This window comes from Salvia hispanica, chromosome 6 (assembly GCF_023119035.1).
Source record: "Salvia hispanica cultivar TCC Black 2014 chromosome 6, UniMelb_Shisp_WGS_1.0, whole genome shotgun sequence".
Taxonomy (NCBI): domain Eukaryota; kingdom Viridiplantae; phylum Streptophyta; class Magnoliopsida; order Lamiales; family Lamiaceae; genus Salvia; species Salvia hispanica.
The window spans coordinates 44,221,998-44,294,086 of NC_062970.1; the positions used below are offsets into that span (position 1 = coordinate 44,221,998).

General features: G+C 33.0%; 6 protein-coding genes across 8 annotated transcripts in view; 1 reads left to right on the forward strand and 5 right to left on the reverse strand.

The window, feature by feature from the left end:
• Window positions 1-74: 74 nt before the first annotated feature.
• Window positions 75-1,290, reverse strand: LOC125195952 (protein FLOWERING LOCUS T-like). Of its 2 annotated transcripts, none has more exons than XM_048094258.1 (4): window positions 1,087-1,290; window positions 790-839; window positions 447-487; window positions 75-341 (listed from the first exon to the last, which is right to left on the reverse strand). In XM_048094258.1, the coding sequence occupies exons 1-4, from the start codon at window positions 1,288-1,290 to the stop codon at window positions 112-114; spliced, it is 525 nt and encodes a 174-aa protein (XP_047950215.1). In that variant the 3' UTR covers window positions 75-111. The 2 variants fall into 2 exon arrangements, with proteins under 2 accessions (XP_047950215.1, XP_047950214.1); XM_048094257.1 differs by having other exon boundaries at window positions 778-839.
• A 4,958-nt stretch (window positions 1,291-6,248) lies between these two features.
• Window positions 6,249-7,254, reverse strand: LOC125197493 (protein FLOWERING LOCUS T-like). Its single transcript, XM_048096247.1, has 4 exons — window positions 7,057-7,254; window positions 6,914-6,975; window positions 6,551-6,591; window positions 6,249-6,472 (listed from the first exon to the last, which is right to left on the reverse strand). The coding sequence occupies exons 1-4, from the start codon at window positions 7,252-7,254 to the stop codon at window positions 6,249-6,251; spliced, it is 525 nt and encodes a 174-aa protein (XP_047952204.1).
• Window positions 7,255-20,833: 13,579 nt separating this feature from the next.
• Window positions 20,834-22,390, reverse strand: LOC125196383 (protein FLOWERING LOCUS T-like). 2 transcript variants are annotated; one of them, XM_048094873.1, is made up of 4 exons: window positions 22,146-22,390; window positions 21,988-22,049; window positions 21,571-21,611; window positions 20,834-21,493 (listed from the first exon to the last, which is right to left on the reverse strand). In XM_048094873.1, the coding sequence occupies exons 1-4, from the start codon at window positions 22,341-22,343 to the stop codon at window positions 21,270-21,272; spliced, it is 525 nt and encodes a 174-aa protein (XP_047950830.1). In that variant the 5' UTR covers window positions 22,344-22,390; the 3' UTR covers window positions 20,834-21,269. The 2 variants fall into 2 exon arrangements, with proteins under 2 accessions (XP_047950830.1, XP_047950831.1); XM_048094874.1 differs by having other exon boundaries at window positions 21,988-22,390.
• A 12,504-nt stretch (window positions 22,391-34,894) lies between these two features.
• Window positions 34,895-35,356, reverse strand: LOC125193524 (outer envelope membrane protein 7-like). The gene has a single exon (XM_048091342.1). It carries the CDS (start codon window positions 35,304-35,306, stop codon window positions 35,070-35,072), a length of 237 nt encoding a protein of 78 aa, XP_047947299.1. The 5' UTR covers window positions 35,307-35,356; the 3' UTR covers window positions 34,895-35,069.
• A 20,177-nt stretch (window positions 35,357-55,533) lies between these two features.
• LOC125192637 (9-cis-epoxycarotenoid dioxygenase NCED2, chloroplastic) lies at window positions 55,534-57,585 on the forward strand. The gene has a single exon (XM_048090261.1). The coding sequence runs from the start codon at window positions 55,641-55,643 to the stop codon at window positions 57,405-57,407; it is 1,767 nt and encodes a 588-aa protein (XP_047946218.1). The 5' UTR covers window positions 55,534-55,640; the 3' UTR covers window positions 57,408-57,585.
• Window positions 57,586-70,659: 13,074 nt separating this feature from the next.
• The window catches only part of LOC125196267 (pyruvate dehydrogenase E1 component subunit beta-3, chloroplastic-like), a 2,756-nt gene continuing 1,326 nt past the window's right edge, over window positions 70,660-72,089 (reverse strand). Inside the window, exon 4 of the mRNA XM_048094715.1 lies at window positions 70,660-71,840. Coding sequence (XP_047950672.1) covers window positions 70,868-71,840 — 973 coding nt within the window. The 3' untranslated portion in view covers window positions 70,660-70,867. The remainder of the gene's footprint in view (window positions 71,841-72,089) is intronic.

Below are 72,089 nucleotides of genomic sequence, written 5' to 3' on the forward strand. Positions count from 1 at the left end.
AGTATATTACAAATATGGAGAAATATTATCATTAGCTAATCATAATATTTGATTATTATTCAAATACTGACAAATAGGGTTTAAGGGTTTAGGGTTTGAAGGGATCCTATTTTAGGGTGCTCTACGGCCGCCTGTGCCGTTTTCCCTATGGCAATTATAATACAATGCTGCCGTAGGAGCACCTAAGTTATGGACTTCACAAAATTCTCTAGTGTTGAAATTCTGCCGGTGCACCGGTGTGCTGACTGTTCGGCGGCCGGCCGGCTGTCGGAATAGCGCCAGAACAAGTCGGTGGATTCCTATTGCCGGCTGAGGACTCTCATAGCTAATTATTTCTCTTCCTGCAAAATTAATTCACTATTCAATTTACCTGAATTTGTATAAACATTTAAATTTTTTCAATTTTTTAAGCATATATACTATATATCATAATTTAAATGGCTCACCGAAGCTTGCATCTGTGTTTCCGGGGATGTCAGTAACCAACCTATATATAAGAAATTAAATATAGTCAGGATTTGTTTATTTATATATATATTCATAGCATTTGTTTATTTGTATATGTTGTATTTCATATGTTGCTATGAAACAATATATGAAATCACGTATGTGGTATGTCCATCCAATAAGAAATAGTATTTCATCATTTTTTTTTCTCTTATGCAATTGTGTATTATCAAATTGTGGTTGATAAGATACTGCAATCAACCCTACTTAATATGTACATATGAATTAATAAATTAATTTTGTACAATTAAATTTGAAACAGTGATAGACCAGTGCAAGTACTCCTTAAGGTATGGGTTGCTTGGGCTTGGAGAATCAGCATCCACAATTATCTGCACAATTAAATACTTTTAATTTTATAATTAAGAGAGAGATAAAAATAAAAATACAGACAGAGCGACGAGCCACCTTATGACCACAACCGGAAAATTCCCCCTATTTTCGTAACCAATTTATTTAATATATTCACTAAATTGTATAATTATTTTCCGAATTTGCATTGTAAAAAAAAGTCAACGCCCATTTTGATAAAATTTTCTGGCTCCGCCCCTGAACAGATAGATATACTCATATACTTACAAGAGTATAGAATGTCCGAAAATCATCACAGCCACCAATCTCAACCCTAGGGCGATCTCGAACCTGGGACGGCCTCAAACGACAACCGTTGATGATGATCCTGCCGTCGCAGTAAGCTCGAAGATCGGTTGTGGCTGTGAAGGGCTCCAAAACATCTCCGACGACGCTGCTCACCACCAGCGCTTGCCTAATCTCTCTTGCCATTTGTATATGTATATAACTATCTAATTTCCCATAAAATTGTGTTTCTATTTATACTAGGTTTGTTGTCGCATCATGATCATGTGCCAACTTTAACACTGTCTAATATTCTCTTGCTTTCTATTATCCGAATTCAACGCTTGTCCTAAATTAAGTGAATGAGTGTATTAGCAAAACAACAGTTTTACATATGAGGTTTTATGAATAAATAACTTGTAGTAAAACATTTACACAGAATATATTATGGTATGGATAAACAGTCAAACAGTTAGGACCTAAATATTCTCTTTCTCATCACAAAAGGTAGACGGAGACACTGGATTTTCGTCTACAATTTATTTGATACACTGATCCAGTTTCGTCAAACGATGCCGACGATGCCAAAAACGTCAACTATATTATATCAGGATGATTTGAAATTCGTACAGTGCTTGGAAATGGGCTGACGAGTCAGACTCATCACCTTCGACATGACATACAATGGGTTTTGGTCAATTGACATCGTTTAAGGGGCAAAATCGTCATTTTAGAGTTTTTTTTAATAATTTCATTTTACAACAGACGTCACTTTTTTATTTAATATTTTAATTTCAAAGTTTATGAAATAGACTAGAATTTAACCAAACTTAATTTAAATTAAATGACTATTAACCTTTAAAGAAAAACCCCAAACTCAAAATTTAGTCAATGATACCAGCTGATCTCAAATAAAAGTAAAAGATTGTAGCTGTCTTGTTCTCTCTCAATTGCATGCTCTATTTTTGCAAGTTGTTGCCTATTTGATACCCTATTATTATCAACATATGTATGTAGGCAAAACCACAGCATCCACTGCACTGCCTAAAGAGCACCATCTTGTCTATAAAACACATATTCCAAACGTATATTTACTTCTTATCATTTTCAATATTTTTTTCTTTTTTTGAAACATCTTTCTATTCTTTTTGAATACGTAAATTAAAAAGCCAAAAATTCAGTAACTAAAATGATTGGCAAAAGAAGTAGAACTTCAAAATAAAATCAGTCAGAAAATAAAAAAAAAAATCAAACTAATTTGAATTTGTTCTCAATTATCCAATATAGAAGAATTCTGGTAGTCTATGTTTAATATATTGTTCATATTTTTCAACTAAATAATACTCCTATGATAGTGTTATTTTCTTTATAAATAGACATCATTATATAACTCATCGATAATGACGTCAATGTATGAATTTTAAATTGTCATAGTAAAAAATTCAACATTGGATAGTGATAAACAAATCCAAATTTTATGATTTTTCTGACTAAATTTCAAGATTATAAAAATGACAATTTTACATCTATAATGGTGATCGGTGATCCAAATCTTATTACTCTCTTCGTCCCAAGAAAGATAACCCTTTCATTGGGCAGAATGAGATTTTATGCAAATTAATTTTGTGTGTAAAGTGAAGAGAATAAAGTAAGAGAAATGGAATAAAGTATAGAAAAATATTTCTAGTTTTGGTAACAGTTAGTTTTGGTTCATATTTGATGGGACGGAGGTAATACACACTAAGCCCATGTTTTATGAATTTAACTTGATGAATTTTGCTTTTTCTGGCCCAAAATACTTTAAACTAATAATATCAACAATTTTCAGGTCCATGTATAGTACTGGAATAGTTTTATCTCATTTCAGTTTTACTGAGAGAAAAAAAAAAAGGGGTTTGAATGTTGGGTTGGGTTCTGTGGGCTGGTTTGTATTGGACTTTGAATTGGGCATGGATAAGTTTGGGCCTTGTGTGTCTTAGTATGGAAACGAATATAACTTCGAGTATATATTACTCCACCTGAATAAAATTTCAATGGCAGAATAACAATTGCGAAAATATTCTCTCTCTTCATTTTTTCAATCTTTCTTCAATTGTGATTCACTACTTACAATACGTGGTGATTTGTACTGACTACTGAATTTTACTTATATTACCCTCTTCGATAATTAAACTACTATAGTGCAAAAGTTTCCAAATAATGATGTCTAGTTTTTGAATTGTTACACATAGGATTAAATATTTTTAAAATGAACATTTATATAAGGGAGGTGTTAAAATGACAATACATCTTAAAATAACATAATACCACCATTTTTAGCCAATCATTTGTACACGTGGACGAATAATCAGCTGTCATGTGGCAATCATAAAAAATTCGCAAGGGTAAATTTACGCGGACTGCAACATCCAATACTCTAGACTGCAATATCCAATACTCTAGACTGCAAGGTGACGCGGCCAGCAATATCCAATACGTTAGACTGCAATATCCAATACGCTAGACTGCAATCTATAGTTTGTTGTAGATTGCTATCTAGCGTTTATACTATTGCAGTCTAGCATATATAATATTGCAGTCTAGCGTGGTGTCACAGTATATTTTAAGAGTGTCATTTTAAGAGTGTTGTCATTTTAACGCACCCCTTTATATAATCCATAAATTATGAGGTGAAATAGGCTTCATATATATAAATGGATCTTTATAATCCATTGGCTACCATGGAAAATACAGCTTCTTTAGCTAAAAAAATGATCTAAGTGCATTTTTAGTTGAATTAGGATACTAAATTGTATTTCTAAATATACTATATACTCTTTGAAAACCATTTTCAATCCCAACTAAAATTAGTAAGAGCACACGAATGTGTTGTAGAAAAACAAAAGATTAATGTGCAATAGATAACAGTGTCATCCACTTAGTTAAGGATGTTTTTATTTACATCCTCAATTTCTCCCCAAAAAATGTGTTATATATATCTATGAGTCTCTCTAACTTCAAAAATGGTGTCTATAATTAACACTGGTGTTAAACAAACTTATCGTCATTAGACTAGCTATACATTTTATAAACAGTTTCACAAATATAAAATAGATAGACATTGAGAATTGTTTACCCAGTTCAATACTATAAAATAGAAAGATAGAGAATTATTTATCTAGTTCAATATGATGTGTATATGTCTGCGTACAATGCTAAATTTCGCAATAATTTTTAAATGCAATTTACAATATGAGAGCAACTCTACTATAAATATAAGTAAAATAAAGAATCTTAGTCATTCTAGGAAAAGTATCCCTATAAAAATATATTACAAAGAAACAAATTATACATATAGAAAAACATACTATTAATTAGCCTCATCTATTTCCTTTCAAGGTCTATAATAACATTCACTAATTATCTTTAATAATCTTTTTGCAAATAAATAATTTGAAATTTTTGGTATATATGGTACGCAATGGCGAGCTAGAATGCAGAAACAACTCATGATATAAACAACAACAAAATTAATGATGCAAATGTTCTATCTAAAACCATTACATAAAAAATAAAAGAAACAAACAACCAGCAAACATCATGGTGTTAACCTGCAATTCACGTCCACCAAAGAGTCCCAATAACAAACTCAAAACAATCACTATATGCTATCTACCTAGGCATAAGAAAGTGTATTACACAAGTATTGAGTGTCGTCTACTAAAACATAAATGTTGTTAATGATTATGGTAGGATAAGCATAAAATCAAAAACTAAGATGAATTTAACCCACAAAGTAATTAACTGCTAGCTCTAGTTTATACGCAATTTTCTAGAACTTAAATATGTCCTGTAACAATTCCTATAGGGACTTAAAAATGAAGATAATTTAGCCAATTTACTAGAACGATGTCTAAGATCGAGATATTGTCATACCTGATTGTAATTCAAATATGATTTGGATGTGTCGTCCCTCACACTAGATCATTCGCCTCCCTATCTAGCTTGATCTGGATGTGCCATCGACATATTTGTGTTATGTCATCCTTCTCTTCTGTGAATTTGTATAACTAACTGAATACATATCATTTCATATATCCGTGTAAAAGATCAAAACTGAGTTTGTACATGTGTAAAAAACTCCTAAAATTCAGGGTTTGTCAACATTATTTTAATTTCAAAAACTCACTATTATACTTTCTACATTGTTATAACACTCTCGTTCAAGTACTAATAGAGTAGAATATACAGCACAATATAATCCCATGATCACAAAGTAATTAACTTTAATATGGTCATTGTTTAGCAGAAGAGTATATCCAAAATTGGATGGAATATTAGAATAAAAACTCTAGTTAGTTCGAGACAAATTAATCAAATCACCTTTGTTAATGAAGCTTTCTTTTTTCATGTAATAATTTTCTTTCACACGCTTGCACTTGAACACTTCCCACACGGACCCAAGACGACTCAAACCCTTGGCGTCTTGGTTGAAAGAAACCGTCTTGCCAACTAAGCTAGATTTCATCATTTAATAGTTCATGTCAAAAGAAAAGAATTTAAATAAATTCCGATTTAACAAATAATAATACATGGAGTAGAAGTTAATTCGCTATACAATGATTTCAAAAACGCAAATATTTGACTTGTCAACGATCTTAGTATACCTTGCTCGCCAGTTTTTGGCTTGAGCATTTTTATTCATAACAAAAATGTATAATTTGTCGTTAAGTAGGGTTTGAAGCGGGTCATTTCTAAATCTCCCTTTTAGCATCCGAGATCAATGTTAATTTCCTTCATTCAACAATCACATATATGTAAGAATCCACCATACTTTATGGTCCGGTATTTAGAAAATAATTTTTTTATCGGTAAATGAACATAAATTTAAAGGTTGTGCCACGAAGAACTCGAACGAACCCAAGACTCTTGGGTTCAGGCATTACCTCTCAACCGTTAGGCCAACTCTCTCTCACACACACACGGTATTCTAACTTTTCATTGTCCTAATCTTTGTAAAATGGAGTACTTATATAAGTTGCTTCTCATAAATAATAAGTAGGTATATATGATATACATAATGTTCAATGGAAGAAAAGTTTATCATCTACATATCAAATAACTCGAAAACTGACATTCGAGATAATTTTATTTAAGGTGGCATTAATAGGTTTATCAGAAAATAATTAGGCACGGCGGCCACCGGTGCCGTTTTCCCTGTGACAGTGGTAGAAGAAGGCGGCCACCGGATCTCCAAGGTTGTACACCTGCGAAAGCTGTCGGATGCTGAAGTTGTTGCGCCACTCCGGGGCAAGCAAGATCTGCCTCATCGGCTGCCGGAAAATCACCATAACAAGGCGGTGGATTCCCATTGTTGACTGAGGAGCCTCATATGGCACCACCTCATTCCCTGCATTTATATAATTATATTCAATAAATTAATTAAAAAAATAATCTCTCTATACATAAAATTTCAAGTATCACTAACCGAAGCTCGGATTAGTGCTGCTTGGGATGTCAGTCACCAACCTATTTCCAATTTTAACACAAAATTAGTAATATAATCTGTAAAATATCATTCTAAATCACAGTGACGGATTCAGAAAAAAAAAAATTAACAATTTTAGTATACATATGAGAAGAAACGTTTTACCAACTGAAATTTGATTTCTTCTTTTTATGAATTACATTTTCTAATTATCAATAATCTACACACAATACAAGACAAACTAAGTTGTTAAATCAATTTCACCTCCAATTAATATGTCTGATTTCTACTCAACTCAAACACATAACCTAATATAATTGAACTTAAAGTTACATAGGTAGAGAAATAGAGATAGAGAGAGACCAGTGCAAGTACTCCCTAAGGTAAGGATTTCCTGGACTTGGAGAATCAGCATCCACCAAAACCTTCAAAATTGAATTATCTTCAAATTACAAAACCCTAAAAAAAAAACACACACACACACACACAAGAGTGTGGATACTTACAAGAGTGTGGAGAATCCGGAAATCCTGACCACCAATATCAACCCTAGGGCGGGAGGCGACTTGAGACTGGCGGAGGCGGTAGCCGTTGCAGATAGGGACTCCATCAATATAAACTCGAATATCAGTGGTAGGGGTGAAGGGATCGATAACATCTCCGATCACACGGCTAACTGCCAGTGGATTTGTGTCTCTTGGCATTTTTGTTATGCTTCATTTCATCAGCATTTTCAGCCCTATTTATAGTTGTTAATGGAGCCACATTGTGGTATGGAGCTATGCCCCCATCAATTCTCAAAATATTCAGGTGTATCTACTGATTTTGATTTTAATCATAAAATAAGAAAAAACTAGTATTATTGAATTAGTTATATTTGAGAATCTAAAATGATTCTTGTTATAAATAAAAAATATTTAATTGTTTGTAAAATCATAAAGTTATTTCAAAGTTTTAGTTTTTAACTAATATTGTTACAGTTTTGGTATCACATAAATGAACTTTGAATCATTTCTAAAGCTACATTTTGAAATCTTTTTGTGATAGTTTTCTAATGGAACCTCTAATGTTTAGTTTTAATAACTAAAAATAATTGAATGACTTGAAAATTGTTATCATGAATGGTTAAGAGCTTTACATCATACTCTAAAAAATCAATATTGAACGATGAACTCTAATATGGCGTATTAAAGATAATTAAAATTCAATGTATATTTTGATTAAAGGAGTAGTTAGTAAAAAATTAAAATTTTGGTACACTACTATACATCATTTATTTAGTGGAATTATTTAATAAATTAGAACTTGACGACATTTGTTAAATGTTTTATCGCTTGAGTTTCAGTATGTCTGACTTTTTCACTATTTGTATAGCAATGATTCATTTTCTTGGCAAAGTTTACAATTTGATTCTTCCCAAAGAGGCAAAAAGTCATCTGTCTTTTCATTTATATTTTTCGTGGTAAAATGACCTCCGTCAATCGCTATTTCGTTTAACTTTTATCTTTCAACAATTATATTGTTATACTATCATGTACATGAAATTGGGATCAATTCAAACAATCAAATTATTGTTTGATTTTTAAATTAGATCAATGAAGGATTGATAATGTGAATTTTTTTTCAAAATACATTAGAGCACAACTTTAGGTATTTCATTGATTTGAAGGAAACTAACTGTTTATATATATACAAATTGATTAGATATTGGTAGTTTTATAAATAAATAATTAAATTAGTAGTTATCACTGTGGACCATAGGAATCGTATTCTGACTTTTGAATAGCCACACAATGATTCAATCCATTTTTGGAGATGTACGATATTAACCTATTTCTTACCTGATTTGGATTTAAATCGTGCGTCCATGAATGGTGCAAACTTTTCTTACATAACATCTCTTTAGTTACTCCCTCCGTTATTTAATGAATACAAGTGTTTCAGAAATATATTTATCGATATATAACATTCATTCCACTAGTGATTGATATTGTTTTTTTGTCGGACCATTACAAATGATCAAAAATAAAATAAAATAGCACAAAATATAGAATATAAAACAATGAGAGGCTTGGGGTTTGGACCCACAATCTCTAGCTTTACCAAGTGGCATTATCATTAAAACGAATTTGTACTAAAATCTAATAAGTTTAAATAGAAGTATCGTATCAATTGTTTTATGTATGATATATTTGGCACTTTAACAATAATTCCTAAAATCGAGTGAGAAAATTAACGATTCTGTGGACCCATTCTGCTCTATATTACTATATATGATACAAAAAGATTTGGAATATGATGGGCATGCAATGCTATTGCAAAGAATGGGAGGTCAAGAAGACTAAGCTAGACCATCTACCATGTTTATTTGAACAAGTTTCAAGTGCAAACTTTTTCTTAAACATGACATCTCTTTAGTTGAATACTTAACAAATTCTCCGAGTGTCAAAATAGTGTCGACAAATGAAATAAAAATAGGTACGATAGGAGTATATAATTTGTAAAACTTTGATATTTTTTAAGGTACGTATTCATTAATTATAAAAGTAAAAACAAAACATTCAATCACGCTTACTTTATTCCATCACCCATTCAATCACCCTTATTTTATTGCATCACATACTTTACCCTCTCTCTTTATCTTTCCAACTTTATTCATTTATCCTACTTTTCAACACAATTTCTGCCAAAAATTCTTGACTAAACTTATTTGGGACTAAGGGAGTACAAAGGAGTACTCCATATAATTTGAAAAACTTTGAAATAAGATATGTATTAAATATAAAGGAATATAATCAAATGCAAACTCTAAATATTGTACAAACTTCAAACTATGATCTGGACCGTTGAAAAATATCAACAGATGATAAAATTACATCAACAGAAAATGTCAACACAGTGTCAACGGTTGATGCTGTGTTGACATCATGTTGACATTTTGTGTTGATGTAATTTTATCATCTGTTGACATTTTTCAACGATCTAGATCATAGTTTAGAGTTTGTACAATATTTAGAGTTTGCATTTTATCACTACCCTATAAATAAATATAAAAGTAAGCAGTGGTCGGACCTATTGGAGTATAGCCTCAAGAGTTTGATACTTAAATAGTTAATGTCAGACCTGTTTGAACTGTGAATAGTTAACATCTAACCCGCATTCGGATATGTGATCTAGATTTGTGGTTTGAAATCGGAATTATTTTGGTTTCGGACTATCTCAACAACGAATGTGCACTCTCCATCACATGTTACTTTAGTCATTTTCCTTTCTAGCAAAAGAAGTTTGCATGCAATAATTTTAATTTATTCTTACGTTTTTTTTCTCTTTTTTTATTTTCTCTTAGCTCTCATACTTTATTTCCTTCCCGCTAAATCGGTAAACACCATGTTCTTAAATTTTGTATCCAAATTAAAGAAACGATGAATCAAGTAATATGGGACCGATGTAGTTCTAGATATAGGGCATATATTGATTAGGGCGCCAGAATATAAAGATTTATCAACCCTTATTCTTTTACAGAGCTTTTGACCATTAAATTTGAGATCCTATATATGCAAAAAAACTTTATCAAACTTATATGGCTTGTTATGTTTGATTTGTCTTTTTTTATGAATAAAGATAAATGTACATTGAACATGTGCATAATACCCCTAAATTTCAAATTTAATTGAATAAAATTATAACTTAGTTTTGTTATTATTATTTTATAGCAATAAAAACAAAATAGAGATAAAAACTTATGAATTTTTTTTTGTCATGATTTGAAATTATAATACAATGTAATATTTAATAAAAAAAATATTTTTTTCTTAAATCTGTAGGAGTATATATTTAATTTAAAATTTTATATTTTTAAAAATGGAGTATGTAATTTATTTTAATCCAATAAATGTTTTTAACGTAAAATATTTATAAAGGTCAATTATGTGGGCATAATTAATGTATATTTATCACTATTATTTTATATTGCTGAATCTTGATTAGGCCAGGTGTTGGTTTCTGAAAAATTCTTTATGCCGTTGGAAACAACTTTATGACTTTACAACTGTCAGAATATACATTGAGAAGGTCTGAAAAATATATGCAAATAATGTGGCTTGTAAAGTAGTGATATATATCAATTCTTGTCGCGTGGCCGAAAGAAGAGTTAACAATGACTTGTAATAAAATTTCTACAACGGGTATATTTGTTTGGATCATCGATCCTAAAAAAGGAACCTTATCCCCATCTCGACACGTAAAGAAAGCATATCTAAAATTCTCCATATTATGGGGCTGGGCAACCTAGAATAGATACAAGCAACAAAAGAGAGGAGAACCAATTCACATTGTTAAGAGGTAAAAAAAAAAGAATTAGACTTTTAGAACATAAATTGGTAATACTGAGCCTGCACGAGTAGCTCAGCTGGTCTTCATAATGGTAATTGAGTAATATTAATACATTAGATGTTGTATTAGGGTGTAATAAGTCCATAATTAGGAGATGGATTAAAGCATTGTTCATCTTACTTCACCCCAACTTGATATTATGTTAAGATGTTGTATTAGGATGTAATAAGTCCATAATTAGGAGGTGGATTAAAGTAATGTTCATCTTACTTCACCCAAACTTGATCTTACGTTAAGAGTGTGGGGAACATTAGATGTTGCATTAATATGCACCAAGTCCACAAGTATGAGAAGTGTGAAAGCATGACTTATTTTAATTGAGTTCTAGTATTAATTTGTCAAACTCTCTTGCTCGTATCTCCTTGGTGTGTTCGGTTTGTAAGATTGTATCCCGAATTAAATTAGTAGTGTGTTTGGTTCATGAGATTTAGTCTCTCAACTCAATCCTAGATGGATAATCATGGGATAATTAGTCATAGCTAACCCCCTATGACTAAAATAATCTCACAACTCAATCCTAGATTATATCTTTGTATTATTTTATCTAGACAACCGAACACCACCTTTATAGAATAGATGATCTTAATAAAAAAATTACTTTATTCGTCCACGAAAAATGGTCACATTTTTTTTTCTAGGATACTTTGTTCGTCCAAAAATATAAAGTTTCTCTCAAATTTTACTTATTTTTTTCTCTCATACTTTATCCATTTTTTCTCAGTTATGAGTTCTCTCATACTTGATCAACTTTTTCTTATCCTATCTTTTACTTTATCAATTTCTCATTAAAATTCGTGTTGTCTATCTATGGACCTATTTTTCGTGGGTTATGTCAAATCATCACTGAATGAACTCGAGATTTTTATCTTAAAAGGCCCGAGAACGCCAAAACATTTCACCCATAAACATTTAACTGATCAATCTAAGACCTAAGTCCATTTAACATATACTCCCTCCGTCCCGGATTAGGAGTCACTTATTGTTATGGCTCGGGTTTTAAGAAAGAGTTGAAGTGTATAATAAATGAAGTGAGATGGTGGAGTGTGTAATAAATGAAGTGAGATGATTGAGTGTGTAATAAATGAAGTGAGTTGGTTGAAGGTGGATCCCTTTTGACTTTCTGGATTTTTATTTTTGTTTTGGTTTATTTTAATGTAGATAATGGCATTTTCATGTAATTTTGATGAACAATGGGGTAAAATTGTATGACCAAATATGGAAAATTCTAAATGTGACTCTTAAACTGGGACGGACTTTTATGGCAAAAAGTGACTCTAAATCTGGGACGGGGGGAGTATACCATATATATATGAACCTGTGTGAAGATGAGCATCATATCGACAAACCCGAGCATCATATCGGCAAATCCGAACATCATATCAAAAAAGTCGAGCGGTTCATAACATTATATCGACAAAGCCGAGCAGTTTATGAGCACTCCTTTAAAACACATAGTATCACATAACATGCGTAACATCATTTTCTACCCCCGTCCACAAAAAATATACTCTCTCTGTTCCATTAAATATGAAATGTTTGTTTTCTCGCACATGTTTTGGAAAAATGATAATAAATAATTAAAGTGGAGAAAAAATAAAGTAAAAAAGAGAATAATGTAAAAGAGACTCTCCTCTACACATCTGTATTTTCTTAACATAGGTAATGTTAGAACTTTGGGCTTCCACATAACTAATTTAATGTGTGTGGCTATCTTTCAGTTGTCCAATTAAAGTGATTCAATAAAGATTAAGTTTGGACTTAAAGTGTGTTTATTTGTTATGGAAATAAGTGTAGATACCATATGAGATTTTCTATTTGATGAGGAACCGAATAGAAAATAAAGGGGTTTATATTTTATATAAATATAAACTAGGGTTATGGTCCCCAGACGTCAGAAGAACGTTCAATATCTCGGTATTCTCTTGGCAGACTATTGTGAATGACGTCTCTGATTGTTTGGAAGATCCATAGCCGCTGCAAAGCAATTCCGCCTTTCAATTCGTTATGGATCAAGGTAGGCTTCCGCTTTGTAGTTTGTGCTCATTCTCCATCATTCTTGGTTAATCATCGTAGAAAGGTTTATATAATTGTTCACACAATTATTCCAACAGGTTTATATAATGCTTGAAATAAAATTCATATTTAAGCAACAAGCCTATAGTAATACGTTGGATAGAAAAACCCATCTCCTACGCTTAAATCCATAGATTATCTTTCTTTTCCATTCTAAAGTAGCGTCAAGCGTGGGTGAAAAACTATTAAAATAAGATAACATACTAATCAAACTTTACGAAACTGTTTAACTTAAAAGGAATGCATGCATCATACATGGTTTATATTCTCGTTTATCATTAAAAAAAATATAAAGCTCTGTATATTAATTAAATTAGGAGATTTAATTCATTTCTTTAATTAATTCAAAACACAAAATTTCTCGAATTAGTTATTCGGGTAAATAAATCGGATAATAATTAGTTGTCTCCGAGTTAATTAATTGACCCTTCTCATTAAATAATGGAACTTTAAAATTTTGCCCAACCACCAATCCATCCAATTTATTTATTAGCCAAGCCTACTTGGAAATAAAACCCCACCAATTCTCTTGGCCCAAACTAGGATAATTATGACTTTGCCCATCATATTACATGGGATTTAATTTGTGGCCCAAGCACTTAAGAAATCAATCCATTTCTTTTGCCGTCCCAACATAGAATCAGTCTCACAAAAATGGGTCCAAACTATATAAAATGCAGTCTTAATTAAGAGAGAGAATCGGAAATTCAATCTGTTGAAAAAAAAGGCTATAGAGGGCTGCAAGGCCCAAACATAATCAATAGCTGAAGTCCAAAAGAATGGGCTTCAAGAAATAAAATCTAATCTGCACCTTGTAGTTTAGCTTTGTGATATAGCATTGAATTTGTAACCCAAGTATTTATATGTAACATTCCATCCAATAGAATTTCAATTGACATATCTCTTATTCCTAGGGATCCTTCGAGAAAACTTCATAACCTTTTATCATTTTGAATACTCTTATATTTGATCACGTAAAATGTGAAAAATAATATGGCCTCTTGAATAAATAGTAGTATTCCATAAATTGATTAAAATAAACAAGGACCCCATTAAGCTAAACGTTCAACATTCACTCGTGAATAAAAAGATAGGAAAAAACGGAGCGACACAAAAGGCATGACTCACATTCCACAAACTTTCTATATCCGCTTCTTTCAATAATAAAGTCAGACAATTTCATCTAGTCCGCCAAAAATGAGACATTTATTATCGATTTGAGGAAAGGAATAGTGGTTTTCAAATAAATAAAGTAATTTATTTTGTGGCCATGGGAATCGTACTCCTACTTGGAATAGCCACACAACGGTTCAACTCATTTTTAGAGAAGTGTACAAGTATTTCTTACCAAATTTGGAGGTAAATCTATTGGGTCCATGAATAGTGCTTTAATCTATACAAAAAGTATAAAAATTCTCCGATAAATTAGGTGCTTAAATCATGTTCACCGTGTTTACAGAGTTTCACTATATGGCCTTAATTATTTTTATTTATAGTAAAGTAAAAGTGGACTTTTATCACACCCATGCTATGCACGGCCCATTTTATTTATATCAAATTATACAGTATTATATACTATAAAATAAGAAATAATACGGATTTAAAATTATAAATATAATTAATAATAACCATATACAACAATATACTTATAAATGCAGTTAATTCATATACTGTAAAATTATGAGTTTAGTATAATTTGTGTAAAACAATTGAGGTAAGAGTAATTCTAGGAGTAAAATCGTATAGTTTTTTCAAAATCAAAAGAAAAAATAATTATTACGGAGTAGTAAATTATTATTTAAAATATATTAACATAAATATTGAAATGAATCAAATATATTACGATGACTTAAATTAATAAAACAATAAATGAATTAACTATCGATAATAACTTTAAAAAATAAATAATTAATATAATCAACTAAAATGAATTAAACTAACTAATTAAAATATATTAAAGATGGACCACATGAATCATAGAACAATTAGACAGGAGTAGAGAAAATATACATCGCCCATTAATCATTGAACAATTAGATAGAAGTAAAAGAATATATACATATTCACTGTGCCCTAAAATAATGCGCAAAGAATTCTACTGCATTTGTTCAGGGTAAATATCTCTCTTCTCTTTCCCTTTTCATTAAATACACGAAATTTTGGGACTTAACGGGACTTGCCGGTTCTGATCATCGCTCTTATTTCTGTTTCAGCCGATGGAAAGAGGTATCCAACGTCTAGGGGTGGGAATACGGGTATCCGTGGATACCCGACTCGAAAAAACCGGGTATCCAAACCCGAAAATCATCAAAATGTCTATCCAAAATTCGCCCCGATATATTTTCGGGTACTCCAATACCCGCCCTGGGTATCCATATCCGACGTATCGGGTATCCAAATACCCAACTCTTTACATGTGTCAATAATTAATAAAAAAATTAAATTTTATATATTAATAGAAATATAGAAGTATCTAAAAATTGACTAATATTTTTAATGTTTCATTTATTTTGTAGTATAAAACTAAAAAAATGGATCACTTTTATTTTAAAGTATAAGATTATATTTAATGCAAAATGGCTAAACCTAATTTAAAATATGCTTTAAATAATATATTGGATATTCGGGTAATACCCGATACCCATTCGGGTTATCCAATACCCGATTTATCTTATATTTCATTACCCAATCCCACACCAAATCTCATAAAATTGGATATTGGGTATCCAAATCCAGCAGATATCGGGTCGGGTAAATCTAATACCCGATATCCGTGTTCTCACCCCTACCGACGTTTAACCCATCCAATTCATGAGATTCTTGTGGATTGTGTGATGTTCGCATTGTGAGAAAATGAGCAGAAATTGAAATATGGAAAATAAGCCATAACAAAGCTTGATAGAGATAATTTGTTTTCATTCTATGAATTACCCAAATCTTTACAGAGATATATATAAAATCTAAAACAGGTCTAGCTATGCACTAAACAATCAGTTACATGAAGTGGGTAAGTGGTATGAACGTGCTGCATCAAAATTGACTGCTGTTACAAATTCATTAGGAGTAAAAAATAATTGTAATAAATAATGATGGGAATTTATGTTTTTAATTTCAGTAAATGTATTATAATATTATTTGAGCATTTAATTACAAACCGATTGTTAAAGATGTATAAATTGTGTAATAAAAAATCATTTTAATTTAATTATAATTTTCCTTTAAAATGGCATTCTAGTAAATATTTCCAAAATTCCCATTTTATATATTTATAGATATAGTTTGTGCTCATGGATACCCAATTATCATTTTCCCAGTAATATATAGTAGAAACCCAATTTTCATATTAGAAAATTAACAAAGATAATATGTCCAAAGTCACTAGAACAACATTAGCAAGGTGGAAAACTAAAGAAACCAAATTTGAAACTCCCATTTCATTCTTCTGCAAACACACAATCGGATACATTTATTCTCTTAATATGAACTTTAAATTAAGCTAATCAAATCTCTTACTTGTACATCGAGTCAATTAATTCTTCATTGATGGGTATTTCACTTTAAAGTTTATGCAATGATTCCTAAAGTCGAGTGAGCAATAAACGATTCTGTGGACCCATTTAGATCTATATAGATAGAAAAAAGATTTGGAATATATGATGGGCTTGCAATGTCATTTAGTTTATTGGAAAGGTCAAATTTCACATTTAGTTTATAGTACTAACATACACTTACAACAAGTTCCAAGTGCATTTTTTTCTTAAACGTGACAGTTTTCATGAAATGTTAGATGATCAATAGATATAGTCGTTCTAAATTGCAAGGATGACTTAATTTTTCCTAAGGGTCAATAGAAGACTCTATCGTCGCCACCCTGATATGCGGTAAAAAAAAATTTGGACTAAGAAAACAATGTCATTATGACAAATTTTCATGTTTAATTTGTGAAATTACAAACTTACCCTTTACCTGTATAAAAAGTACTCTCTCCGTCTCATAGTAGATGCCATATTTGGGAGTTGGCACAAGATTTTAGGAGATGTTATTTTGTGTGTTCTGTGGTGAGTGAAAATATAATTAATGTGAGAGTGAACTTTTTCTAAAAGAGGAAATGTAACATCTTTTGTGGAACAAACTAAAAAGAAAAGTGTGACATCTACTATACTACTATAGAACGGAGGAAGTACTATATTCCCCTAGTTCATTCACTTCTATTGATTCCGCCCCATCATAACTATTTCTTGGATACATTGAACTTAGAAGTAGAACATGGCACAGTGGGAGAATCTTGATAGCACTAAATTATTAAGCATATTATTAGGGACCAAGTTGAAAACAGTGAAAATATAAAAGAAGTCGAACTTTACATTTATCCATTTTTTCGTTATACCTTATGTTATTGTGATATATATATCGATTATACTTCTATCCCAATAAAATTCCAACCTAACTAGCTCACGTTTGATTAGCCAAAAACTCAAGTAGGGCTAACCCAAAATCAGATGGATTGACCCGATTGGCATCCCTATTTGTGGGTTGCGGATGTTTAGAGTCTAGCCTAAAAAGCTTATGCGGTGATTGAATAAGAGTGTGATCCGGATTTATGGATTGAAATTGGAATTATTTTATGAGAATTGGACTAACTTGTGAATAAATGTTATAGATAGAGGTATATATTGAAAATAAAAAATTTATCAAGTCTTATTCTGTTACAAATACAATGCTTTTGATCGTTAAAATTGAGATTCTACTAAAGTACTTTATCAGACTTATTCGACTTTTTATTTCGTGATTTATTCATTGTGATGTGCATTGCCTAACTTCACATAAAACTCCATGTGTATGTTCCATAACAACACTCTTTAGGCCTTTGGAAGCATCTTTAAGACTTTACAACTGTAAAAATATATAAAAAAAAGTGTCTGAAATATTTGCAAACAATATGTGGTGTGCAAAGTAGTGATATCTTTAAAACCTCGAGTGGGCAATGACTTGTATAAATTTTCTATATTGGGTATATTTGTTTGGATCATCTATCCCAAAAAAGGAACCTTATCCCCACCCCACCGTAAAAAAAGCATATATGGGGAATTCTCCATAGGGCAACCTAGACAAAGATAGGAGAGCCAATTGAGATTATTAGTGGTAGAAAAGAATGAGAGTAAGAATGATAGAAACATACATATGGTAATTGTCTCACGAGCATCAACGTCGATTAAGTAACACAACACTGAACAAACTATATAAGATCTATTTTTTCTATACATCTATAACTGCTAAAAATGATTCAAAATATTACAATATTATTTCAATAATTTTTCTTATGTGTCTTTAATGAGATAGCTTCATGATAAAATTTAATACGATAATAAGTAAATAAATAACTATAGAATACTTTTTTTAAGAATAAAGAACACAATTTCTAAACTAAATTTATTTATATTATAGTATGGTATATTTACACATTTATTATTATCAAAATCCAAGATAACTTATTTGATAAATTATACAAATATTTATGTTTCAAAATAATAACATTTTCAATTTTGAATATATAATTCAAAATATAGATTATCCTATTTCGTAACATAATACTTCATCTATCTCATTATAAATGAAACATTTCCTCTTTGGGTTGTCCCTAAAAAAATGAAATATTTCTTAAAATGGAAACAACACTCTTTCTATTTTTTCCATTCTCTTACTTTATTTTTTTCTTCATTAACTCACAATACAACACTACATAAAATTCCATACCGAAAAACAAATATTTCATATTTAATGGAACTGATGGTGTATTAATCTATGACACGAAATTTTGTAAAGAACAGTAATTCTGAAAAACGCATTAAAAATAGAAAACGTAAAGTATGATTTCCACTCCTAATTATGAATATGTAATGAAGGTTAGGTTTAATGTATGAAATGATTTTATTTAAAATTTATATGATGAATTGATCAACTTTGAAAATAAATAGAAATATGTGTAAATTGTGGTTTATAGGGAGTATTGTTAATTAGGGCGTGAATTATGCATAGAAATAAATTTGTTAGAAACGAATGAAACATATTGATCTAAAAAGAATATAGATCGAAAAAGAGGAGTAAGAATTGTTGAATTTATTTATATTGCTAGGCTTTAGAATTTACGTTTAGAGTGAGGATAGGTGTAATGCAAATTAGAATTTAACTAGGCGAGTTTAAATAGAATTGTAATTTTGTGAGCAAGTGTCGTTTCAAAAGGTTATTGAATTTATTATCAAGAAGTTGAGATTGAATAGTTATGGAAATGATAAAATAAGGACAAGTTGAGATTGAATAGTTATTGAATTTATTATTGAGAATTCTATGAATTTATTAGACTGATGAAAATGATATTTATGGTAAAAGGGTGAAGGAGCTTATGTTGTTGAGATCAAATGAAATCATGAAAAAAGGATCGTCGATCAACCGGTTTGGAAATAAACGTCATTCTGGTAGCGTATTCTCACTCTAGGATCTATTTCTTTTGTTGAGATAGTATGTGAAAGTATAATATTATTATTAAAGTATGTTCTTAACATTGTATGTGATATGGATTTTCATGGATTGATCCATCTAACATTCCCAATTATATTCAATGATATTAGATCTTCAAATACCACAAAAGAAAAGTGGATCTAGACAAAAAAAACTAGATCTAAAAAGATTTAATGGAAAGATTAGAGGATCAAAGAGTGTATAGGATGAGAAATTAAGCTTAGGAACTCAAGACCTCTCCAAAATAATTGAGGCAATCCTAGATAACTTTCACCAAGATAAAATCCCTAATGTCCCCACTACCCTATGGATACACAAATCATATATAGTTATATACCTCTACTTGATCCAATCTAAAGAAAAATAATCAAGCGACCTAATCAAATTCGTAATTATATAAAAATCTCATAAAAGATATGCTCTCAAGGGGTCTTACAACATCATTCAACAAATTAAACCCAATTCTAATGTCTCACAAACTAGTAGTTCTGAGTTGGCCAGTCAACCGGCCCACGCGAACTCTTGGGATCGCGATTTCATTCTAACACCTAGTCTGGCATTGTGTCCAGTGGCCTTTCGCCCGGCCTGGGCGAACTCCCTGGACTCCTGATTCTCGAAAATGTCCGGTGGGCGATTTGTCCAACTGCATTTTGCCCAATCCGAGCAAACTCTCTAAACTCTTGATTCTCTTCAACAAAACGCCAGATCGGGCGTTCAGTTTACCTGGCCCGAGCAAACTCTCGCGAATCTTGTTGTAATGAAAACGTTTTTTCCAAAATAATGTCGGTTTGCGCCATACTTGATTTTTTTCGTATTCATTTTCATTTTGACCATTACAAGATGATTATGAAAAATTTAAAACTACACGTACTCTAATTTCAAAAGTGATAAGATTTACTATAAGTTACTCCTCGGCACTTAAAAATAGAATATACTCCTTCCGTCCGCGAATAAGAGTCTCGTTTTTCCATTTTAGTCCGTCCGCGAATAAGAGTCCCGGTTCACTTTTACCATAAATGGTAATAGGGTCTCACTTTCCACTAACTCATTCCACTCGCATTTCATTTAAAACTAATATATACAAGTGGGACCCCTATTCCACTAACTTTTTTCCACCCACTTTTCTTAACATTTCTTAAAACCCATGCCGCCCATGAATGGGACTCCTAATGGCGGACGGAGGGAGTATTTGCCATTTCAGGATGTCCATTAAAGTAGACCAATTCTATTTAAGGAAATTTTTTCTGTCTAATGAAGTGAGTATTATTTTCCATCAAGGAATGAGTCATCTTCCTTGAAACCGAGGGAATATTAGTTTTATTACTTTATCACTTACCTTTATGATATCAATTCTTTTCCAACTGATTAATTTTATCACAATATTTTCATTTAATTTTCGGATAACTGTTTTAAAACATTAAAATAAAAACAATATAATATTAATATTCTCCTATACAAATTATTTTTTAAAGAAGAATAGCATGTCATCTTCCCATATGTCATGTCACGATTCCACCAATTGACACAAATTTTGGATAATAGAAATTGATAATATTTTTTAAATTAATAACACTACTATCCGAGTATTAGACTCATAGTTATAGAACTCTGATTAGTTCGAGACAAATCAAACTATATAATATGTTTATATTAATACATTAAGAATACATATGGAACATTGTGACAAGCACACGTTTTATTTAAGGTGGCACTTTATAACACGTTTATCATAACATCATTAGCCTCGGCGGCCGCCGGTGCCGTTTTCCCGGTGACAGTGGTAGAAGAAGGCGGCCACCGGTGCTCCAAGGTTGTACACCTGCGAAAGGTGTCGGATGCTAAAGTTGTTGCGCCACTCTGGGGCTAGCAAGATCTGCCTCCGCGGCTGCCGGAAAACCACCATAACAAGGCGGTGGATTCCCATTGTAGGCTGAGGGGCCTCATATGGCACCACCTCATTTCCTTAATTTATATACAATTAAATTAAATGAATTCGAAAAAATAATATTGATATATATTATATATAGAATTTCACTAACCGAAGCTTGGATTAGTGCCTCCTGGGATGTCAGTCACCAACCTATTTCCAATTTGCACACAAAATTAGTGACATAATCTTCAAATTATCATTCTAATTAAGTTACAACGTAGAAGAAGAATGATTTAACTATTTTTGTACTCCATATTTCTAATTGGAAACAATAAGCTTATGATGAATAACATGTATTATTCCGTGATGTTTTTTTTATAGTACTATTAACTCGCATTCCCCGTACTTAAGTGTCTTACCAATTGAATTCTGATTGTTTTCTTTTATGTTAAATGTCTTTTCGCATTATTTATACAACACAAACTCAGTTGGTAAAACGTTTTTTTTTGACTAATATGTCTGATTTCTACTCAATTTGGACATATAACCTAATCTTGATGTGTGTGAGTGAGTGAGAGAGAGAGACCAATGCAAGTACTCCCTAAGGTATGGATTTCCTGGACTTGGAGAATCAGCATCCACTAGTACCTTCAAAATTGAATTATTTTCAAAGTCATAAACCCTAAAAAAATAACACAAAAAAAAAAAAAAAGAGTGTGTGTAAATTAACAAAGAGATACTTACAAGAGTGTGGAGGATCCGGAAATCCTGACCACCAATATCAACCCTAGGGCGGGAGGCGACTTGAGACTGGCGAAGGCGGTAGCCATTGCAGATATTGGCTCCATCGATATACACTCGAAGCTCAGTGGTAGGGGTGAAGGAATCGATGATATCCCCGATCACACGACTAACTGTCAACGGATTTGTTTCTCTTGGCATTTTTGTTATGCTTACTTATTCATTATAAGCCCTATTTATAGTTGTTTATGGAACCATGCAGCTATGGCCCCCATCATTCCTCAAAATATTCACTTGTATCTAGTTATTTTGTTTTAAATCATAAGATAAAATATAGAGAAAAAAACTATTTTTTAAAAGTAGTTATATTTGAGAATCTAAAATATTACTCCTACTACTATAATACTAAAAGTAAGTATAACTGCATGTAAATAATAATCAAAGTTTTGGTGTTTAACTAGTGTTATTGTTTTGGTATAAAAAATTAATGAACAATAATTTAGTTATGTATTTATGGCGTAGTCCAACTTTCGTTGGCTAATATAGTAAATTTTTAAAGGTACAGCTGGAAATCTATAGATGATAGTTTTCTAATAGTACCCTTAATATTAGTTTTTTTTCCACTGAAAAATAGTCTAAAATTACTTTAATGAAATTTCACATTGGACTCCAAAAAACCAATATTGAATAATGAAATTTTAACTTATACTCAAATTACAAAATTTAAAGATTCATGTATTTTTTTGACTAAAAAATAGTAGTTGGTGATAATAAATTTTGGTATAGTTTATGCATTGCCACAACTTGTACTTTCTTTTTGTGTATGAAGTGGGTTATTTCGTGGTTACACTATGATTCTTCCCGAAAAGACAAAAAGTCCGTTGTCTTTTCTTTTCTTTTTGTTTTTCGTGGTAAATTGAACTTTGTCTCTCGCTATTTCGTGTAGCTTTTACCTTTTTATATTTATCTTGAGTTATATGTGACCAATCAATCACTTATAATCCAATTATCGTGTGAATTAGATAAATGGGGGATTGATAATGTGAGAGATTTGGCCAAAGTTGAGCACAACTTTATATACTTACGTTATTAATTTATAGGAATGATCAAATGTAAATTCTAAATATTGTATAAACTCCAGATTATGATTTGGATCATTAGAAAATATAACATATGATAAAATAGTAGCAATAAAAAATGTAAACACGATATCAACGGTTGATGCTGTGTTGATAGTGTGTTGACACTGTGTTGACATTTTCTATTGCTACTATTTTGTCATTTATTGATATTTTTAACGATCCATCATAGTTTGGAGTTGTACAATATATGAGTTTACCCTTAAGGGGTGTTCGGTTTGCAAGATTGTATTCGGGATTAAATTTGTAGTGTATTTGATTAATGAGATTCAACTCCACAACTGAATCTTAGATGGATAATCATGGGATAATTAGTCATAGCTAACCCCCTATGACTAAAATAATCTTACAACTCAATCCTAGATTGTATCTTGGTATTATTTTATCTTGGAAACCGAACACCACCTTAATTTATATGCTAAAAACCGTTAAGTTCAAAATAAATACTACTCCCTCCGTCCCAAAGAAGATAACCCATTTCTTGAGCGACACGAGAATTTATGCAACTTTATTTTGTGAGTGAAGTGGAGAGAGTGAATAAGGTAGAGATAAATGTGTTTCCATTTTTAATAATGGGTCATCTTGGTTGGGACAAACCAAAAAGAAAAGTGGGTCATCACGGAGAGAGTATTAACTTATTTTTCTTTGTGGGGGGCATGGAATCATATTCTGACTTGGGTCATCCCATTTTTAGAGTGGTACGATATTAACTTATTTCTTGCCAAATTTGGATTTAACTCTATGTCCATTAATAGAATTATGGGGATCTAATAATCTATCTATTCACTCCAAAATTAAGATAAACTCTCTATTAATTAGGTGTGTAACTCATGTTCAAGTTTCAGTAGCCTAATTTATTCTTTTTAATTAAAATATTATTATAACATTACCTCTTTAATCAATATATACTCCTAGTATACTAATTTCCCTTGTTTATTTTTTTTCGTTTAAATATTTGGTACCCAATTATTATTTTCCCTTTTATAAAAAAATATAATACCATTTTCCATGCCATAAAATTGACAAAGATAATGTCTGTCCTAAGTTACTAGATTCTTGAACAACATCATCTCTTACTTTTACATATATGTGAGTACTATTTTTTGGCAATCAAACAATATTTCCTAAAACAATTGCATCGAGCAAATCATTAATGATTCTGTGGACCCATTGAGCTATATAGAGATAGAAAAAGATTTGGAATATGATGCCATGCAATGTTACTGTATATATACGGATTGAGTGGCCAAGAAAACTAGCTAGGCCAATTGCACTGACCTTTCGTACACAAAAGGCAATCACTAACGCATCCGAAAATGGCACGGAACGCGTTGATTGGTAATGCGGACCGGTCCCGGTGCATTGCTGGCTCTATGACAAGGTGCGAGTTGGGTACGACACCGGGCAGGGCTGGTGATGCAGTTGGGATGATTTTCACCAACGCGTTCAAGTATGAGGAGATTTGCGAAGTGTCCCAAGTTCTAGTGTCCCGAATTAGACAAGCAAATTAAATACTCTGCCTCCGACCAATTCTCTATGAGAAGGGGCACAGAATCCATTGATTTGGATATCGCGATCGAGGAGAATATGCATTTTCTCCATCCCCAACTTGCGAGTTGTCCAATGGAGATGATAGATTGGACAAGATTGGAGATGCAATGTTGACAAATGAGTAACTATGATACGTATAGAAGATCCCAGTTCCCAAAGATCTCATACTTAATTAATTCAAAAAAAATATAGGTAGTAGATTAGTCAAAGGATCGCATGCATTGTGGAATACCTTTTCATAGAACTAAGTTGGATTCAACCTTAAATCCTTTAGCTAAATACTCTTACTCATGATGAGTTTAAATGTTGCATAGGTTGTGTCTATGCAAAACTCAATCATAATACAAACCGCAGAATCAAACATACGGAGGTCATTTTTAGGTTATTATTAATTCATTTTTAGGCCATTTTAGTAAGGATAACCTAAAATGGTCTAAAAATGACCTTAAACCTGGATTTATAAAATGACCTAAAACTAATTATTGACTATCAGATTAGCAAATCACATGGTTAGTATCTGACGTTTTGTATTGAGATTTGTGTATTGATCACTTTCCCATCTATATATCGATAACTATTGGCTATTGTGATAAGATTTTCTATCTAAGACTATTTAAAGAGCTTGGCTAGGGATTCAATGACATTTGGATATGCTCTACTTAATTAAATTGGGCTAATATAATTAATGTCTTTAAGAAATATTAATCAGTATAATCATTGTGATTACTATTGATTTTCCATATAAATCCAAATTACATAATTCGGAATCCTTTTTTATTTGATTCATTTCCCGTGTTCTATTTTCATTAATTGATTGCGTCTGTTGCTTGCTCAATTTTATTAATCTTTTAGTGCTTAGAGTTTTGAAATGGCCTTATATCTGGAATAAATTCCAACTAGCTAAGTTTATGTACTGTATGAACATGATCAAGACACCTCTTAATGGTAATATCAACTCTCATCAGAAACACGATTCGGTAAAATAACAATAGTAGCCCTTCTTGTATATTGATTGATCACTTTTTCCCAAAATGTCATAGTATTGGGTGACATAAAATATACACATATTGACAAGTCGAAGTAGCTTATGACTAACATCACATGCTTAATGTTACTTGTACAGTTTAGAAAATAAACAATTATCGAAATCTCGTACATGGGTTGATCAGTCAAGACGTTCTTACCTCTACGTGATTTATTCAGTGTCATACCACACTCAATGTCATCATCATCCAAGGAGTGACTTCAAATAAAAAACAAGGTACTCACTAAAAGATCTCCTAGGTTAGAGAATATCAATTAATACATTACTTACTTCTATAAGGCAACGATTAAAAGATTTTTTATAACCATGAGTCTACTCTACCATGTAGAAGAATGATTGTCTCTGTTCCATTACTTATTATGAATTTAATCAATTAATAATGATAAATGACGAACCATATGATAAATAAATTTCATTCTCATAAATTGATAAAAAGAAATTTTAGAATATAAGTCGCTAGAAACATGTTTTTCTGTATACAGTTTAAAGTCGCATAGGAAACGGCATAAAGACGTGCCCTGATCCACTTGCAAGCAAACTATTACTAATTGTTTAAAGTAATTGCATTGTTCGGTTTTTGTGTTATTTGACACACAAATCATAGTATTTCCTAAAAACTATTTGCAGTGAGCAAATCATTAATGATTCTGTGGACCCATTTAGCTCTATATTGATAGAAAAATATTTGGAATATGATGCATCCAATGGAATTGTATATACGGATTGAGTGGCAAAAGACATGCCAATCCACCATGATACTTTAATATATACGGATTGAGTGGCCAAGAAGACTAGGCCAATCTACCATGATTAATTATCAGAAAGGTGACTTTTCTTAGATGTAATTAAGATCTCTTTACTTATTCTCAATTTATGAATGCTTCAAGTATCAAAATCGAGTAGGTAACTAATTCAAATGGTTTTCCATTGTCTTTTAACTCACTTTTTTTTTTACATTTCTGAAAATATGTGTTGGAAATATATGGACTCCTAATCTGGAGGAAGTAGGATATATATGGTAGTAAACAAGAGATTAGAACACTAATCCCATTTGAAAGGTTGAACTCATGACACAAAATAGCACACCACTATTAAGCATATTATAAGGGACCGAGTTGATCATGACACAACAGAAGAACCTAAATAATTGATCATAGTGATATAAAAAAAAAAAGTCGAATTTTTCATTTATCCCTCTTTCTTTATAGTATCTTTTTGTTGTTGATATATGCTACTTTGGGCACATATCATTCTCACGTGGTTTTATAACGACATATATTAAAGCAAATACTCCCTCCACCATGGCTAAACTAAAAAGGAAAGTATGTCATCTTAAGTGTGACGGATGGAGTATTAGTTGGCGCGTAATAGTCCGAAAATAGTAACTGAAAGATTAACTAAGTATACAATAAACTATTGTTTCAACATGAAATATAGATATTTAAAATCAAATTAGGTTTTGAGCGCGAAAATATACGTATAAAGTGTGTGTGTGTGTATGTGTGCGTTTGAAGAGAACGGAGTTGTTACCTCCAACCAATAGGCAATAAGTGGTGACGTCGAAGACGCTTTCACTCCTGAATATAGGCCGCGTGATAGCCGTCCAAGAAGTGGAACCAGCTAGCGTTCATGTATGCAAAATAACACTTTATTCGTCCATTAATATAAGTCCTTATTTTTTTCGCATGATTTTAAGAAACCACACTACACAAAAAAAAAATCTAAAACTATAAAAAAATAATGGATAATGACATTTTTAATGCAATTAAAGATGTTAATTTGCATTTATAATTATACCACTAAAACTTTAAAAAAAATAATTTTCGTTGGTGTCCCAACTAAAACTAGGGGATGCTTTCTTTTGCATCCTAAAATTGTATTTATTTTCCAAATTTTCAAATGCAAGTAATTGTGTCTCTATTTTTATGTCCTTGGCATTAGGACATTTTTTAGCTAATTGACGACACTAATTTATATTTCTAATTACATCGTATACACTTTAAAAACGTCTTCAATTTTGGTGTCTCAATCTCAATTATGGGACATAAATGAAAGTGTGCTAAAAAACAAAAGAATATGGTATGGTGGACAATTGGTTCATCAAAATAAGGGAACTTTTATTTGCTCCCTCAATTTTTGTAATTTTAATTAAAATTGTCCAACAAAAGTAATCGCGCGCATCCATAGTTTGTCTTTATAGGATGAATTTCTTGTAGTTAATGTAAGCTAAAATAATTGGTGGAGCGTGAGTTCCACTTTAATATACTCCCTCCGTATCTATATAGGTGATTCGTATTTCTTTCTGGAACATCACTTTCTTAAATCATGTGCTGAAATGAAAGAAACATCACACCGAACAAGGGACATATATATATAGTATTTATTTTATAATGAAATACTTCTTCCATCCCAAACAATATTCATCTTTTATCATTTTGTTTTGTACTCTAAAATTAATCTACTTTATATTATTGGAAAGTTTATTCTCGCTATCCATTAACACTATATCAACTACTCCCTCCGTCCCTAATTAAGAGTCACACTTTGACCGGATACGAATTTTAAGAAATGTAAAGAAAAATTGGTTGAAAAGATTAGTGGAATGTGAGACCCATTTTTTATATTGGTTTTATAATAAATGTGAGTGAATTGAGTTAGTGGAATGTGGGACCTACTTACTATTTATGGTAAATATGAAGTGTGACTCTTAATTGGAGACGGACCGAAATGGAAAAGTGTGACTCTTAATCGGGGACAGAGGGAGTATTTTTTTTTACTATATACCTTACTAATTTTGCATTAAAACTTGTATCGTCCCAAATTCTCTATATTCAGTGACGAGCGAGTATGAGTAGAATGAGATTTTGCAATATGTTATAGTGAAAATAAAATGAGATTCTATTGGACTACAACCAAAATTGTAGTGAACTTTATAAATTTTATTTGGCTTTTTGTGCTTGATTTATTTATTTTGATGTACATGGCTATAATTCAATGTGAATATTTATTTCCAAAAAGCGCGCCAGGTGGATGTTTGCAATAATACTTTTTGCGCTTTAGAATAAACTTTTTAATTACTTTACAACTGTATGCCTACGTATATAAGAAGTATCTAAAAAGATTTGCGAAAAATATGTGGCTTGTAAAATAATACCAAAAGAAGTGTGAACAACTCGTTGTGCAAATTTTCTAGATTGGGTATATCTTTTTGGATCATCGATCCTAAAAGGGAACCTTATCGACCAAATGAAAATGTGGAAAAGGATCCATGAAGTGGAATAATATAATCTTTCTTTTTAAAAAAAACTTGTGAAAGCCACATGAAGTAATAGTATATGTGCAAGTATATGGGTGATTGGGTAGTATAACGGAATAGTATATTGGAAAGTATATTGGTGGAATAAGGGCATAGGTTTTATTATTTTGTTTTATATATTTGAAGTTATATAGTATATTGTAATAATTTATTTTAAAAAAATTTAATTGAAAATTAATTGTTTTAAACAAACCAATTTTCAGAAATTAAAGTATATAATTGTTGTTGTGTAATTAATATAACTTTTTGGAAGTTTAATTTGGAGTATTTGTTATTTTCAAACTTTATAAATGGCAACACATTTCTGTATAATTTCTATGATTTTTAATGGAGTAACTTAGTTATTTATAGTACTCTCTCCGTTCTATAGTAATAGATTTATTTTGTCATTTTAGTACGTTCTATAATAATAGAGTCATTTCCCAAAAGTCAACACATTTCTTCACACCACTTTACTCTCTCTTACTTTATTCTCTCTTCATCTTTCTACCTGTTTTCATTTTCTACTTTACTCTCCCTTTACTTAATTCAGCTAACACAATTTTTCTTAATCTCCGTACCAAAAAGAAACGTCTTCATTACTATGGAACGGAGGGAGTATTTTATACTCCAAATCTTATTAAATATATATATAAAAAAATACTGTTGAATTAGAGATACGGACTACGGATAGATATAGGATTATAAGAAGCGGTAGGCATGGGTTGAAGAAAATATGATCCGGCACAAAAAAATAATTAAGGGGAAAGATGATGTTAAATATCTCAATGATTAAATAAAAATTAAAATAGTGAAAAAATTCTCATAAAATCTAATTAAACTATTTTGAGTGTTGTAATACTATTTTTCTTATATAGATGCGCATTACATAGTAGTACTTCATATGTCCCCGTTATAAGCGGGGTGTTTATCTCGTGCATAAGATTTAAAAAAATTGTATTTAGAGAGTTAAGTGCAGAAACAACAAAGTACTTAAGTAAGAGAATAAAGTACGGGATTGAAGAGAGAATAAAGTATTAATATATTTTTGTCAAAAAATGAAATGACTCATTTTATGTGTAACGTTCCAAAAAGGAATATGATACGGAGGAGTGCCATTATCTCAAACTAAATTTTACTTTTAAAACAATCTTTAATTCTATATTGATTATATATTGTTACCCTCTATTTCAAATCGAATTGTATCAAACAGATATATAAATATAAGGAGATGATCCAAACAAAAATGCAGTCCAAATCTTAGTATTAGGTGACCTAATGGTCAATAATTAACCAAAAGTATAAAAAGTCATTATTAATCAGTTTTAGGTCATTTTATAAAATTTGTGTTTAATGTCATTTTTAGATCATTTTAGGTCATACTTTATTAAAACTAGTGTTAACCCACGCGCTATGTGCGACTTAGAATATTTTCACACTATTATTTTAATTAATATTCAAAATAAATATAATAAATGACAATATCATTACATAAGATTAACAAAAATGTAAAAATATATATCAAGAGTATATAAATCTAATAAAATATATAATATTATAAATAAAATATTAGGAGATAATAATATTGTCGTAAAATATAAAATGAAAAATTACAAAACAAATAAAAAGCACAAATATATAAATATTAATAAAACTTAACATTAGTAAATAAAATAATAATTTGTAAGTTAAGAAAAAAAGTATTATAAACAAAAGGGTACAATAATAAAAATAGCAAAATAAAGAAATTAAAATAACATATTACTATTATTACATATGGGATGCTTAATTTTGCATTGTATTATTTTATTTATTATAGTTTTAAGGCTAATTCTATTAAATATGTAACAGTACCAATTTGTGAACTAAAATGTTTGACTTTATTCCATTAATTAATAAATTATACTACTACTATACTCTACAACTCCTCTAATCAGTGTTACTACTATACTCTACAACTCCTCTAATCAGTGTAACAGTAACGACTAATTCCATTACCATTTATTATATAGTACTCCCTTCGCCCACAAAAGATGGCACACTTTCCTTTTTAGTTTGTCCCACAAAAGATGACATATTTCCCTTTTTGGAAAAAGTTCTCTCTCACATGAATATAAAAATTATATTTTCTCTCTCCATTTAACACACAAAACAAAACCTCCTAAAATCCCGTGCCATTTTCAAAGTATGCCAACTTCTCTGGGACGGAGGGAGTACTATTTATTATTTTATTAAATGTAACCGTTCAGCGGCGTTTATTAAAACTCCCACACTTTATTGTTTAGCCAAAATCATTTTAAGAAATACCTTAAAATAGTGACAGTTACAGAAATTAAAAGCTATAATTTAAGTTTGCACTGGTGAGATACTTTCTAGCCGAACTTTATTTCATTGCAATATAGTAATCCTAAACCCTAAAAACCCAAACCTTGCCTAAATCCTAAACCCTTTACTTTAAATTATACTCATCATGACCTACAAATGAATCAAATATCAATAAAATTCTCCCTCCGTCCCAGTTCAATTTTACTTTGTTGATCACTTATTCTATTTTAGAGATTTTAGATCTTTATTTCATATCTTACACTGGGTCGGCCTAATTGATAATCCTTGCTGATAGTAGAGGTTTTTTTACATGAATCTTGGCTCTAAATCTGTTTATATGCTCATATCAAGAAAGTGTTTTACAATAGGGCTATGTGAACGGTAAACCAAAAAAAATCTTCTTTGTATTCTCCAAGCATCTATTCACCCAATGGTATTATTTATTGCCTTATTGGAGCCGGAGTATGCACTATATTACATATAGAATTAAATGTACATCGTTAAATTTCTTTATCGATAAAATAGATACATCACATCTTCTATAAAATATTCTAGAATCAATTTTTAAACTTTAAATGAATCCATGAATATGATTATATAATTCAATTGAGTTTGAAAGAATCAGTCAACAAAAACAATTTATAATTTGTGACCAAATTTAAAAGAAAAGTATTTTTTCTTAAATTTAAAACTTAACACAAATTTGAATTCATATCCCTATTTATATAGGGATAGAATTTAACTAGTTTATCTATATTAAATATAGAGCACAATATGTACTACTATAATTTATCCATAATTATAGGATTGATCGTAAATTATTTATCTTTACTAAATATAGTTCAAGATATATACATAATTAAAAAACTATATTGATATTATAGAATATATTATGATAAAAATAATTTCTCAATTAAAATTCATCAGTTTTTCCAATTGTTGTTATATACGAATATGCGTGCGAAATAAGAAAGATATGGCCAAATCAATATATGGTACTGTAACTAATATCCCTAAAATTCAGCCCTCAAAATAAGCTGCCAATATTACAATTTTACACACAATCGTTTAATTTCTTAAACTCACTGGCTATATCAAATTTCAAATGAAAGGATTATAAGCAACCTGCCTCTCACTTCTCTATAATTTTTTTTCCTTCCCAGAAATGCTATCGCCACCCTCTCTTCTCTTTATATTTTACGTTTCTATAGCTGGAAACACGATTGGCGCCTAGCCATCGTCGACTGCTGCAACTCCTTTCACCATACATGCACAATTCATCCGTTCAGCTTGTTCCCCACTTATTTATTGTTGAAGAAGATTAAGGTTGAAGCTCATTCTTAGTTCCTGGGGAGTGCAACTTCACAAACACAAATACAACGAAAGGATGCAGATCACTGACCAAGGTGAAGAATCATGATATGATGTGGAACTTTTTATCTAGTAAGAACATTCAATTAGTTCATTATGTAGTGAATATAGTTCATTATTTACTCCACCAAGTTTTTATCGAATAAAAAAAATTAAAAAAAAATTAAAAAAAAACATTTTTATTTAATAAAATATTAATCATAACCATAAGATTAAGAAAATTGAGTGCCCCAAATTTTGTCTCTAGTTTGGTCTTTAATAAAGGGTTCGACATTGATCACTCTGTAAATTTATTTCTGTTCTTGTTCAAAATTATGTTTGTTTCTGAATAGGTAATTAAGCGATAAGAAAAACACTCCCTGATTTCACTGCATCAGCTGTTAAGTAATCGGTATAGAAAGCATACTCAAATTAGATTGGACAGTTCTTTAATTTGAATATTCAAAGGATTACATCCGATGTAGAATGTAGCTAACGATTAATAGGACGCTATGAATTAATTTTCTAAACAATCTTATTTTCTTCAATCACACACAAACCCAAATTTTCTTAAGACCCTTATTTCGATTGAGTCTGCAGCTATTCGCCCGTCAAGCAAGGAACCGAAAGGGCATAACTATTTCATACTCTCTGTTTCTCGTTAAGTGATTCATATTCTCTTTTAAAATGTCCCAAGTAAGCACGTCATTTCTCCACACAACTAACTAAACACCACTTTCATAAATCCCGTGCAGAAAAGAAAATATATCAGGGATACAGTAAATGAATAGAATTAAGGAACAATTCTTTCATTACGCAATCAAACAAGTTTTGCCTCGCGGGCATGGGACAGGGCACAAAGGCACGCACTTAGAGCCCCATGCCTGACTCGTGGTGAGGCAGGCTGCCATCACCAGACGTTGTGGCGACACAAGGGGCTAAATTCAAAATTAAGATTATCTAATTTTTTTTAAAAAAAATTTAGAGGGAACATCTTTTTAGGTCCACGAACTTTGCCAAAGTCTCATTTTAGGTCCGTGAATCATTTTAGGTCCGTGAACTACAAGTTAATATCATTTGAGGTATTTTGAACTTTTTCCGAACGAAAATGCCATTAAGGCCTTCAAAGGGCAATTTTGACAATTCTTTCGCTACTCATCTTGCGTCAAAGACCTAAAGTCCAATAATTTTTTTTACTACTATTTAATTCAATTACCATCCAAATTGAATTTAAATATAATTAAAATTTGCCGTAAAAAATATGTGTTAATTTTTCATTATTAGATGACTAATTATTTAATGATAGTGAATTCAGACTTGACACTTTATTTTATTTTTTTCAATCTAAACTACATTTTAATAACTTATTATAGGTGATGTGTGAATTCTATTTAGTTTATTGTTTTGAAATTAGATAGCTATTAATTTGGATTGTCATTCAGAGATGAATTTCTAAATGGAGATCAATTAACATATAAATTGAATTTAAATATAAAAATTGCCGTTAAAAATTGTTGTATTATATGTCTCTGACGCAAGATGATTGGTGAAAGAATTGTCCAAATTGACCTTTGAATGTCTTAAGGGCATTTTCGTCCAAAAATATTTCAAAATACCTCAAATGATATTAACGCGTAGTTGGTGGACCTAAAATAATATTTTCAAAGTTTACGGACCTAAAATGATATTTTGATAAAATTCGTGGACTTAAAAAGATGTTCCCTCAAAAATTTAAGAAGATCAATAATGATTGCCTGTGTACCCCATTATGACTCGAACCTCCGATCTATTGCACACGAAATAGGTGTGTAACTATGTCGCGTTTCATCGTCTTTTTTTAGTATAATCTAAAGTTAACACACACCTAGAGTCTAGAGAGGACTATGAGGTAAATTCTTCACTATAAACATATAAAATTAAACAATGCATCTGTTAACGGCCATAGTTAATTACTTGACAGTAAAACCAAATAATAAATCAAAAATCTAAGAAAAAACAGGCCACACGCATAGCAGCAGAATTAATCAGCTCACACAATCAACAAATATGAAAAAAAGAAGAGAGAAACACTAATAAATTCCAATCTCAGATGGCAAAGCAAAAGCAACAAACAAATTAAGCATCAAGGCGCAGTTAATCACGAAACTGAAAAAAAAAATTAAACACGCAATTAACGCACAATAATATTCCTCGGCGACGAGATCGCTCAATTTCTGGCTGAATCAGACGGCCTTGACGACGGTGGAGGAAGCGGCGGCGGCCTCAGCGTAATCGGGATTGAGAGGGGCGCGAATGGCGGCGGCGGTGTCGATATCGTCGTCTGGATCGTAATCGGGGTTGAGGTTGCGATCTATGGCTTCGCGCCCCTTCTCGAGACAGGGCTTGCACGCGATCTCGATCGTACACCATCCCAGCGCCACCGCCGCTATGGCTATCAACGCCGTTGTCACTGCCCCCATTTCTCTCTCTCTACAGATTGGGCGAAGATGTGAATTTATGATTAGTTTCGCGATTTCAGTTTTTAATTTGATTTGTGAAATCGCTACTCTTAAGCTAGCGACTTTCTCAGTGAATTTTTTTTTTTTTGAGAAAAACACGTTTAAAGAGAAAAATAAAAAGTTAAATTGGCTTCGATTTTATATACAGGAAAATTAAACCACAAAATAGTAGGTGTCGATCCGGATTATATTACTAAGACTTATAAAATTTATTTACTCCGTCTCAGATTAAGAGTCACTTTTTGCCATAAAAGTCCGTCCCAATTTAAGAGTCACTTTTAGAATTTTCCATATTTGATCATACAATTTTACCCCATTCTTCATCAAAATTACATAAAAATGTCATTATCTACATTAAAATAAATCAAAACAAAAATCAAAAGGCAAAAAGGGACTCACCTTCAACCAACTTCACCATCTCACTTCATTAATTACATATTTCAACTATTTCTTAAAACCCGAGCTATAACAATAAGTGACTCCAAATGTGGGACGGAGGGAGTATTTCAGAATTTAGATCAATTTTGCATAATCCTTTTTTCTTTCGTGCATATGTGATATATTTTGTCTTTTTGCATTGTTTTGTTTTATTTTCTCTATAATTATTATCCATATACTGATTATATTTACAAGGATGAGTGAATTTTACAGATATGCGAATTAACAATATGTTGATTATTTTTACAATATGATGATTATAATTTACAATATGGTGATTATCATATTATGTTTTTTTTAGAATCATATACTCCTACTTATCATCACGCAATCATATACTGATAATTGGGATACTGCATAATCAACATAATTAGTATACACTGGTTTAATTTGATCAATATTATATTAGTTGTAGTAATCTATTTTTTGAGTGCATGCCCATATATGTAATGTTTTATCCTTTTGTGTGGATTTGTTTTATTTTAAATTTATAATATTATGTATATACTATTTACTTTTACAACGATGATCAAACTTTACAAATATATTGTTGGAAAATTTACGATATGTTGGTTATGTTTTAATAAAATATTACCATCGTAACCATTAGCAGTAACTCAAGGATGGAAGCAAGAGGGAATATAAGGAACCTAGTGAGGTGAATCACTCTGCTCTGTCAGTTATAATGACCAATAAAACATTACCTAATGTTTCTAGGCTTGTGGATAAAGTGTGTCAAGCACAAGATCCTTCTTGTGGTGATGGTTACATGTGGAATGCAGGACCACACTAAGAGCTGAAGAGATATCGTGGCATCAAATGGTTGATTTAGTTTATTAGATGCATTCTGGATTTATCTATTCTTGGTTATACATATGTGAAACCGATGATATCAATGTACCATTCAAGGATAGATAAATCCAGAATGCATCTAACAAACTAAATCAACCATTTGATGCCACGATATCTCTCCAACACTTAGTGTGGTCCTGCATTCCACATGTAACCTTCACAGTAGCACAAGACTTTATCCACAAGCCTAGGAACATTAGATAATGTTTTATTAGTCATTATAGCTGACAGGGCACAGTGATTCACCTCACTAGGTTCCTTGATATTCCCTCTTGCTTCCATCCTTGAGTTACTGCTAATAATAACCATATTCTCTTTAATCTTTATCATGAAATCATATTAATTTGGGTAAGTAGTGCCTAAGATCATCAGCAACGCGGCTCGCCACTGGCTCGATCTCGTCCTGGCTATGAGACCGCGTTGCAAAACGTATCTCGTCCCGCAGAGACGGGCCGGCGGCGAGACCGCGTCGCGCGCGGAAGGGGCTGGGCACGAGCTGTCTCGCCACGCGCCAGCGTCACGTGGCGCGCGCCGGCTATAGGCGTGACGCCAACTCGCCGGCCCGTGAGTGGGCGTCGTAATTATGATGTCATATATATATATTTTTTAAATCCTTTTTTTCCAAATAAAAAAAAATTAAATTTTTTTTTCAAACGGTCGAAATTTTTTTTAAATTTTTTGAAAAATTTTCTTTTATTATTCTATAAATACTCCCTTCCTCTTCTATTCTCCATTCTACATATAAACACTACACTCATCTATCTTCTCTCAAATATCTTCTCTCTTTTCTCTGCAATTTTAATTATGTAGTATTTTTTTATTTTTAGGATTTTAAATTATGTATTTTTTATTTTTTAGGCCTTTAAATTGTAATTTTTATTTTATTTAATGAAGTGTGTTTTTATTGATTGAATTTGTTGGAATTAAAAATAAAAAATGAAATTGAATGAATAGTTAAGGGATGAGGTGGTTAAGAGATGGAAGGATGCAGGTGTTGTCTTTTAATTAAGAGATGGGCTGAAAAGTACAGTTGGACCCATGAATAGTTAATGGATGAGATGATTAAGGGATGAATAAGAGATAGCATTGTGGATGGTCTAATACGATGACTTGATTGATATACTGATTTTTTTGTGTTGTTATGTTGATTAAAGTTTATTAAAAAAAATGTAAAAACACAAATTCTCATTCAATGAATTAATGGATGAGAATTCAAAATGGCGATAGTTTCAAATTTATATTTACATTTTACATGGATGACGAAGGGTTGCGAGAAATGAAAGTGGGTCCCTAATTTCCTGGGGTATGTGCACTACAAAAATCTTATAGTATTTTTTTATACAAAAATTGAGACGCAATTACTTGCATTTTGATACATTTTTAAAAATAATATTTCCTCCGTCCCATTAAATATGCAACATTTAGGAATCGACACGGGTTTTTACGTAGTGTTGTTTTGTGAGTTAATGAAGAGAGAGTAAAGTAAGAGAGATGAAAAAGTAGAGATAAATATGTTTTCATTTTAGGAAACGTTTCATTTTTAATGAGATAAACTAAAAAGGAAAACGTTTCATTTTTAATGGGACAGATGGAGTAATAATTTAGGATGCAAAAGAGTTTATTGAATTAAGGAAAAAATAACTTAATTTTTTGCTCTTTGAGAGCATTTCTATTTGCGTCCTGTAATTTTGTTTGGGACACCAACAATGATGATATTTTTGAAAGTGTTAATGGTATATTTAGAAATACAAATTAACTTCATTAATTACATTAAAAATATCCTTAATAGATTTTTTTGTTGCAGTGAAGACCAGTAAATAAATTCCGTGCATGCAAAATGTCCTTGTACAGATTCCGCCTTAAAAAATGCTGATCGAAATTGAGGATTAATCATGGCCATCCAAACTAGAATCAGTGATTTGAATTTGATCTTGGTTAATGAAAGGATGCAATCCAAAACATGATGAAGAAAGTAAAGATAGAATTTTCTGTAAATAGCAAGAGTATTGAATGTCACTGTTTCATTGATTCATTGAACAAGATGATAGTTACATTCTTATACAAACCATTCGAAGCATCTAGAATTACTCATTAATTACTTGTACTATCACCTACCATCTTGCTTTAACAAACTAAATCAGGAACAGCTATTCTTCATCAATCCTTGGACTGCCACGTCCTTCCAAGACCTCTTGTGGTCCAAGTGCACAGCTGGTGGTTTAGCAACGGCTCCAACATTGTCTCGTGCTTCCTTTGCTTTCACGTGCTCATCAATCAGTACATCTTCATGCAATGTTGCATTACATGCTTTTTCATTCAACACTTCACTTTGGACTTGAGGATGATCTCCAACACGCCCCCTCAATCCGAGTGAAGCTAATGAAACTAAACCAAGTTTGTTTCTCAGCTTGATGAAGGATTGCTTACTCAACGCCTTTGTGAAAATGTCAGCTATTTGATCCATTGTAGGAACGTGCCTTAGCTCTATCTCCTTAGCCAAGACCTTGTCTCGAACAAAGTGAATATCCAATTCAATGTGCTTTGTTCTAGCATGTAGAACAGGATTTGATGCCAATGCAATGGCACTCATATTATCAACCCAAATAACCGAGCCTGACTTCCTTTGAACCTTTAGCTCACCAAGCAGAGAATTAACCCAAGAAACTTCAGAAGCAGCAGCAGCTAGACTTCTATACTCTGCCTCGGTGTTGGACCTAGCCACAACAGTTTGCTTTTTCACACACCAGGATATCAAGTTCCTGCCATAGTATGTGCAGTATCCACTGGTTGATCTTCTATATCAAGATCTGCTGCCCAGTCAGAATCAGAGAAGGCAGACACAACACCATTTGACTTATGAATTTGAATTCCATAATCCAAGGTTCCAGATAGATATCGAAGAATTCTTTTAACAGCCCTCCAATGTGTATCCAATGGAGAAGACATGTATTGACTAACCTTGTTAACAACAAAATTAATATCTGGTCGTGTAATAGTTGCATATTGAAGAGCTCCCACAATGCTTCTATACAATTTTGGATCTGAAACTGGTTCTCCAATATTTTTGCTCAATTCACATGATGAAACCATAGGAGTTGGACACCCTTTAGCTTCTAGCATGTTAGCTTTCTTTAAAAGATCTTTGATGTATGAAGATTGGCATAAATGCAATCCATTGTCAGCCATTTTGACAATTTCAACTCCCAAAAATAGATTCACCTCCCCAAGATCTTTTAGAGAAAAGTGAGAATTGAGTTGAGAAATGACCTTTTTGATTGAAGATGAAGAATTTCCAGTAACTAACATATCATCTACATAGATGAGGAGATATATCACTTCACCATCTCTGTGTCTGAAAAACATAGAAGCATCAGCTTTTGATTGAGAGAATCCCAAAGAAATAAGTACTGAATGTACTGTCAGAAACCATGCTCTTGAAGCTTGTTTCAAACCATAAATTGCCTTGTTCAATTTGCAAACCAAGTGAGGTCCACCTTGCTCAAAACCTATAGGTTGCCTCATGTAAATATCTTCCCTTAAATCCCCATTTAAGAAAGCATTGTTGACATCAAGGTGAGTGACAGACCATCCAAGTGAAGTAGCCAAACTGAGAATAAGTCTTATAGTTGTAGGCTTTACCACTGGACTAAATGTTTCATTAAAATCAAAACCAGGTTGCTGAGAAAATCCTTGAGCAACAAGTCTTGCTTTGTGTCTAGCAATAGCTCCTGAAAGGTGAAACTTGATTCTGAAAACCCAAGTGCATCCTATGAGGTTCTTTCCCCTATGAGGTTCTTTCCAGGAGGTAAGCTGGTTAATATCCAAGTTTTATTCTTGAGAAGGGCAATGAATTCTGCTAGCATGGCAGATTTCCAAACTGGAATTAAAAGAGCTTCAAGAGCTGATCTAGGCAGTAACTGAGGAGAAATGGCTAAGGAATATACTTTAGGCTTGAATATACCTGCTCTGGCTCGGGTGGTCATGGAATGAGTGGAGGTGGTGGTGGGAGGAAGTGAAGCTGAATCTGAATTGTGTGAAGGTGATGAAGTAGTGGAACTGGTAGGATTAGAATTACTATGAGTATCTGGTGTGCTATGAGCTGCAGAGGCAGGTGCAGGAGCTGAAATTGGGGAAGCTGAATGAGATGGTGGATCATGGTTGAGAAGAGGAGAAGCTGTGGGAGATGGAGGAGGTGGTGGTGGTGAATCCAGATGTAATGATGGATTTAGAGAAATAGCAGAAGAAGAGGAAGACTGACCGAATTGATGTTGAGGGTGCGAAGAAGAATCTGCAGAACTTACAGCTGAAGAATTGAAAGGAAAAACAGATTCATCAAAAATGATGTCTCTTGTGACTATGACTTTTCCATCAGGAAGCAAGGCTTTATAGCCTTTATGAAAAGGACTATATCCTAGGAAAGTAGCCCTTACTGACCTAAAATTGAGTTTATGCTTGTTGTAAGGTCTAGTGAACGGGTAGCACAAGCAACCAAAGACTCTCAAGAATGTATAATCTGGTTTTTGAGAATACAGCCTTTCATGAGGGGAGATATTATTGATCACCTTGGATGGCATAAGATTGATGAGATGCACTGCAGTTAAGAATGCATCATCCCAGAATTTTGGAGGAAGGGAAGCTTGGGATAAAAGGGCTAAACCTGTCTCTACAACATGTCTATGTTTTCTCTCAGCAAGACCATTTTGTTGGGGAGTATGAGGACAAGAAACTCTATGAACAATCCCACATTCTTTCAAGAAGGAAGATAGCCCTTGAAATTCACCTCCCCAATCTGACTGAAGGGTTTTTATTTTAGAATTAAAAGAAGTTTCACTCATTTGTTTGAACTGCTTGAAGGCAGAATATGCATCACTCTTGTGTTTCAGTAGATATATCCAAGTAAATCTAGAGTATGTATCCACAAAAGAGATGTAATATCTGAATCCATTTCTTGAAATGATGGGCGATGGACCCCAAAGATCACTATGTATCAATTCAAGAGGTGAGTAAATAACAGTAGAGGAAGAAGAGTAAGGCAGTCTGTGAGACTTAGAAACACAGCAAGGTTCACAAAGTGAAGGATTCTTCATTGAGACAAATGGAATATTACAACCTTTTAAGGCATGTTTTACAACATCTAGAGTAGGATGTCCTAGTCTATTGTGCCACAAGGAAAGATCTAGACTAGAACAATTTGCAAAACTACTGCTAGAGTTGGAAGTTTGAAGATCGACTGAGTGAACAGCTGGAAGATCTGGAGCAGAAATGGGACTGGAGCTATAGCTTCTCTTGATTGGTGAATGATTTATGAGAAAATGGTATAAGCCTTTGTCAAGGGTTCCCTTGAGCACGATTTCCTTGGTGCATTGGTCCTTAACAAAGCAGAAAGTTGGATAAAATTCAAAGAAAACAGAATTATCTTTGGCAAATTGGGACACACTCAACAGGTTCTTTGTGATATTTGGAACATGAAGCAGATTCCTAAGATGAAGCTTTCTAGAAAACTTAGGAGAATGGGATTGAATCACAGTTTCACCAATATTTGCTATAGACACAATAGAACCATTTCCAAGAACAAGATTTTTACCTCCAGAATACTCTGAGCTGATGTTGAGATTGCTCAAATCATTTGAAACATGGTGTGTCGCTCCTGAGTCAGGATACCAGCTTGTAGATGAACTTGCATCAAAGTTGTACTCTGAGGAATTCCCAACAGACATAGGGGCTGATGGAGCTCTGGGAACAGACTGAATCATATGAGCTGAGGGGTTAAAATAGCTTGATTGTTGCTGTGGAGGATTTCCTCTAATCTGCATTTGTTGAGGAGGTGTGTAGTTTTGTTCGAACCTATGCCAACACTTTGCAGCTGAGTGCCCAGGCTTCTCACATAACTGACAAATGATCTTATTTCCACCTCCTCTTCCAAAACCTCTTCCTCCACGGCCACCCCTTTGATTTCTTGAGCCTCCTCTACCTGCACCTGAATCATATTTGTTGCCATAAAAAGAAGAATCTCTCTTTTGTCCAGATTGTTGTATCAGATTTAGTGAAGGCTGAGAACCCTCCACACTTGCAGCATGAGATCTAGTAGTCTCCATCCTTGATTCAAAGCTCAAAAGAAAAGAGCTCACATCAGCTATAGACCATGGCTCAGATCTGGAAGTCACAGCACACATGGCTGGATCATAATCCTGGCCAAGACCACCTAAGAGGTGTAAGATTTGTTCACCATCTGATATCCTGCATCCAACAGAGCCAAGAAGATCAAAATATGATCTCATTTTACTCAAATACTCACTCATAGTCAATGAATCCTTCTTGAGGTTCTGCATTTGTTGCCTATATTGCATCACTTTTGCAGTTGAGCGGTTAGCAAAATTGGTCTCTAAAGCACTCCAAATATCCCTCGCAGATCTGAGGCCAACCACAAGAACAAGAGCAGCCTCTGAAAGAGAAGAGAGCAGCCACCCAGCAACTCTTCTATCTTGTCTTTGCCAAGCAATATATGCTGGATTCAACACCATGGTTCCTTCAGCTGGATCTGGGATCATTTGGGGAGGTGGATTGGCATCTCCTGTGAGAAAATTCTCCAGACTATATCCACACACAGCAACATCAACTTGTTGCTGCCACATCAAGAAATTACCATCTGTAAGCTTGACAGAAATGGGTGGCAACTGTGAGAAAATTGGCAGTGCTGAAAGAGGAAAAGCATTGGCATTTGAATCGTTTGATTCTGCCATTTTGGAAAGAAAATAAATTCAAAACAAGAGGTAGGAAGAGACAGGATCAAAGAGATCCTGCTCTGATACCATGAAAAGATGCAATCCAAAACATGATGAAGAAAGTAAAGATAGAATTTTCTGTAAATAGCAAGAGTATTGAATGTCACTGTTTCATTGATTCATTGAACAAGATGATAGTTACATTCTTATACAAACCATTCGAAGCATCTAGAATTACTCATTAATTACTTGTACTATCACCTACCATCTTGCTTTAACAAACTAAATCAGGAACAGCTATTCTTCATCAATCCTTGGACTGCCACGTCCTTCCAAGACCTCTTGTGGTCCAAGCGCACAGCTGGTGGTTTAGCAACGGCTCCAACATTGTCTCGTGCTTCCTTTGCTTTCACGTGCTCATCAATCAGTACATCTTCATGCAATGTTGCATTACATGCTTTTTCATTCAACACTTCACTTTGGACTTGAGGATGATCTCCAACAGTTAATACTTTAAGGGTGTGTTTCATAAGTTAGTAATATAAAGATAGACGCCAGTGTTATTGCAACAATTTGAATTGATTTTGTATATTTATATTATCACCAATGCTGCAGTCGTAAGAGTTTGCAGCTCAATACGAAAAGAAAGCCCACTAAGGTTTAGCCCAAAAAGTATTCAGAATATAAAGGGCTAACAATAACAAATAAAGCCCATAAGTCACGCAGAGTCCGAAATATGATCTACTACATCTTAGTCTATGATATAAAATATTTCCATTATAATTCTACACTCTTAATTAACCACAAATTTATATTTTAGTTTTAAAATTATATATATATTCAAAAAATTTAATTGAATTGGCATAGGTTTTATTTTTAAATATGTAACTGTTGCAAGTTAGTGGAGTACTTATTATTTTGACTTGGTCTAAAGATTTATGAGCACTAAATTAATTAGTTTGACTTACCAAAATCACATCGATCACTTCATGCCCAGATATTTTGTGCCACTTACGTGGATTACCTAACTTAGTAGTTTATCTGTACATATTTTAGTCATAAACGAGATAATATTGTGTCACATGCCAATTTTTTTAATGAAAAGAAAATACTCCATTTGTATTGTTTAAAGTGAAATACTATTTTCTTTTTTGCCCGAAATGTAGTAAATTAATTAACTAAAAAGAGAATACTAAAGTATGAAGCGTTCTAATTAAAAATTGTACACATGTTAACCAACCACTCAGCTTAATCTTAACTAAATTAATTAAATATCATTATTTAGCTAACCTTATAAATATCTGAACCAGTAATGATTATTGACCTCTTTTGGCCCAAAATTTCATTCACTTATTTTATTTAGATAATAGCTAAAGGATCAAATACAAATTTGCCCAAACTTCTTAGTAATTCTTGGGCTTAAATTGAAAATGCCCATTCTATGTAATATTATGTATACACGTGTATCAAAGTTCACAATTTAATTCGACAAAAAAAAAACCCGAATTTAAGAAATTTTATATGAATGATATAAAACTCCATCATTTATTCTTATGATAATAGAGTATCTATTTATAAATTGGTTTATTTAATTATATCATTATTTCATATTATAAATCGAGTTCTTCATTAACTTTGATAAAGTCTTTTGCTGGGATCAAAATATTTTTTCAAATCAACTTAGATTTTTAAATTTCAAATTTTGTAAGGTTACATTTATAGGCTTCAATTGACATTAAATTGAAGGTCACTCCTCATTTAATTTGGTTTTTCAATATCTCAAAACATAAATTCAGTATGGAAATAAGACCAATACAGTTCATCAGCTGTATAGTTGACTAGACTATTTATTTCTATATGCTTCACAAACACATTTTTCTTAAATTCTTTAACTCCATATATATCTCCAAAATTTTGGGAGCTCTGTTTTCTTTCTTAATAAGGAATGTTACAGCTCTAGTCATCCAACTAGGAAAGATTTGGCAACTAGTTATATCAACAACTTGGCCTACTAACATTTTGTAAAATCTTTTATTTACATATATGATGCTTTAGTTATAATCCCAAAATAATAGAAAGAATATTTATTTAATGAACGCGTTCTACTATAATACTAAAAACTATCGAAATATTAAACTCAAAATAAAATACTATACTAATTAGTAATTACTCCTCTTAATTGTACAGTCTTCAAATAATTAGTAATTACAAATTAAAATAAGAAAATGGAAAGAAAAAAACTCTAGTTCGACACATAAATAAGGAAAAGGAAAAAACATATGGTCAGACAAATAGTAGAAACTAACTGGGATTAATTAAATTTGTAAAAACAAATAGTAGTATACAAGTTTATTTCTAAAGCAACTTCAAATTTTAAATGAGAACAAATTTATAATCTTAAAAAAATATATTCATAAACTAAGCATCATATTATATTGAAGCTTTTATTATGGTTTTCATTTGATATACATATAATAAATATATATGATCATTTGTTAAAATATATGAGTGTAAATTTTTAAATTGAGAAAATAGCTACGGAAGTAAAAACGAGGATAAAAATTGAAGTCTTAACATTTTCTTGCTCCATTATCGGAATAGATCTTATAGAAATTTCGATAATTAATTAAGGAGGAAGATACTTCATATTTTGTTAAGTCTTATTATGAGCATTAGTTGACACAGTAGTCGAATGATTAATGTTCGATACAAAAGGGTTCAGGTTCAAGTCCAATGTGACGGTAGCTTTGAAAATTCTGTTTATTTATTCATAAAATAAAACAAGAAGCACTCATTATAAATTTGAGTTTTGAAATTTTAGCATATATAAACCCAAGAAAAAAGATTGATGCTACTAAAATCAACCATAATAAAGATAAAACGGTGGAATTTCTTTGTTAAAGAAGCTACGACATTATTAATGCGCGTGAACATGGAAAAGTTCGTTTGAAATCGGCAATATCTATTTAGGTCGCATTGGTTTGATACGATTCACATTTGACCAAATAAAAATAGATGGAATATTCGTAAAATCCATAAAGGAAAAAGAAAAGAAAAAAAATTATAAACATTATCTAAGAGTCATATGGTCTAGTTCAAGTGCAATGTACTAGGACAAAAAAACCTCATAGCCACACGTTTAATTTGTCTTTAAACCAACAAAAACGAAACAAGAAAACATCATGCTCGAAAGCCAAAGAGTGGTGAAAAAGGGATTAATCTAAGAAGCAATTCTAGAGATAGAGTGAGACAAGTGAGTTAGGTGGTGGAAAAATGATGTTTATAGCGTGCAAAATATTGCTTTGGAATATTGAGTTCGACAATGCAATGAATGTATTATTTTGTCTAATGAAGAATAGGGCTGGGGAAAAATATCGAAAAAATGATATATCGCTCGTATCGTATTGAAAAATATCAAAAAATTATCGAATTTTCGATACGATATGATATCGTATCGTAAGTTTTCGATACGATAACGATATGAATTTCCTTATATCGCGATATATCGTTTTATATCGAAAATTTTCGATATATCGAAATATCGATACGATAACGATATGAAATTTTTTTATATCGAAAGTTCGATATATCGAAACTTTCGATACGATAACAATATGAAATTCTTTCATATCGATATTTTCGATACGATACACGATACAACGTTTTCGATACGATATATCGTATCGAGCCACCCCTAATTAAGAATATTGATTTGCTAAATTGGTAAAATTCTCTTCGCATTAAATTCGGTAGTAGCTTTGGACCGGCGCTATATTAGCATAGCTTGTATTTAAATACTCGAAAACCGTCCATTTACCCAGTTTAGGTTGTTTTGACCTGGTTATCGATTGTCGTCGTGTTCCCTTCTTTCGCTTTTTATGCTTTTTAGATCATTCTTCAGTTGTTTTCGTTGAGAAGATTGTGTTGTGTATTATGTGAGCATTGCCCGTATATGTTGTGTACTGGGAGGTTGATATAGATTTGCCAAATAGATAGCCGGTCATGTAATTGTTATTTGTAGTTAATTTTTAACTTGTTATCATGTTAATACTTTGATTTTGTAATGTTTATTTTATACTCCCTCCGTTCCATAGTAATAGAGTTATTTTGTCATTTTGACACGTTCCATAGTAATATTGTCATTTCCCTTTTTTAGTAAAAGTCAACACATTTTCCACACGTACTTTACTCTCTCTTACTCCCTCCGATTAGAAGTCCCGGTCACTTTTGTGCACCTATTTTGTAAAAATGATAAAAAATAGTTAAAGTAGAGAAATGGTAAAGTAAAAAAGAGAATAATATTGAGAAGACTCTTGTCAACATTATTCTCTCTCTTACTTTACCATTTCTCCACTGTTTTTATTATTTTTATAAAATGGGTGCGCAAAAGTGACCGGGACTCCTAATCGTGGACGGAGGGAGTACTTTTTTCTCTATTCATCTCTCTATCTTTTTCATTTCCCACTTTATTCTCCCTTTACTTAACTCACCTAACACAATTTTTCTTAATTTCCGTGTCGAAAAGAAACGCATCTATTACTATGGAACGGAGGGAGTACTGTTTAATTGTCATTTTTATGCACTTAGCTCATTAGTTTCTGGTTTTGAATGGACCAATAGTTTATTTCACTGTTGGTGACGTCCATGTATGATTTCTCAGCTTCCATATCAATACAATAATTTTCCCAAAAAGGTTTCATCATTGGATGATTGGGAACAAATCCAAACTTCATAATTTTTTTGACTAATTTATAAAATTGTAGGTTAGATCATACTAAATTTCATAATTTTTCATGCAATTTATCGTTTGTGACTAATATGTAAAGTTTATAGATTACACTCATCATGCCCGAAAAACGTATATACTACGGATTTTTGTGATTTACAATATTATCACAATAGTAGTATTGACTTCAAAAAGACTATTAGAAGTAATTGCATTATTGATGTGGAATATTTGCGGATTATCTTAGAAGATGATATCAAACTTTATCGAACGCCTAACTTAGCAATCTGCTTAGCTTTTTGACCATTTTTGTAGATTATTTTTTGCTTCGCACTTCACACCACTCTTTTAACCTAATCCATCTTATTTTCAACTCAGGAATAAGTGTGTATATCCATAATTTGACTTTATAAATTAGCATATATATAGAATTTGTAAGTTCTTTTAAGAAGTTGAACCGTGTAAGGACTTGAATCCGAGTGCACCACAAATTCCAAATAAGCAAAGTCATATTTATTGAAAGACTTGATACAAAATTCACCACAAATAAAGTGTTTTTGTTTCATAAGTTTAGTTAATCAAGGAAACTATCAAATAATCAAATTGATCAATGTGAACTGATTGCATGAATTGTGAACAAAAAACAAATAATCAAATTGATGAATGTGAATTGATTGCATGAATTATGAAACAAAAAAATTAAATACTAGAAGTTTAAGGGGTCAGTTGATTAGACAACCTTAATTTTTCCTTACAATTGGCAAAAATATCATTTAATAACCTCAAAAAAATGACAAAGTAGATTTTAATAACCTCGAAAATAAACGCTCAATCCCAAAAAAAATGACAAAGTAGATTGCATATTTAATAACCTCAAAAAAACAAATATTTAAACATTTTACCTGAAACTAATACCGAAACAAGAAAACAGAAGCAAACTAACAACACGTGTAGGTGTCATTATCAAATTAACGAGTCTTGAATTATCAAGTAGGTCAAAATTAGTGAAATGTAGATAAAGTAGTTGCACTATATTATTCTTTCACGACTTGACTTGAATCATATTAATAATACAAGCTTTGTGACTAAATTCTGAGTTAGTTAATTATACAATTAAACGTGAAAAATGTATCTTCGCCGGACTATTCACATCCACAAAACCCAATAAATATTTTTAATGCATTTGGCTACAAATAATCAAGCAAATGGAATGGACCACATGATTGCTTCTCAATTAGCTAAATAATGCTTCATTATTGGCTGTTGCAATTAATATTTATTTTATTTTCACATAGTAAAATTCTCCAATACCTAATCAAAGATTTTCCTAATCTTACCAACTATATATGATCGGCGCCCAATCACTCAAAAAATTCTTCCAGGAGTACTATGTTTCTCCTTTTTATTTTTGGTGTTAAATAATGTATTTTCCCCAAGTGTTTTTTGGCTTTATTTGAAATTATGCTTTTGTTTTGTCTTATTGTAATTAATTATATTAATAATACACATATTTTATGATTGAGAGTGAAGTGGAGAGGAACAAGAGGTGTTTGAAGGAATTAATGTATCCAAAAAATATATGTATGAAAATAGACTCAAGTGGTTGTTCACATGTATATACATGTGCAAACATGGAAGAATCAATTTAAGTATCGAAGTATTTGATTCTGTTTTAAAGAAAATTTTCTTTTTAACGTGCTACACATGGCTGCCATTCACTCCTATTATTATTATGGTTATTTAATTTTCTTCATATATTTATCCTTGTTGTCTAAATTAATCAGGGATGGCAGCATTTTGTATTTTCCACATATGTTTACTTATGATAAATTGTATGATTGTGACTACAATGCAAAATAACTAAAGAAAAAAAAAAATAGGATTTTGTTTCGTATAATCATGTAAAATTGCATAAAATAAAAGAGAAACAAAACATAATAATTTGTTTGAGTCTTTATGGATTGGGGAATATGATGATAATTTGTTTGAGTCTTTATGGATTGGGGAATATGATGATTCAAACAGTCGTTTCTTCTCGAACTTCCATTTGGACTGAAATCTATGGAATACAACTTTATTTCGGATATCTTATGGACCACAACTTATTTTTTATGAGAGACATGCTCAACTCTACCGTTGCAGCGAGCCATTGTTCAACAACCAAAACGTCCAAAAGAAACACAAAAAAAAAAAACACTAAGCAAAAACAAACCAACTTCCTAAAAACAACCACCACAGAGACAACAAGCCCTAACCCAACGAGAAAATGAGAGAAACAAGCAAAGAGAGCACAGCGCCCAACAGATACGCCCTAGACTTAATCCATCAAGAGAAAGCTCCGGCGATCAAGACACGAGCAAGCAGAAAAGCAAGGTCAACCAAAGGAGTGAGGTCATATTCTTGGTTCCTCCTTGATATCAACATCCCGTCAAGAACTATTGACTCTTTGTTGATTCATCGGTTCTCTCCAACTCCTAACTTTATTTCATTCATCATTCATTAGTGGTTGCAATCAAAAATCAAGCAAATATAGGAAGAAATTAATATAATTAATTAGTGATTGATAAAGTTTATCTTCTGGTATTTGAGTTAAGTTACAAATTCGTACTTCACTCTATATAAAGAGTTGAATATAATAAAGTAAGGTAATTGAAGCCAATACAATGCAATATAGTCCTTAATCTCAATCAATATTTATTTTACCTTTTGCATTTAGATTTTAGTACTTTTTAATAGATTACATGTCACTAAAATTTTATGTCTATATATCATCCAAAATCCCTTATTTTGGAGGCATCTACATGAAATATCTTTTCAGCGCAGTCCAAATTATTCGAATGAAATTAGTTGACTGAAGTTAATTATGATATTGTCCCACACATGTGCACATATAGTTAAGTCATAAATAATTAGATCAAAATCTATGTTAGTTAGTGTTGCAAATTTCATCGTTAGCTAAACCATGATTATACATTAATGCGAGGATAATTATTGGTCAGCATTGATTAATTTAGCAACGTAACGGCCAAAACCACCTCACCTTTATCTTAATTATTGTAACGACCAATTATTTGCTACTTACTTACTTACCATGTGCTACCTCCCATAATCACCTTATTTTCTAGTACTTATCCTCAATAATTTCACAATTTTTCTTCTAATTAGATTTCGAATTGGCTAGTTATTGACGTTGGATACATCGTCAATTTTTTGTAAGTGATGACCAATATTGAAATATCTCAAATGTGTGTGTAGGATCGAATGTAGAAGAATTTTTGATAAAGACTATATTTTCTGAATTTTATATTTGAAATGTTGAAAGAAATTTTTCCGATGATTTGTTTTGATATTAGAATTTTTCACAATGATTCACACATAAAAATATGTAGTTGGGATCACTATCTCATAATTTTATTAATATTCCTTTGTGATACATTCTTTTATTTATTTTATTTATTTATCACAAAATAAAGAATTATATATTTGAACATAGGGAATTCTAATTAAATTTTTTTAATTATAACTAAATCTGGTGCTTAAAATTAAAACGAAAATTAATACTATTTATATATAACTAAAATTCAAATGGAGGATGTGTAATTGAAGGAAAAAATATGAAAATTACTAAATAAATTAATAGTTATACACGAATAATGCATCAAAAAGTGGCATGCAAGATCCCAACTGCATGTGGCCACCTGCATTTATTTAGGATCATATGTAATACTAAAAGGCACATTTCTAGGTTAATTTATTTAAATCACTCTTCCTTTACATCGCTGTTTATTTTATATGTTTATGCACATAAATTCCCAGATATCACTAAAATAGTCAACTGAAGCACTTATCTTTTTTAAATAACACTTTAATTTAATGGATAATATCTATATTTATCAATTAATTTCCAAGATCGTTAAATAATACAAAGTGCTAGATATTTTCAACTTCATGCATTCCATGTGCCAACTGCTGCCGATCCCATTAACCAACTTCTTCGGTTACTGCATATTTTTTTCAAAAAAAATACTTAATAATTAATTATAGTGGTTGATCACTTTAATAATCCTAGATTAAAAAAATAATCAGTACATGGGCGCCGAACATGTTGATTAATTATATGTTAATTTTGTGCTCTTCTAATCCCCATAATTAGATTTCCTCATCATTTGGTAACATGAGACCCTAATCAAGTAATAACGACAACTTTTTTAGGTAATTTTTTTTGTGGAAAACAAACTATATAGTGACAATTTGATATGAACGTGCATGACGATAATTATTGAATCAAAGTGGCCAATGGAGTGCTCATCTTTCTCTACAAGTGGATCAAATAATTTGTTTTCGTTCCTATAATCGGACACAATTCATATGTTCCTACAAAAAAAATCTGACACACACATATATATGTACGTATATATAGAGAGAAGGTTGTTGCCTTTTCCTTCATTTCACGTTAGTACTTTTTCATGCAAGTGGTTCTAATGTCGCTATAGGGACATGGAAGATAATATCTCATTCAACTATTTCTTGTTTCGTCTATTCATGTCTTAATTTCATATACATGTATGTTTTAACCTCAAGTCTCTATAGGAGAGAGAGAGGTGCATTGTCACCTTATGTTATTTTCAAGTACTTTTTTTCACTAGCTTCAATGCAAGCCTTATCTATTGAATGGCTTATATTTGATGTGAAGTGAGAGGTTGCCCTTATACTCCTCCCTTCCATACGTTCATAAAAAAAATAGTCTTAGGGACCATCGTGTCGTTAGCAATAAGCCCGGTCTAAATAGGTCCGTAGTTATAGGAAATATAATACTCTATAGAGTTGCTTTGAGTAGAAACCCCGGTAAAAGGCAGGATTAACTCTAACTGCCCTAATGTAGCAAAATTCCTAGTCGAATAAGTAGGGACCAACACGAATGGTGTAACGACTGTCCCATTGTCTTCGACCACATTTTGGCCCTTCCACAAAAAATAGTCATTTTCAACTTAATGAAAATGCTCAAACTACCAAAGGTAGTGAGAAAGAGTACTGAAAACCAGAAACAGTTTGTCATAACAGCCAACAACAAAAAGCACGAAAACTCCCAATGAGCCCTAAGCACTCCATCGGCGTCAAAACATATAACCACAACTAATAACACAGGAAAACGATAAACATAAAACATGCCAACACCTAAACCAATGGTTGGAATGCATGTCCCCAAGGCAAAGAGAAAATGGAGCAAACTCAAGAACATTGTGCTAGAACCCATGACCACATGATAGAAAGTCGAGGCAGAAATTACCTGCATCCGATTATGACTATCTTCAGTGGAGGGACAAATGAAGCATTACACTGAATATTGGAATGAAGAATTACTACATTCGTCCCACAATAAGAGTCACATTTTGTCATTTGGGTCCGTCCCACAATAAAAGTCGCATTTCACTTTTACCATAAATGGTAAGTAGGCTCTACGTTCCACCAACTTATTCAATCACATTTTATTAATAAAACTAATATATGTAAATAAGACTCATAATCCATTAACTTATTCAACTCACTTTTCTTTACATTTCTTAAAATCTGTGTCCATATTAAATATGACTTTTATTGTGGAACGGAGATACTAATATCTATAGCACACTCTTGTAATGAAATTATTCCTATTGGGCTAAAACCAGCCCAATGAATTCTCTCGTATCATGACTTAGCTCACATCAATATCATATCACATAACAAAAGTAAATACAGTATTTCATAAATGTGTAGTATTTATCACTGCTATTGCTATTATAAATTAAATATTGAACGCACTTTCTTCGTCTCTTACGCAATCCGTGAGCGCAAAGAGAAGCACTTTTTGGGTGCAATAGGACATGATATTTTCTCTCCTAAGTCGAAATTATTTTTTATATATAAGAAAAATAAAACACTCACTATCACATGAGACATTTTTTCGACACGGTGAAAGCAAATGACAATAATACATCCCACTAGCCAGGTAGATAGAAATATGATGTTGGAGTCATCCATCACACTAATTTTTTTTAATATATGTAATAAAAAATCCGTAGCCCCGCCGTCGATCGCCGGCGGTTAATATTAAAACGATGGCTTCGTTGGTAGAGTGACGATCTCCGTATCGGAAAAGACCTTTGGGAGCTTGGAGAGGTGGAAAAGGGTATTTTTATATATGTTGAAATTATTTTTTTGAAAAATAAAAATAGAGGCGAAAATAAAATGCAATTAGTACTGATTACAAGGAGAGGCATGTGTGTAGGGCGTGAAGAGAAGAAGGTAGCTAAATGAAGAAGTAAATAAAAATTGGACACGTGGATATGAGGGTGGTGCAAGCCCCTGCTATGCTCGCTGTGGGGCCTTATAATTTTTTTATTTTTTTGTCATCTAATTAGAAGTGTGACTTAACTCAATTGTTTGTTCATGAATTTAATTCTTGGGAAATAAAAGAGTGTATGTGGTATATGATAAACGACATTTGAAAATTTTCATTAATTTCGGATTTTAGAAATGTTGGCGATTTGACGATAAGGCAGTAGCCAAACCGCGATTCTTGCTCGGGGTTGGAGAAAAGCTCAACTTCTTCTATTAAAGTAAAAGGGTTGAGGTTCGCTCAATTCTTAGCCTATCACCATTGTCCTTCAGCATCGGTAATAATTTTATTCACAATATCTGATTCTACGAGTTTCATTTCGTGGACGTGTCATTGTCTATGTGCGTCAGAAAGAATATTATAAACCGTTGTGTTATGCAATTAGGGTTAATAGCTATACCTAATTAGTGACTTGAGAGAAGAGAAGTTTGGCTAGATTTAAAAAATGAATGGCTTAGTTTCAATTTCAAATATTTTGGAAAGGTGTGTGTTTTTTGTGGCTACTAGGAATTTTGTAAAATTAAAAACTTTAATTCGTTTTGGTTGAGTATTAAGTAGGTAGTACAAAATTCATGTACCTATTTATATAATTATATTCAATATAAGTTTTAATTATATGTGACGAGAAATTGAGTTTTAATTTGGAATTTTGTTGATGGACACTGATATTTGTTGGCAAAATTCGACATATCTCAGTTGGATATGAAAATGAATGAAAACGACAAAACATTTAGTCTCCTATAGTCTTCCATTTGTGCTCTCTGACTCTAATTCAAAATATTATTGGCTCTTAATCTAAATCTTTCCTCCAATTAAATCCTTCCCTGAGAGCTCCCCAGTCCCACATTTCATTAAATTAAAATCCCACATTATTATTATTCTTTAGGCAAAGACTAAACAAACATAAATTATTAGTATATGAGGATTCATCATGTCTTATGTCATCCTAATACTCATACACAAAAATTTCATTACACCCACAAATCCACCACGTGGTTTTCTATTATGAACCCATTTTCTCTCTCATCCCCCTATTTAAACCTCATTCCCACTTCTCCTTTCTCCCCCCAAAACTCAATCTTCCCCTCTCTCTCTCTCTACTCACTACTCTCTTTCCAAATCTCTACATACTCACACACTAAAGCCTTGCAAATTGCAATTTTGCATAAGAAAAAAACACTATGGCTTCAATACCTCAAATAAAACCAACAAGTACATGGGGTGGTGCCCAATTTAGCCAGCCATTCTCATTACTAAACTCCAAATCTATCTCAATGAGAAGAACTCAATCAAGAAAAGGCAAAATCAACTGCGCTCTGCAGTCTCCATCAGTCCTCACTTTCCCAAAGCAGCCTTTCCCGGCGCCGGCGCTTCCGAAAGCCGATCCCGCGCCGGCGCAGTGGAATCTGCTGCAGAGGGCCGCTGCTGCGGCCCTCGACGCAGTCGAGGGCGCGGTGGTCGCCCGCGAGCGCCGCCACGCCCTCCCGAAGACCGCGGACCCCGTGGTCCAGATCTCCGGGAACTACGCGCCAGTGCCGGAGAGGCCGGTGCGCCACAACCTCCCCGTCACCGGCGCGATCCCGGACTGCGTCCGGGGCGTCTACGTCCGCAACGGCGCCAACCCGCTCCACGAGCCTGTCGGCGGCCACCACCTCTTCGACGGAGACGGCATGGTCCACGCCGTCTCCTTCGACGGCGGGAACTCGGCGAGCTACGCCTGCCGGTTCACCGAGACCGAGCGGCTCGTGCAGGAGCGGGCCCTGGGGAAGCCTGTCTTCCCCAAGGCCATCGGCGAGCTGCACGGCCACCTCGGCATAGCGCGGCTCATGCTGTTCTATGCCAGGGGCCTGTGCGGGCTCGTCGACCACAGCCGCGGGAGCGGCGTCGCCAACGCGGGCCTCATCTACCACGGCGGCCGCCTCCTCGCGATGTCCGAGGACGACCTCCCGTACGAGGTCCGGGTGACGCCCTCCGGCGACCTCCGCACGGTCGGGCGGTACGACTTCGGCGGGCAGCTGAGGAGCACGATGATCGCCCACCCGAAGATCGACCCCCGAACCGCGGAGATGTTCGCCCTCAGCTACGACGTCGTTCAGAAGCCGTACCTGAGGTACTTCAAATTCTCCGCGTCGGGGGAGAAATCCCCCGACGTGGAGATTCCCCTCGACGTCCCCACAATGATGCACGATTTCGCAATCACCGAGAATTTCGTCGTCATCCCCGACCAGCAGGTGGTGTTCAAGCTTCAAGAAATGGCGAAAGGCGGCTCTCCGATGATCTACGACAAAGACAAAAAATCAAGATTCGGAATTTTACCCAAAAACGCAAATGATTCCGAAGAAATCATATGGATCGAGTGCGACAACACCTTCTGCTTCCACCTCTGGAACGCGTGGGAGGAGCCCGATCACGACGAGATCGTCGTGATCGGCTCATGCATGACTCCGCCGGACTCAATCTTCAACGAGTCCGACGAGAGTCTGCAGAGCGTCCTTTCAGAAATCCGGCTCAACCTAAAAACCGGCCGGTCCACAAAGCGGTCCATTTTAAACACATCTGACCAGATCAATCTCGAGGCCGGGATGGTGAACCGGAACCAGTTAGGCCGGAAAACCCGGTTCGCCTACTTAGCCATCGCGGAGCCCTGGCCGAAAGTGTCCGGCTTCGCGAAAGTCGACCTCTCGACCGGAGAGGTCGAAAAATTCATCTACGGGGACGAAAAATTCGGAGGCGAGCCGTTCTTCGTGCCAAACGAGAACGGCTCGGACGAGGACGACGGCTACATTCTAACGTACGTCCACGACGAGAAGGCCGGGAAGTCGGAGCTGCTGATCGTGAATGCGGCGACGATGGAGACGGAAGCTTCGGTGAAGCTCCCGTCGAGGGTGCCGTATGGATTCCATGGAACTTTCATTAGCAAGTCGGATTTGGAGAAGCAGGTGTTGTGAAATGACGGAAATGCCCTTTTGTAACTAGTGTACATACTTATACATATGGTCGTGAGGAGGGGTATGCCTGTGGGATTTGTTAGGTTTAGTTTTTCGTCCCCGGATCTCTCCTCGTTTACTTAATTAATCCCGTGTCAATTCAATCTCAGTCTATATCGAGCAAGTTAATTTTGAGCAATCGAACGAGTAAACGCACATTAGTTATATATAATGAATTTTAAAATGGTTTTGGAAATGGGTAAACTTTTGTTGTAAAATAAAGTGTCACGGGAAGGAAACATGATGGTTTGACATAAGTCTGAAAAAAGAAGAAGGGGTGCTACTATTCAATTGACTGTAAATTGATGTAAAAAGTTGTGAATGAGTTTGCCATATTCATGTGTTTTTCTGTTGGCATGTGAGCATAGATACAAAAAAGGTAGCATGTTTTGAGGAAGGAAGTTATAGACCCCAACAAAATGAGGTGGGACTGGGCACTAAGGTTGGGTTCAATTATTACATAGCATGTTGTTGTATTAACCATAATGTAATCGAATAATTGATCATCTCTATCGTCACCACACCAATCCCCACCCCACCCCCACTATCTTGGACGGAAATTTTGGGGAGAGAAATGCTATGGGCAAATAAATATCAGTAAACAATTATTGAGGAATATTTCGAGTATATTGAGGATAGAATCAAATTTTCATAAGTGTTTTTATCCACCAAAGTTCGTATATCCAAGAATTGAGTTAATTAGTTTTTTTCACCTTTGGCGGAGAGAGTAAATGGCATGGGGCTTATGAGCCCGAGTCTCATGCAATTTTAGGAAATATAAAAATCGAGGGGTATTTTGGTAAATTTGATTTGATAATTCTTTTGTATCCATAGTGAGTTTTTTTTTTTTTTAGTTAGAACTGATTCGAACACCTAAATTCCTACTTTGCCTCTATGACAATGTACCAATGTCTTTGTTGCTTTTGGCACATTGTCTTTCTCGCATCACTCTATCTCAGTTTATAAATTTGTGTGTATCTCTCTGTGTCATAGCTTATTGCCGACGAGTCTATTGCCGCTTTCCAATATTGTCGGTTCCTTCATATATCGAATTACGCATAAGAGTTAATGTGCATATTTGATTAGATATCATCGTCGATAACTAAAATGTCACACTTTCAACTATATAGTGGTTCACTTAAGGGTGCAAAGTTAGAGTAGCGTATAATATCTAATAGCAATCCCTGTGGGAGATTGAATGATTGTGGACTACATAGGAATAAATAATCTGTCGCCTTCAACGTCAACACTTTTTCTCTCATAACTCATAGTATCTCACAGCCACAAACGCCACCGATGTTGAGAAATACTATATCACAAGTATTAACATTAGTGTAGCCAAGATATTTTTTTAAGACTCCAACATTAAAATCATGGGTCCACCACTACTTCTCATTATTTTCTACATTTGTCATTGTATTCTTTCTCGGGCCATCCCATATTATAGGAGTATGAGTATTTCATTTTTATGCATTTATTACCAACACAACTTCATATCTCAAAGTTTTAAGCCGTGATTAAAGGAAATATTATAAAATTTTAAAATATGACTGTTAATTAGGCACAAAATCCATCATTAAATATTGCAATAGAGTGATTAATTAGCTAGGTACGTGGACGAATCTAAGAAGACAATACAAGGCCAATAGTTTGCCACGGTCATTATTAAATTTGGAAAGCTTTTTCATTCATCTTGTTAGTTAGGCTAGCTAGTTGAGGTGATCTCAATAATAATAATAATATCATAATTAATTATTTAATTCTGCATGATCTATTTATCCTAGACTTACGTGTATGTTTAAATTTTCGGAAATGACATCTCACCGAAATAAGTTGATCATTGCTTTTCTATATGGTTGAAATTAATCAAGCCAATCCATAAAACTTTATGTCTCTCCTTTTTCAGCCTAACTTTATAGTTCTAGTTATGCAGTTTACCGTTAATTTTAGGACAATTAGGGTATAGTTAGGCAATTAAATGAGTGGTGGGAAAACAGTGAAGTAAGCGCATGATTTTTATTTTGGTAATTAGTACTAATTTACTAATTAGCAATTAGGATTTTAATTTGCCGCGGATTGAATATAAGCCACAACTTTAATAGCACATGCAATTCTCACTCCACTTCAATTTATTTTTATATTTATTATTTTGAGTGTTAAAAATGAAAAAAAAAAAAAACAACCTAAAAAGTGAGAGTTTGAGGAAAGTTGAGTAAAAAGATCACTGGTGACTTGGACTAAAAACATCATCTTTCTTTTTATTTTGACGAATAGGATTTTATTTACAATAAAAAGTAGGGACTTTATTGTAATCATCTTCCCTTTTCACACCATGGACGGTTGGTCCAAAGAGGTAAGAAATTATATCAAGAAAATGGATAATTTTTTTTATTTGACGATGGAATAAAGTTAGAAGTTTTACATCACTTAAGAGGTTTATGAAAAAAATAAGTTTATTAGTATTTTTTTTTCCCTTCTAAATAGGACTCTTACTTGAGAGTGGCGGAGTATGTATAAAGTTCACCTCCGCCTCCTCCTCCACTTAGATTTATAAAATTAAATCATACTCCTTTATTACTCCCTCCGTCCGCCATTAGGAGTCTCGGTTAATTTTGCGCACTCATTTTGTAAAAATGATAATAAATAGTTAAAGTGGAGAAATGGTAAAAGTAAGAGAGAGAATAATGTTGAGAAGAGTCTTATCTAAGTTGTTCTCTCTCTTACTTTACAATTTCTCCATTTTAACTACTCTCCCCGTCCCCGATTAAGAGTCACATTTTTTTCATTTCGGTATGTCCCCAATTAAGAGACGCACTTCATTTTTACCATAAATAGTAAGTAGGTCTCACATTCCACTAACTCAATTCACTCACATTTTATTATAAAATCAATATAAAAAAAATGGGTCCCACATTCCACTAACTTTTTCAACCAACTTTTCTTTACATTTCTTAAAACTCGTGTCCGGTCAAAGTGTGACTCTTAATCGGGGACGGAGGGAGTATTTATTATCATTTTTAAAAAAAAGAGTGCGCAAAAATGACTGGAACTCTTAATGGCGGACGGAGGGAGTAATTGGTTTTGAATAATATGATCACAACTAATCATATGTTAGGTTTAGTTTTTCATCGATTCACTATAATTAGCTGGAATTTATTCTTCCATAACTATCTTATAATATACTTTTTAAAAATTCAATTAATTGCGATTGGTGCCGTGATTTTAATAATACTTATTATACCGACGTAACCTCTCGTGTCGTGATTTCAAAAACACTTATACCAACTTAAATTGTCTTAATATAGCAACATAAGAGGGTAATTTTGCTCAAATATACGCTCTATATCCCACTAGAAATGAAATGTTTCCCTTTCTGGTTGTCCATTAAAAATGAAACGTTTTTTAAAATATAAATAACTTCATCTCTACTTTTCTCTCTCTCTCTCTCTCTCTCACTTTACTCTCTCTTCTTTAACTCATAAAACAACACTACATAAAATCTTGTATCAAAAAGCAAACGTTTCATATTTATTGGGACGGAGGGAGTATTTACCGTCACGTTGTCCTTTCCTCCCTCTCGCACTAGATGTTGAAAACGAATCGACACAATAATAAATTATAGTTCACCATAAAACAAATTTCCTCAACATGTACAATTAAAGAAAACCGATGTCGATCCATGGTATAGCGCAGAATCTGAGGATTTTGTGTAGTTTCGAAAAATCGAGGTTTTGACCATTTAATTAGAGACAAATTACATTAGTCATATATGCATGAAGCTCACGTGAAGTCCACGCGAAAGCATGGCCCACTAAACCGGTCAACACAGAGACGACCAAAACAAAAATAACAAATTAAAGTGAAAGAAACAAATATTATTACTATTACCATCATATAAAAACAATTTAAGTGGTAGTAGTGATATGAAAATATAATTAATTTTTATATTAGTAATTTATAAGGTAGTGTGCGATTCCGACAACAGCCGTCGTATGTTTGAGGCAGGTGTTCATATTACCTTACTTAGCGCCGAAATTCCGGGAATTTTGTGGGTCCTACACTATAATATAAAACATGGACAAAAAATACTACTGTCTTCTTGATATTTACTTCTTATTTCATAAATAGACCATCTTTTCATATATATACCATGACGTATATGTTAAAATGATAACATCTCTTAAAATGACATCGTGATATTATATATATAGTAATATTATAAATACTATATAATAATATTATAAACGCTATACAACAACCTATAGATTGCTATATAGCGTGTTGGATATTGCTGGCCGAGAAAAATTGTTGTATACAGTGTTGCATATTGTTGACCGTGTTTTTTATCCTTTTTTATTACATGGCAGCTTATTATTCGTCCACATGTACAAATAATTGGCTAGGAATGGTGGTATGGTGTTATTTTAAGAGGTGATGGTACCCTAACACTCCCCTATACCATAATCGTTCATATTCAACCTTAATCATGAAAGCAATAGTATTTGAATAAAAATAAACATGGAAATTACAAAAAACTTCGTGTAGCATGAATAGATATATCTATAGATTATGATAGATTCGAAAAATTGGAATAAAATGATGTAGTACAAATAATTTTTAAAATCATAAAAGACTTAATAGCATAAAATATTTAATCATGTTATAAGTAACATTATATTATTTGAGTTAATTATCTAATGATTATATGGATGAAATTTTGGAGGAAAAATTGTACGAGGTGAATTTTCAGTGATAATCCAAATAATATAATATTCAATGCATGTGCGAAATATAAAAGTAATAGTAATATATAAGTTCGCATCAATCTCAATCTGAATTTTCTTTTTCGTTTTTTATCTTATGTTTTTACCTATTGCTTGTTACAAATTTGCATTTACTAGAAAGTTAAAACTCAATGTGCATCATGTCGTTCGTCACACTCCATAGATCTCGGGGTGAAGCTATTAAAAATAAATATATTTTTGTGTTTGTATATATATATATTTCCATTATTGATTGATGTTTAATTTGTAATGCTCTTCCACACCCACTACAAGAAGCATTTGCGTCTAGTGGAACTCACAATAGCTACCAATCCAAATAAATTAATCAATAAGATTTAAAACTTTATTACTTCTCAGTAATGAAATTAAAGAACAAATTGCATCACATGTCAAAATCGAAATGAAATACTATAAATGTACTATTTAAAAAATAATCAATAATACTAGTTCTCCAATATTTACCTCTAGTTATTGTGATTCGAAACCCTGTAAAGTGATTGTAGTAGATACATTTTACCAACTAAATCGTGTTTCATCGTTAACTTTAATTTGCCTTCAAGTATATTTTAAGCAAGAATTCCATCTGTGGGTGCTTGCAGTCGCATGCTAGGTTTCTTTAAATTGCAAATTAATGTTATCCTTAATAGGGTTTATCTATTCATTAATATACTACTAGTAGTTTAGTACGCACAAATAATTTATAATTTTAGAAACATTATTAATTAATTGAATGAGAGAAATAATGGGAGTGGCGCACATATATAACTTTTTCCAACTAAACTATTACTGCCTTTTTGTTTCGGCTATGGGGATAATAATCCAATCTAACTTAAATAAAAAAGTCTCTCTCTTTCTCTATCTTGACACACACATACATATGGATGTGTGAAAAAAACTTTCGAGAGCACCATTGAAATAAAAAGGGACCAGATTTGAAAAGTTAGTTCAAAGTGTGTAATCAATTATGATGCCGTGGTCGGTCAAATACTAATATATATCACAATTAAAACATACTTTAATTTGCAATAGAAATAGTAGACCAATATTACTTTTCAAGTATGACCTCCGATAATAGTAGTTTACAATATTAATAATAGTAAGAGAAATAAAAAGGTCTTTCCGAGTCGGGAGTACTGGAAAAAACAGAGTTTATCGAGCACTAGAGTCGAGTATACTGAAAAAAACAGGGTTTGTCGAGCATTGTATGGTTTAAGTTATCTATAATTGTTTGATAATTAAAAATAAATATATGGATTGGATAAGTGATGTCTATATATGCCCTATGAGATTGACTTTTATCCTTGATAATATCAAAAGAGGAATTAAAGGAATAGATAATTAAGCATGATGAACTGGAGTTTCCACTAATTGATTGATTAGGTTTTCTGCTTTTTAAGGAAGATGGATTTATTAAGGTCAACCATAATGTGTGTCTCGTGGCACCAATTAGGTTTAATTTTATTTGTGTTTGGGTCATGGTGGAGGAAACACGAAATGTCCCTAGCTAACTTTTGATGTCGACTTAGGTTAATTTATGTGGTTTTCGAGATGATGTATGTATTAGATAGAACATTTAATTTCAAGACGGCATAAATCCATATGCAATATGTAACGGGAGATCCAAATAATAAAATTCGTAAAATTAGACACAATGAAGAAGATTGTCGGAAGGTGTTGACAGTGCAGCAATCGTTGCTAGCAATGGATGGTTCGGGAATGAAGAACGAAAGTGAACTTCTAGTATTGAAAGGAATTGAGGCAGAGCTGTCACGTTATGGGGTTATCGATAACTCCAAAAATCAAATTTAATAGATCTGCGACGGGGTCGGTTGAACCCGATCACATTATCCTGGATCCGCCAATGAAAATAGGTGCTATATAAGATAGAATTGATTCATCAAGTATAAAATCAACTGGACTCAATCGGTTAATATTGTGTAATAAAGGAGTCATGTGCCAAATCATTTACTAGGTTAAGATCTATTAGATGGATGAATAGCAAATTCAAATATTGTAAATAATTAATCTCCAAAAAAAGGACACATCAACTCATCAAGTAATTATGTTATGCAAATTGATCATATTTTAATTTCATTAGTGTCATTTCGAATCTTGGAGTTATTTCTTATTAAATGCACGATACTTATTTAAAACTTATATCGTAAATATCTATTATATTTAATTATATACGCGTAAGATATTTTACCACGTTGGTCTAATTATGTTGTGCAGTATAGGGTACAATGATCACTAATTCACTATAGATGTCGTTGCGATGTGACATGAAGGTGTACAATAAAAAACAATCATAACTTAATCAAATACTTAAGATATTAAATAAGAATCGTATTTGCTATTTTTAGTCAATATTATAATACAAGTCTCATTTAGTTTTATTACAAACAATATGCTCGCCAATTTCAAGATTTGAATGTTTTTATTTTTTACCTTAATTGAAAAGAAAAGGAGAATAGACTAAACTATTTATCACTTTCTTTGAAATCAAACTTTGCCCATAATTTGTAGCAGAAAACATCGTCACCTTTGAAAGCATATAATTTAGACTGACCATAACCGCACCCTTGTCTTCTGTTAGGCACAAACTCCCCTCAATTCAAGCTATTGCCCACAGAGAACTTCCTACCACCTTGGAAGATACCAAGACTAACTACCCCTCTATATTGTCATGTTGCCGTCACGAATGCACGCCACGTGTATTGAAATGGTACTTTTTTATATTATAACTAGAACATTCACCAACTATTTCAATGATCAATCTCTTTGCTGACTTGTAGACATCTTAGAAGGTAAGACAATTGACTAAGGATTTAAAGCTACTATTATATGTCCAAAATCAAAATTCGATCCACTTACATTTGATTAAGAATAGACGAGTCTCTACCACTCAACCACACTCATTGGGTTTGTATTAGGATAGTATATTGATATGGCCATACCACACATGCACGATCATCGATCTATAGACTGTACTAATTAATGTGCGTTCAGAAAATGACACGAGAGTGTAACGGTTAGGGCTCCACGTATCATGTGACGAGGTTTACTCGACGGTTTTACGGCGCCCTTTCGATTAGGGTTGCGGAATTTCGCTCGTCGGCTGCCCTTTCGAACTCTGTTTAGTCAGATTTAAGCGCCCGATGATGTAGGAGGACCGTGAGATTCCCGAATTTCTTTTTTCCTTTTCCCAATTTCGGTTAATTTATTATGATCTATAATGCATACTAGACCATATGCGTAGAATCAAATATATTTTACAATGGAATAAAGGGAAAGCTATCTTGAGAAGGTTGTCTTCTTGAGAGGGTTGTTATGCTTCATCATGTGCCTACATTAGTGACACGTATTGTAAATTATAATGGGAACCAAATTTTGTATTAGGCTAGGTTTCGACATAGGACTAGGTGCATTGCTCTACTCATGTTTTTGTATTAGGCTATAGGAATCTACATAGGACTAGGTGCATTGCGCTCTGCCCATGTTTCTCTATGCAAGTCAATCAAAAACAAATCACCTTTGTTTAATAGTATAGGTTAAGTTTCATATGGTATTTTAATGAAAAAATATCTCTTTGAATTCTAAATTGTTTCCTTATAACAAAAAAAAAATCCTGAGTTGCTAAAAACATAGTATTACTTTAATTTATAATTTGATGGTTTATAAAGGATATTTTTTTCACAAAATTAAAATAGTTTGTGATTATAAAATGATAGTTTCCTTATACTAGTAGTACTATATTTTAGGTGACAGTATTTGATATGTTGTAGTGAAGTCATACCAGAGAGTAACGCTCTAATGTTTTATTTTGTGAAAATTCAAATATTACAGGTGTATTAATATATTAAACTCATAAAAATGGAACTACTAATAATTTCAAAAAAAAAAATGTACTCCTTTAATTGCACGGCCTTTGTCGGCTCTAACTTGCACGCCAATAAATTTTAAAATCAATTCCTTCTAAAAAATAATGAAAAAGGCTCAAATATCTCAACTCAGCTAATTTTTATGTTATTAATATTCAAAATAGAATCTATCTTGATTTCATTAAATTAAATGGATGAGCGACAGCTGGAAACGGATGCTAATACTATGTACGGTGGGAACAAAAAGGAGTCCACTCAATAAGAGGCTTGCATCTAATTAGCTAGTTTGTGAGACAATAGCTTATCGTGTCGATAATCAGTATTTTGATCAAAATAATTATCATCGGACATACTGAGATATGGCTCAAACTTACCTAATTTTTATGTTATTAATATTCAAAATAGAATCTATCTTGATTTCATTAAATTAAATGGATGAGCGACAGCTGGAAACGGATGTTAATACTATGTACAGTGGGAACAAAAAGGAGTTCACCTCAATAAGAGGCTTGCATCTAATTAGCTAGTTTGTGAGACAATAGCTTATCGTGTCGATAATTAGTATTTGGATCAAAATAATTATCATCGGACATACTGAGATATGGCTCAAACTTACCTAATTTTTATGTTATTAATATTCAAAATAGAATCTATCTTGATTTCATTAAATTAAATGGATGAGCGACAGCTGGAAACGGATGCTAATACTATGTACGGTGGGAACAAAAAGGAGTTCACCTCAATAAGAGGCTTGCATCTAATTAGCTAGTTTGTGAGACAATAGCTTGTCGTGTCGATAATCAGTATTTGGATCAAAATAATTATCATCGGACATACTGAGGCACATTGAGACTGAGATATGGCTCAAACTTACCTAGATAAATCAAAGTTAAGGTAATTTTAACTAAGTTGAAACTAATGAAATACAAGTAAAAACGGCCCCTTATAGATATTAGGACTAATTTGTCGTTATTACCATGCATTGTCATGCTAAATAAATTATTATATAGTACATAAGTTAAGATATCTAGGGACTAGATTGATACATTAATCGAGATATGCTTATTGATATAACTAGAATTCATATACACATGTCAAAAAAACGACCTTGTGGATAATTTTGGCGTTTCCGAAGTAAGATTGTTCAATTGCCACCATAAATTAAGAAAGAAATTAATAAAACAAGGTATGTTTGTGAAATTAATCTACGTAGCTTCTTTCTATTTTACAGCCATTTTAGAGTAACATAATTTATGGACTCATATATCCCTTCAATAATATACTCCTATATTACTACATAACATCCACAAGTACAACTCTATGAACATTTCATCTCATCTAATCACTTGTTGCAGTACCAACGGGTTGTAGCGCTGTTGGCAGCGCGGAGCTGTGGTGACCTTGAGGTCACGGGTTCAAACCCCACCACCCGCTGGGAGACTTTCGGCCTTAATCCGCAAACCTGGTCGAGCAGGATTAGTCGGATTCCGCAAAAGGTGGGTTCGGTACACCTGTGGTCAAACCAAAAAAAAAAATAATCACTTGTTGCAGTATTCATGAATTATATATCTTTTTTAAAATCCATATTTCATATATCTTGCAATTATGCACATTCATATATACCAAGTAAATTAATATACCGATTAAAATTCAATAAAATTTAAATAAAGTACATAACTGAAATAATAACACGATTAAATTAAAATAAACTACTTGCACGCATCTAGAATCCCAATTGTTTTTGAAGAGAAACGAGAAATCGGAGGCGCTTTTTTAGTCGAGTCTCGTTCATCCCAGACATGTGTTTGGAGTAGGCTTCGAAGTATAAATTATGTAACCATGTTGTAAACTTTCCCGATAATGCCCTTTAGCTCATCCGTGTGTCAGACATTATCCAAAGGGTTTTGTCGCACCTCAAAATCGAAATTCTGAATCCGCCACTGCATATATCTGTTGAAGGCACGAGGCATTATATGCTGAAGTGAGAGAATGAATCAAAGGATGTTCCCATATATCCTTACAAAATGGGCATGAGACGACACTGGTTAGAGTTATAGAAGTATAAAACCAAACAAAATGAGTGAATGTCACGACACACAACTTCTCGTGATTTTGCATGCATGCATCGCGTGGATTTCAGCTGATCAAATCTTGCTTTCTTCTGCATGCAACTTTACCTCACTTCTACACGTGTAATCATAATTAAAAAAACACAGAACTGAATCTTAATACATCTGGATATAACGTAATAAGATATTCTACTATACATGGTGACTCAATCTTGAAATTTTGAGCAGAAATATAAAACTTTATGGGATATTGGCATCTAATATTACAAAACTTTCAAAAAGTTGGGTTTTTCCCACAAACTTTAAAATTGATATCACAAACTTTACCCCCGGTTTGTTTTTTCCCACGAATGAAAAAATTCGTGTTATTTTAATAGATTGAAAAATAATTTTGGAGGGTTGAAAAACTATCTTCAAAGATTGAAAAACTTGAAGTTCTCAAAATTGTTATCAGATAAATTACGAAAACAAATCCGATCATAATATTATTTGTGGGAATTTTTCCATTCGTGGGAAAAAAATAAACCGGGGGTAAAGTTCGTGATATTAATTGTCAATTTTAAAGTTCGTGGGAAAAACCCAATTTTTTGAAAGTTTCGTGATATTAGATGTCAATATCTCAAACTTTATTGTGGAAGATAGTTAATTAAGACAACTAGTGTCTATAATGTTTGTGTCGATTGTGTTTATTATGTAATGACACACGAATTTATTGCGTTTTAGATTTTTGCTCATTCCATATTTAGCATTTACATATACTAACTTCTCACAAAGCTTAATTGAAGTATTAAGTTATGTGGCAATTAATCTAATTTTACTATTTTGGTTCGTCAGTTAATAGAAGTAAATCTCACATTTCAATGTAAAACTAATACGGAGTATGTAAAAAATGAGACGCATTCCACTCATTTTTTTACATTTCTTCATATTTCTAGAAACTAGTATTAGAAAAAAATAAGACTACTATTCATACAGGGATGGACTATGAAATAGTGTATCTAAGGATCAATTTGAAACAAGTCAAGAAATTTAATTCCAAATCCTGAAAAATAAAAGTAAAGATAATTGTTTGGTTTGGTTTAGACCCTATGTTTTGTACATATTTGTTTTTGGCAACCTAATATTTAAAGAAACAGAGTGCTTTGTGTAACAGAATAAAAGAATTCAATGATAACCAGGAGCATTCAAGGCCACTTGTGCCCAATGTGCTAGTACTAAATATCTGCTTTGCCTGAGAGAGAAGGAAACTTGGCCAAGTATAATAACAATGCAAATACAAGATTGATCTACATGTGATTCTTGAGACACAGATTAGGCAGATAAAGAGATGATATGAGGACAAGATTTGAGCAGACAAAGAAAAAGATATGGTTATCTTTTGCTCCACATGGAGAGTATAAATGCAGCAAAACGCAACCAAACATTATTAAATACGCACAAGAAGCAGCGCGATTTAAATATCGTAGAGCAATGTAAAACAAAATTATGCTGGGAATCCACAGTCCACACCAACAAACAAACACCTGATGTGCTGAGAGCATGTATCGAATCAGACAATGCCCGTGTTCACATGTGCGTGGATACGCCTACACTCGTTGAGCAATGCCACAAGCCATGTCACAGCGTAAACAAGGAAGGAGGCATGAACTGGGCAAGCCTACTAGTAGGCTACTTCATGGACCATTGATGTGATATGATAAAAAATACTATGAGTGTAAGCTACGCCTACGCTCATTGAGCTATGCCACGAGCCATGTCACTATGTAAACGAGAAGGAAGCATGAGCACAGCAATCCTACTAGTTAAGCTACTTCTTCGATCATAGCTGTGGCATGATATAGAAAACTGTGATTGCAATCTGTTGGGCAAATAAGTGAGGTGCGATAAGCAAATACGGTCCAAATCCACAGTTTCCACCTTCATTGATCATTAGTTAGCGATTTCTGCATAATCCATATATAGATGTGCTAGAGAGCTGCATTCAAGATGATGCGAGGGAATAAAACGAGTAATGAAACAAATAAGTGAGGTGAGATAAGTGATTATGCAAATAAGTGAGGTGCGAAATACATTCCAAATCCACAGTTTCCACCTTCATTGATCATAAGTAAGCAATTTCTGCATAATCCAGATATAGATGTGCTAGAGAGCTTCATTCTAGATGATACAGGGGAATTAAACGAGTAACGAAACAAAAAAAAAGTTAAATGTTTAAGTTTAGAAGAGGGGATGCGAAGGGAAATACTACTTAGCAATGGAGAGGTGGTCACAAAGCCCTCCTATGGATCCGAAACTGGTTGTTTTCCGTGTAAACATGTCCCTGCAGATATTAGTGATAAAAACAATTACTATTACAGAACAGGAAGCTAGGCATGACTGCATTCTGAAATCTGTTATTAGAAGAATCGTGCTGGTCTCTTTCGCCGTAAACTGCACCAGTCAGCATATGCAACTTAATATTACAGACTCATCTGGCATGTACGTCAAGCTCAAAGGTATTCATACAACAAAATCTTTAAAGTTACACCACTTCTAACATCAATTTCCCTTCTAGAAAGAGAAAAGACAACTACAAAGCCTGTCTGACTTACTTAAACAGCACACATCTCAAACAAAAGCAACTCGAACAAACCTATGATTTATCACAAAATTTGGCAATCGTACAAATCAAGAATGGATGTTAGGTACTACTGGCAGAGCTGCTCAACAGCAGCAACAATCTGTGCAGGTTGAACAACAGTCCAGTCCTCCAGAGTCCCGGCATATGGAGTTGGCACGTCCTGAGATGACAAACACACAATTGGAGCATCCAAGTAATCATGGAAATGTTCATTTATTGAAGCTGTCAAGCTGGCACCAATTCCACCCGTTCTCATGCACTCTTCAACAATGACCACACGATGAGTCTTCTTCACTGAATTCCCAATGGTGTGAAGATCAAATGGCTTCAGTGATCTGATATCAATGACTTCAGGATCATATCCTTTGTTTACCAGAGTCTTAGCAGCTTGCATAACATGATATCTCATTCTAGAATATGTTAGAATGGTGACGTGCTCTCCTGTTCTGACCATCTCAGCTTCCTCGAGACTCAATACATACTCTTCATCTGGGATTCTCTCTTTTAGATTGTAGAGTAAGACATGCTCAAAGAGAATAACAGGATTATCACTTCTAATAGCAGCTTTCATCAAACCCTTGGCATTATAGGGCGTCGAGCAAGCCACCATCTGAATCCCAGGAATTGACTGGAAATATGACTCCAAACGCTGTGAATGCTCTGCTCCAAGCTGTCGACCAACACCTCCAGGTCCACGGATGACTATTGGTATTTTAAACTGTCCCCCAGATGTGTAGTGAAGCATGCCACAGTTGTTAGAGATCTGATTGAAGGCTAGAAGGAGAAAACCCATGTTCATTCCCTCAACAATGGGGCGCAATCCAGTCATGGCAGCTCCAATGCCCATGCCAGTGAATGAGTTCTCAGCAATGGGTGTGTCGAGGACTCTGAGATCTCCATACTTGTCTGCCAGGCCCTTTGTCACCTTGTATGATCCTCCATAGTGGCCAACATCTTCACCCATGACACAAACCCGGGGATCTCGTTCCATCTCTTCTTCCAGCCCTTCACGGAGAGCCTCAAAAAGCAAAAGTTCATGCCTGGGAGCAGTCATGGCAAGTAATGAATGGTCAAATATTCTCATCTCAATTAATTAAGAGGTGTCAATAAGTTAATACAATCGGATTTTAGTGACACAAATCCAAGTGTGACTCCACCCTAATTCTAAACAGATAACTGATTGGTTTAAACACTCACAATGAGAATCTCCTCAAGGGATTATTAATGGTTCAGAATTTGAGTTTTGTGTAACTCACTTACTCAACATGCATAATCCTGAGACTTTCCTA

Coding starts and splice junctions, on each gene's coding strand:
- LOC125195952 (XM_048094257.1), bottom strand. CDS start 1,290: ATGGCAAGAGAGATTAGGCAAGCGCTGGTGGTGAGCAGCGTCGTCGGA. Junction 488..777: donor CTTAAGGAGTACTTGCACTG/GTCTATCACTGT, acceptor TCTTATATATAG/GTTGGTTACTGACATCCCCG. Junction 342..446: donor AAACACAGATGCAAGCTTCG/GTGAGCCATTTA, acceptor TTAATTTTGCAG/GAAGAGAAATAATTAGCTAT.
- LOC125197493 (XM_048096247.1), bottom strand. CDS start 7,254: ATGCCAAGAGACACAAATCCACTGGCAGTTAGCCGTGTGATCGGAGAT. Junction 6,592..6,913: donor CTTAGGGAGTACTTGCACTG/GTCTCTCTCTAT, acceptor AATTGGAAATAG/GTTGGTGACTGACATCCCAA. Junction 6,473..6,550: donor CAGCACTAATCCGAGCTTCG/GTTAGTGATACT, acceptor ATATAAATGCAG/GGAATGAGGTGGTGCCATAT.
- LOC125196383 (XM_048094874.1), bottom strand. CDS start 22,343: ATGCCAAGAGAAACAAATCCGTTGACAGTTAGTCGTGTGATCGGGGAT. Junction 21,612..21,987: donor CTTAGGGAGTACTTGCATTG/GTCTCTCTCTCT, acceptor AATTGGAAATAG/GTTGGTGACTGACATCCCAG. Junction 21,494..21,570: donor AGGCACTAATCCAAGCTTCG/GTTAGTGAAATT, acceptor ATATAAATTAAG/GAAATGAGGTGGTGCCATAT.
- LOC125193524 (XM_048091342.1), bottom strand. CDS start 35,306: ATGGGGGCAGTGACAACGGCGTTGATAGCCATAGCGGCGGTGGCGCTG.
- LOC125192637 (XM_048090261.1), top strand. CDS start 55,641: ATGGCTTCAATACCTCAAATAAAACCAACAAGTACATGGGGTGGTGCC.